The sequence below is a fragment of the Lithobates pipiens genome, unplaced genomic scaffold (assembly GCF_037356315.1).
Source record: "Lithobates pipiens isolate NorthernLeopardFrog02 unplaced genomic scaffold, aLitPip1_a1.2 Scaffold_30, whole genome shotgun sequence".
NCBI lineage: Eukaryota > Metazoa > Chordata > Amphibia > Anura > Ranidae > Lithobates > Lithobates pipiens.
The window spans coordinates 10690157-10762245 of NW_027507791.1; the positions used below are offsets into that span (position 1 = coordinate 10690157).

General features: G+C 44.1%; 2 protein-coding genes across 4 annotated transcripts in view; both read right to left on the reverse strand.

Moving 5' to 3' along the window:
• GNPNAT1 (glucosamine-phosphate N-acetyltransferase 1) overlaps positions 1–11804 on the reverse strand; it is a 37350-nt gene extending 25546 nt beyond the window's left edge. Inside the window, exon 1 of one of the 3 annotated variants that reach the window (XM_077463689.1) lies at positions 11690–11804. The gene's annotated coding sequence lies outside the window, so the exon portion shown is untranslated. Of the gene's footprint in view, positions 1–4500; positions 4630–11545; positions 11568–11689 lie in introns of those variants that run through there. The other 2 variants (XM_077463691.1, XM_077463690.1) reach the window with 2 other exon arrangements.
• A 23135-nt stretch (positions 11805–34939) lies between these two features.
• Positions 34940–57227, reverse strand: HSP90AA1 (heat shock protein 90 alpha family class A member 1). The gene is made up of 11 exons (XM_077463692.1): positions 56960–57227; positions 55904–56051; positions 51098–51464; positions 48620–48753; positions 45978–46292; positions 44103–44268; positions 40682–40872; positions 39979–40126; positions 39602–39870; positions 38064–38397; positions 34940–36493 (listed from the first exon to the last, which is right to left on the reverse strand). The coding sequence occupies exons 2-11, from the start codon at positions 56048–56050 to the stop codon at positions 36384–36386; spliced, it is 2181 nt and encodes a 726-aa protein (XP_077319818.1). The 5' UTR covers position 56051; positions 56960–57227; the 3' UTR covers positions 34940–36383.
• Positions 57228–72089: the final 14862 nt, after the last annotated feature.

Below are 72089 nucleotides of genomic sequence, written 5' to 3' on the forward strand. Positions count from 1 at the left end.
CCGGAGAGGTACTAATTCCTGCTGTGCAGGGAGGGATTGTGGCAGGTAATGCAAGATTATAGTACCACCATTTTAAAACAGAGTTTTCTTTTATATTTTATATATAATGACTTCATCACTAGACTAAAGGGTGCATTTTTATATTTGCCCCAGAGGTCCTCTGTACATCTACTTTGCTTATTCATCTCACAGTCTGCCCGTGCCCAGGGCGGATCCCCAATGAATCACTTTGCTTGTAATGTGTTCCACATAACTATCCAATGTCTGGATTCTTCACCCGTTTCCTAAGTGACATGCTGAAGAACACGTCTTACCGGATTCTAAAACATTTTTCTGTGGCTAAACTTGACAAACACTGTTTGTGTTCCCCGAGTCTCAACCTGTGTTTTTTTGTTATCAGGCTAAGCTGTCCAACAAAAGTGACAGTTACCATAGTTGTGTGAAATCATAGAACACTTCTGAAGGTTATTGTAATGTTCAGCTTTCATTCATATTCTTTAAAAGTGGTTCTAAAGGCTGACTTTTTTTTTTTTTTTTACTTTTTTTTTTTTTTTAACTAACGCCTTTTTAGTCAATATCCTGACAGACCCCAAGCCATGCATACTGGGCATTTTGGATGACCTCCCACTTCAGGATAACACTAAACCAACTATTGCTAGAGCCCTTTTTCAGGCTCTCTTGATCATTCTTACACAGCGGAAGGCAGTTAACCCTTCCACAATGATTGTTATTTATCCTGACAGGTGGCAATTTTCTGACAGAAGAAAATGGTCCCTATTGGTCTCTTCTGTAATAAGTGCTTCTATGTGCCTGTCAGCGTTAATATACAGTGATGAACAAAGATACACAAATGTACCTTTATGGCTTCACTGTGTGCCATGATCATGCGACTCCCATATGCATGCTCAGGAGTGACATCATTGCAGCCCGGCCAGTCTATCAGTGAAAGAGCTGCCATCTTCTGACCAGTCGAAGATGGCAGCACTCATGACAGCTGAGAACGCCGACACCGCAGCACTAGAGAGGATTGTTTTTGTTTTGCAGTTAAAAGGTGATTGTAAAGACTATAAAACAGGCATGTTATACTTTAAGTGGTTGTAAACCCTTACAAACCACTTTGACCTACAGGTAAGCCTAGATTAAGGCTTACCTGTAGGTCCAAGCAATATCTCCTAAACCTATATGGTTTAGGAGATATTTGCCCGAAAACGGGCACCGCTGTCTACGGCGCATGCGCCGTAGACAGCGGCGCGTAGGCACACTGAACGCGGCAGTTCCAAAAATGGAGCTGCCGCATTTGTCGACTCCCGTGTGCATGCGCGGGAGTGACGTCATCGCGGCTTCGCCGAATGACAGCGGCGGAGCTGCGAGACGCCACAAGCAAGATGGATGCGGCGGACTACAGGGGACAGCGCGACTTCGCTGGCTCCTGTGTCAGGTAAGTGACACATAATGAGCTACTATGCGATGCATAGTAGTCCATTATGCTTTACCTTTGCAGGGAAAAAAAGAGGAAGTAAACTCATCAGGGTTTACTTCCTCTTTAACTGTCCTGTGCACTGAATTTGCATAGAGCAACCCAGATCCTCCTCTTCTTGGGTTCCTCTTTGGTGCTCCTGGCCCCTCCCTCCTGTTTAGAGCCCCCACAGCAAGCAGCGTTCTATAGGGGCTGTGGTTCAGCCCCGCCCCCATCTCTCCTAATTAGCTAACTTACTTTGCTTGACAGCAGTGCGAGCCAATGACACCGCTGTGGTGTCTCAGCCAATCAGGAGGTTGAGCCCAGGACATCGCTGGATTGAGGGGGGGCTCAGGTAATTTTTTTTTGGGGGGGGGGTCTGCTGAACGCAGACCTTTTTTTTTTTTAAACTTAATGCATAGAATGCACTAAGTTAAAAAAAAAAAAAAAAAAAAAAAACTTCTGCCTTCACAGTCGCTTTAAGTTTATCATAATGAAGTTGATTTACCACTAGAGAGAGTGCAAAATCTGGTGCAGCTCTGCATAGAAACCAGTTTCCAGGCTTTTTTTTTTGTCAAAGCTCAATTGAACAAGCTGAAGATAGAAGCTAACTGGTTACCATGTATACCTGCAGATTTAAGTAAATCTCCTGTGCATACTACTACATTACGACATAAACCTCCTAGGGTAATTTTTTTAAGACCAGGTTGAATTCTACTTTAACCATTTGCTGAATGTATTCTGTATATATGCAGCAACAAAGCGGCTCCTCTGCGTACGTGATCCTGCACTTCAGGATCTGGGGCAGGCACGCGCACCATCGATGACCTGTGACTGAACACATCGGTAACCTATTAGCAGGTCCAGCAGATGCGATGTCTGACGGGTCCGTTGATCGTTCCCAAGAGAGACAGAATGGCGGTTTGCACATGTACAGTGCCTTGAAAAAGTGTTCATACTCTCACACCATCTATGGCTGTCTTTAGGCTCCTTTCACACGGGGAGGATTTATTTGTGATCAGAGAAACTATGAGGTGATCCCCTGCTGAACAGAGCAGAGCAGGCGAATGACACATCCGTGTCCACTAAGGCTGGCAATACACGGAGCAAATTTGCTATCCTGCAACCATGGGTGTTGATGCGGGAATCCCTCCTGATGGGCCATCGTCTTCTCCTGGCGGGAGGGGGAAGCCGTCCCCACCGGGCAAAGACAGCGATTATCGCTAGTGCTTATAGCAGCCGCTAGTGATAAATCGCAAGAGAATCCAACAGGCTGCTTGAATCAAAGTTGATTGATCAACTTGGTACATTCAGCCTGCCCATTAACGGTTTGAATTGTGGCTGGTTCAGCAGGAACCAGCAGAGATTTGTACCGTGTATGGCTGGCCGTTTCTGTAGAGCGGACATGGACAGAGCCCGCTCTGCTCAAGAGGCAGCTGGGAGTTAACAGATTTTGCTGTCCATTTACACCCACCTAGATCCGCTCCACCTAAAAACAGAAGAGGACGGAAGTTCTCTACTGTTTTTTTTTTATTTTATTTTTTTTATTTTTTTTGTGGGACCCGATTGGACCCAGAGGTAGGCAGATGTAAACAGATATGGCCATTTACATCCACCTGTCCATAGGGGTGAAGACACTTTCCAATCAAATCCACCTGAAAAACTAACAGGAGGACCTGTTAAAATCACCCATCATCAAGACCCCTTTTACACTGAGCCGCCCCGGGTGTCAGCGGTAAAGCAGCGCTATTTTTTGCGACATTTTAGCAGCGCTACTCAGCCGCAAGCTGGGCAGTTTTAACCCCTGCTAGTGCCCGAAAAGGGGTTAAATCTGCCTGCAAAATGCCTCTGCAGCGGTACTTTGCCAGTAGTATAGCAGCACTGCCCTGTTTTCAGTAGGCAGAGGTGCTTTAGGAGCGGCGAGTTCACCGCTCCTAATGCACTCCAAAGAAACTGCTGCTAGGACTTTTTCTGACGCCCTGCCAGCACACCGCTCCAGTGTGAAAGCCCTCGGGCTTTTACAATGGAGTGAATGGAGCCGCTGTTTCAGGATGCTTTGCAGGCACTATTTTTAACACTATAGCTCCTACAAATGCTCCTCAGCGTGAAAGGGGTCTAGCGCTGGGATCCCTCCAGAGTCTGCACCAAGTTCAGCCCGCTGTTAGCTGAATACGGGTCACAGGAGTACAGAACACAGTGCACTCCAGTGACCTACAGGAGAAGTAGGACCAAAAGAGCCCTACTTCTCGCTATTCGCAGACTGTACCACATATGCCATCTTTTACATTTTAACCACTTGCTGTCCGTGCTTTAGCAGAAAGATTGCTACAGTGCGGCTTTCAATGCCGGAAGGACATCCATGGATGCTCTCCCGTGATCTCGCTGCCTTCAGACTCAACTGATCACAGATTGGGGAAAGGGGCCAATCAAAGTGGCCCTTTACCACGTGATCAGCTGTCAGCCAATGACAGCTGATCACAGGAAGTATACACAAGCTGGTTATGAGCTTTTCTTTCCTCACGCTGAGCGTGAGGAGAGAAGAGAGCCGGTAACCAGCTTGTGTTAGGGACTTGTACACTGATAATAAGGGCAGTCCAAACAGGGCCCACCAGTGCCGCAAGTTTCACCTCATCAATGCACAGTGCTGCCTCATCAGTGCCACCTATCAGTGCACATAGTGCTGCCTCATCAGTGCCACCTATCAGTGACCATCAGCGCCACCTCATCACCACACATTAGCGAAGGAGAAAAATTACCTGTTTGCTAAATGTTTGTTTCAAAATTTTCAGTCTCTCATTTTTTTTGCTAAACACAGTGGTGGATTAAATACCACCAAAAGAAAGCTCTTTTTATGTGAAAAAAAAAAAGATAAAAATTTAAATATGGGTACAGTGTTGCATGAATGCATTATTGTCATTCAAAATTTTCCAGCGTAGTAAACTGGCCTAGGCAGGAAGGGGCTAAATGTGCCCAGTAGGCAAGTGGTTAAACAAACTGTTACAATGAATAACAAATTTCACCTGTAGCTACTTGGATCTACTCACCTTTTCGCTGTGCCTCCAAGTATAATCTGAAACAGATACAATCTATATATACGTTGCAGTTCTATTTATACGCAATGCTCTGTAACACGATCGATAGACATGGAAGTAAATATTCACACATCCGTTTTCCTTCAATATATTTACTGAAGATTTGTAAGCCCGTCACACCCATGTTACAAACAGGATTTGGCCCTGTAGAGTGACTTGTCACCACCTCCACCTCATTCTTTGTAAAGACCGAATGACACAGCATGCCACATGTTCAATGACACCACATGAGCTACATGGCTAAAAAAAAAATAAAAAAAAAATGCCGTACAGAACACCACCCGAAAACATCATCTTCTGCTTATGTGATTGGCTCACTGATTTTCCCTGAAGTCTGCACTGAGATACAAGTCAGCATTTGGGCATTCCCTGCAATAAAATTATGTTTTTGGTGGGATACTCCCAAAGAGAAATCATGTCTGAGGACTAGTTCACACCACAAAGCACTTTCCACATTTGGTCAGATTTCGTTTTTCTGCATGCATGTTTTTGACGTGGAGATGCTTTAGAGTATAAAAACATTAACCAATGCTAAAAAAAAAAAAAATTTAAAAACCCCTACAAAATGTGTTGCACTGTCTCAAGCAATCTCAATAACGTCCCAAGAAATAAAGTTAGGGTTTTTTTCATTTTTTGCTTATAATTTCAGGGATGTTAGCAAAACTGCTAAAGCACTCCTGGCTCCTCCCCGTATAGAGTGCCCCGACAGAGAGACGCTTTCCTAGGGGGCACTCGTGCGGGCGTGCTCCCAAGTCCTGCTGCTGTGTCAATTAACACAGACAAACAGGACTCGATTCAGGCAAGTAAAAGGGGGGGGGGGGCTCTGGGGGGCTGCTGTCCTATGTGTCTTATAAAGACACAGACACTGCGTGCCCCAGTCTCTGTCTTCTAAAAAATAAAGCAGTTCTATACCGGATTTCAGATCACCGCTTGGTGCTAACATGAATGGCGCCTCTCCCCTATATCAAATCAGACAGCTACAACAGGAGGGGCCGAGAATCCCCCGCTGACATCAGTTGGAAGGAGAAGAGGAGAGAGGCCACGTGAGCACCGCTCTGAAATCAGGTACAGAACGGCTTTTTTATTTTTTTATTTTTATTATTTTAATTAAAAAATAAATAAAAAAAATAAAAAAAGAGACTGAGGCACGCAGTATTAGGAAACACAGAGTATTAGATGAAACATTAAGGCTGGGTTCACACACCCCTGCGATCTGATTCCTGTCCAAATAAACAGTTGGCACTGCGATATGCGAACCAATCTAGGGGTGTCGTTAACTTTGTATTGGCGTGTCCAGCAGTTCACATAGGGCAATGTGAACTGCCCGTTAGTGGGAGTGGGGTGCAATGCGGAAACCTGCACTGGATTCGCAGGGTTTCCAACATCGCACCAATGTGAACCAAGTGGAGCCTAAAAGTTATTTCAGCAGCAGGAGGGGAAGGGGTGGGTACTGTCACGAGCTGAAAGGCAGGGAGGGGAAGAGGACAGGACAGAGGAGAGCTGTGGATAACGGAGGCACAGAAACTGACCAGTGTCAGGACTCAGCAGCCATGATATACTGTGGTCAGTTTACAGGGGGGAGGGCAGCACCAGGCAGGATCAGCCAGACATTTCAGGTTTTACAGGGGGCCAAATTACACAGCGCAAGCACTGTGCTGTTACTCATGCTTTAAAGGAAAAGGATGAATTTTTTTTTTTTTTTTTTTTTTTGGGTAACAAACATTTAAAGCGGAGTTCCAGTCATAACAAAGAAAAACAACAATTACAATATTCAGCAACATTAGATACAAATAAACTTTTATTTTTTTTTTACTCACCTTTTCAGGTCGGTTGCTAGGGGGTCCCTCGCTAGTGCTCCTGGATGTCTGTCATCATTTCCCAGGGAGTCACTGGGCAGCGCCGAGGGCTTCTTTGCCATCACAAAGTGCCCACCCCCATTGTGATGGCAACGAAGCCCTCAGCGCTGCCCAGTGACTCCTGGGAGTGGCAACGTCAGAAGTGTACGGCGCATGTTGGTAGGTCAGCTGCACCAAAGCCCGGAAGATAGTGCTTGTGGGCTTCACATGCCCACAAGAACTATGGAAGCTTCTAGTAGGCAGTAATATAAGATATATTCCTATATGAAATCGGCAGTCAAGTACCAATTAAGCTCATAAAACGTGAGTGCGGTAAATAAACCTTAGAAGGAAAAAAAAAAAAAAAAAAATAAAAATTATATATAACAGTGGGAACTGCACTATAAAGTGATTTAGAACTTGTTCAAATTTAACTTAATCAGATTATGTAAATTAGATACCCCCTGTATGCAGGGGCTTTGTTCTGTCTGGAAGTTTATAGAGATATGTACTGTATCAGCATCTCAAAAGAGACCCCCAGTCCATTGTATACACTGCCCTGTACATGGCTTTATCACTGCGCTGAGACAAAGCATCCCCACCGATCCACCTGGCTGATCAAGATAATGACTGAATTTATTCTAATGAACTGAAATCAACGGATTCTATTGTTAGCTATGAAAACAGATCTTATCACAGCACTGCTTGTAATCATTTGAGTGCACAGGAATTATCTAAAGTGCTTCTAACTTCAGATTGGGTGTAATTTATTAATTCCGAAGATAAATTTTTATGGCTGGCCATACACGGTTCAAATTCGATCCCTTAATGGGCAGGCTGAATGTATCAAGTTGATCGATCAATTAATCAACTTGGGTACAACCAGCCTGCTGGATTGTCTTGTGATTATCGCTAGCGGATTCTATAGCCACTAGGGATAATCACCGTCTTCTCCAAGGGGGACAGCACCCCAAACCCCACCCCGTGGTTGCAGGAAAGAAAGCAAGCTACACACCATACAATTTTTATATGAAAAAAAAAAAAAATCTCCTTTAGATTTACCAAAACCATTTAATATGGAGGTCAGACCTAAACACTTTTCAAATTGTATGCAATCAGGCAGGTCCTTGTACTACATAATTGAAGGTAAATATAAAGGAGAAGGAAACTGAACAACAAAAATAATGTGTATCCAGCTTTAAAGAGGAACTGCAGTCTGCTCACATAATTTGTGATAAAAACCATCTTTGCCATTCTGAAGCTTCCCTCCAACCAATTTGTGTATTTTATATATACACTACGAGTCTGTATTTGCCAAATATGCTGCAGAAATCTCCCTCCACTAAGTCTGGCCGAAGAGGGTGCCCCCCCCCCCACTTTTCTCCAACTTCCTGTTGTGTCTCTGGGACAGGAAGTGAAATCTCCCCAATTGCACAAGGATGGGATGTGAAGTATCTCTAGGTAAAACTTTTTTTTTTTTTTTTTTTTTTTTTTAACCACTTCAATACTGCCCACTTATACACCTTCCTGCCCAGACCAATTTTCAGCACTGTTGTACTTTGAATGAAAATTGCACGGTCATACAACATTGTACCCAAACTACATTTTTTATCATTTTGTTCCCACAAATAGAGCTTTCTTTTGGCAATATTTGATCACTTCCATCAGAGACTCTTTACCGAGATCAGTGTGTCAGACTGACACACCGCACCACCGATCGCCATGGTGCACGTCCCCACAGGCACGGGCGGCAGTTATCCTGCTGGACGTCATATGACGTCCAGTCAGGATACTGAAGCCACTTTGCCACCATAATTTTTCTATATGGTGGGCGGCAAGTGGCTAAACTGTTGGACAGAACAGAAAAAGATCAGATCCTCTGTCAGGTTTTCATAGCCATTTGTGTGCCCACTGGGGACACTCATCTCTTTTTTTGTATTGGTGACGGTTATGAAAGTAAGAGGGAATCATTACAATGGGGACACTTTGGGAGATTTCCCCCACTTCCTGTCGCATCTTTGGGACAGGAAATGAAGGCAAATTGTCCCAAGGGATGGGTTTTGAAGTATATCTCCAGACAAAACATATTTTTGGTAGCATTCAATAAAGCAGAGAAGAAGGATCAGGCTCTATTTTAGTTTTTATTGACGTCTGGGTTCCCATTGGGAAGATTTACTCAGCTTTTGCACTTGTGAATATGGTCATCACAAAAGTAAGTGAGGGGAAATCCAAAAACAAGGAGGCAAAGGGAAAAATCCAACGGGGACACCTCTTCCACGGACTATTGTCCTACAAAGGAAATTCTACTCACTTTTGGAGATTTTCCTCTAACATTCTGTTGCATCTAAGGGTTTCTAGATATAACAAAAATTACTGTAGTGTTGGATAGAGAGGGAAGGATCAGGCCTATGTAAGATTTGTATTGCTGTGTGTCCCCATTGGGGAGATTCACCTTAGGGGTTGCCACCTCATCCCTTTAAAACCAAGTCACATATGAAATACACAGGTTCTGAGGCCGATTTAAAGCCACTTGCTTACCAGGCCTTTTCTGGCACTTTTGGTTTACAAGTTTAAGTCAGTATGTTTTTCTAGAAAATTACTTTGTACCCCTAAACAGTATACATTTATTTTTATTTTTTTTATTTAGCAGAGACTACAGGGTCGTTGCAATTTTTTGTCAGTGGTTTTGCAAGCGCATTTTTCTGGAGGGGGGGGGGGGGGGACACAAACTATTTCATGCCCAGGGCCGTCATATGATGTCCTGGACTTTGAGTGGTGATATCTGAATGATGGGTGCAGCTACAGGCATCAGATATCATCTTTTTTCAGCCGACGATTCCCTACATCAGTGATGGCGAACCTTGGCACCCCAGATGTTTTGGAACTACATTTCCCATGATGCTCACCTACACTGCAGAGTGCATGAGCATTATGGGAAATGTAGTTGCAAAACATCTGGGGTGCCAAGGTTCACCATCACTGCCCCTACATCATAGCGGCAGTTCAGCTGATTGATCGTTCTTACAGGCGGCGGAAGGGGAAGCCCCCGGAGAAGAAATCTGTCGGCGCCAGAAGTTCACCATAGAGAATAGGTGTGACCAAATGGTCCCCGGGAGTCGCTATGACCTTCGGAGGCCCGGGTGCGACGTTATGACGTTACGCTCGGCCTCGCCGTTGTAAATATTGCCCTGTACTCGACTGGAAAGGTTCAGAGTTTTTTCTGTTTTTTAAATCTCAGCTTTTCTTGCCTAGGAGGAGAGATGTGGAGACTTCTAGACCCCAGATCTCTCCATAAAGGAGGACCTGTCATGTTTACATTCCTTGCATTAGGAATAAAGGTGATAAAAAAAAAAAAAAAAAAAAAAAATTTAAAAAAAGGAAAAAGTTTACTAAATAAAAAAATTTAATTTAAAAGTGCCCCGTGACCGCATTGCAGAAGCGAACGCATACGCACGCACATATGTAAATGGCGTTCAAGCCCCACATGTGAGGTATCGCCACAAACGTTAGAGTGAGAGCAACAATTATAGCCCTAGACCTCCTCTGTAATTCTAAACTGGTAACCTGTAAGAATTTTTTTATTTTTTTTAAGGGTCACCCATGGAGATTTAAGTACCAAAGTTTGGTAGCATTCTAATGCCGCGTACACACGACCGGACTTTGAGGGACTAGGTCCAACGGTCTTTCCGACGGACTTTCCGAATGAACAGACTTGGCCACACACAATCACACCAAAGTCCGACAGATTCGAACGTGATGACGTACGACCGGACTAGAATAAGGAAGTCCATAGCCAGTAGCCAATAGCTGCCCTAGCGTCGTTTTTTTGTCCGTCGGACTAGCACACACATGAACGGATTTCTCGGTCCGGCGGAGTTCCGGGGGAAAAAATTTAAAACATGTTCTATTTCTTAAGTCTGCCAGATTTTTGGCAAGCAAAAGTCCGATGGAGCCCACACAAGATCGAATTGTCCGGACTCGTTCCATCTGACCTTTGCTGTCAAAAAGTCCAGTCATGTGTACGCAGCATAAGAGTGTGTGCAATTTTAAAGCGTGATATGTTAGGTATCTATTTACTCGGCATAACATAATCTTTCACATTATACAAAAACATCGGGCTAGCTTTACTGTGATTTTTTTTTATTTTTTTCCATTAAACTCTTCCAAAAAAATTGCCCTTGAAAAATTGCTAAGCAAACACAGTGTGACATAAAAAGTTGCAATTGATTCCCTAGGTCAGTGATGGTGAACAGTGATGTTGTCGCAAGGTTTCTAAACATCCTTGTGACAGCAATAGGCATGTGGCAAGGAGACAAACCATAAAGAGTACCTGTCACAAGGATGTTTAGAAACCTTGCAATAAAAAAAAATTGTTAATAATAAAATTAAAAGTAACAGTGGAAAAAAAAAAAGGGAAAGTGCCTCTGTCGTCGCCCCCCCCCCCCCCGTGCATCGGCCCCGCCCACCCGCAACCAGCGATCTTCCCACACATGCGAGGTATTGCCACAAACGTCAGATCATGGCCAGCAATTGTAGCACTAGGCCTCCTCTATACATTTAAAGTGGTAACCTGTAAAGGCTTTTAAAGCATCGCCTATGGCTGGCCACACACGTTTTGACCTCATATTATATGGTTTTTGGTTAATCTAAAAAAGGAAAAAAAATTGTACAAGAAAACGGAACATGTATGGCCAGCATATGGGTAGTTAAATGTATATGGTTTGTTACTGTTGCACAGGCGTGTGTAATTTTAAAACATGACATGTTGGGTATCTATTTACTCTGGATGACGACATCTTTTATATTTTACAAAAATATGGGGTTTTGTCCTGTTTATTTTTTTTTTGCATTCAAATATAAAAAATATATATATTTTTTACCCAAAAATAACATTTGAAAAACCACTGAGCAAAAACCATGTGACATAAAAAAAAAAGAAAAAAAAATTGCAACACCCACCAATTTATTCTCTGGGATATATGTTTGGGGGGGGGGGGGTCTAAGTAATTTACTTGCAAAAGATAAAAACATTTTCCTTGCAAAACAAAGAGTGGCAGAAAATGCCTGGTCTTCAAGTGGTTAACTTCCTGTTGTGTCCCTGGGACAAAAAGTGCAGGAGAAAGGTATGGTGGAATTGATAAGCCTGGGACAAAGCTACAAACCTGGTGGACTGTCCCTGGAAGGGGGGCTAGCAGGCAGACTCTCGGTGTACAGTACACAAGTGGAGGACTGAGTGGCCCCTGGAGGACACAGAGAAGTCTCAGGGGCCCCGTTCTGTACAGGGCGGGCAGGGAACTCGCTCTTACCCGGCTCTGGTCTCTCTCAGGTCCCTCAGTCTCTTCTTCGCTCCTCAGGCCTCTGGACTCACTGTGTGTGGGGAAACTCCGACGTGGCGTGACGTCCACTGAGAGGGCGGCGAGCCCAGAGCGCCTCAGCCAATCAGCGATCAGGAACCCTGCTTTGGCCTCGCCTTGCCCACAGCGTGACGTCACTCTCCCACGCCGTCGCTGCGGTGGGGGGTGGAAGGGTTGCTATGCGTTGCTATGGTAACGCCCCCATGCGCAGAGCTCTGTTTACATAATCTTATCATCATTTCACTGGTGGGTGAAGCAAGTACTGTCTGTGTTAGCCACCTATTTCCGGTTGCCTTTACTGTTTGGCATTAAAGTCGAACTCCAGACTATTTTTGTTCATATTTGCAATGAATATATATTTTTTTAAAAGTGGAACTCCATTTTATTTATTTTTTTAACCCTCTTCATGACCAGGCCATTTTTTTGCAGAACGGCACCACATTGCTTTAACTGACAATTGCGCAGTCGTGCGACGCTGTACCCAAAAAAAATTGATGTCCCTTTTTTCCCGACAAATAGAGCTTTCTTTTAGTGGTATTTGATGACCTATGTATATTTTATTTTTTGCACTAAAAACAAAGAACAACGGACAATGTTGAAAAAAAAAATACATATATATTTTCTACTTTCTGATATAAAACATATACATTAAAAACTCAAATTTCTTCATCACTTTCGGCCAATATGTACTCTACATATTTTTGGTAACAAACGTATATCCATTGGTTTGCGCAAAAGTTATAGTGTTTATAAATCATAAGATTTTTTTTTCTTTTTATACTAGTAATGGCAGCAATTAGCGACTTATAGCGGGACTGATACAGAACAAATCGGACACTAACTGACACTTTTTTGGGACCCAGTGACACTAATATAGTGATCAGTGCTAAAAATATGCACTTTTATTGTACTAATAACACTGACAAGGAAGGGATTACCATCATGGGTGAGCAAAGGGTTAAAGTTTGCCTAGGGAGTGTTTATTAACTGTAGGGGAGGTGTTTTTACTACTTGAAGACATGGATCAGTGTTCTTGTGTCACAAGAACGCAGGATCGAAGTCTTCTGTACTCACAGAATGACAGTTTGCCTTGTTTACATAGGCAGACTGTCATTCTGAGTACCGAACGATCGGCGAGTCCCGGTGGACATCTGCAGGGTAATATCCCAGCAGGAGGGAGCCGTCGGCGGCACACACCCAAAACCCAGAAGTGCAGAATCACATCTATATATACGTAATCCTGCGCAGAGTGTCTGCCCTGCAGCAGTGAATCTGCTATGGGGCGGCCAAGAAGAGTTAAAGTGATAATAAACACACACTGTTTAACCCTTTCCATACCAAGCCATTCTCCTACATGTAAAAATTAAATTTTTTTTGCTAGAAAATTACTCAGAACCCTCAAACATTATATATATATATATTAGCAGAGATCCTAGGGAATAAAATGGCAATCGCGGTATCTGCGCAGCAATTATTCAAACATGTCACACTTTAATATTGCGCACACTCATAGAATGGCAGCAAACTTGGTACTTAAAATCTCCATAGGCTACACTTCAATTTTTTTTACAAGTTATCAGTTTATAGTTACAGAAGAGGTCTAGCACTAGAATTATTGCTCTCGCTCTAACATTTGCGACGATATCTCACATGTGTGGTTTGAACGCTGTTTACATATGTGCGCATGTGTATCATCATGTTTGTTTATGTATGAGTTCGCTTCTGTGTGTGAACATGAGGGGATGGTTTAACTGTGTTTTATTGTTTATCTTATTTGTTTTTTTTTTTGTTTGTTTTTTAATTTGTACACTGTCCATTCATTTTTTCAAGCACTTTTATTCCCAATACAAGAAATGATAACATCTTTTGTAATAGGAATAAGGCATGACAGGTCCTCTTTATAAAAACATCTGGGGTCAATGAGACCCTAGACATCTCCTTTACCCTGGAAAGCATGAGATAAAAAAAAAAAAATTGATCTCTGCTTTCCAGGTAAAAAAAAACCTGGCAGTGTTTACATCTGCCAGTGCTGGAAGTGATGTCATGACATCATTTCCGGCCTCCTAGGGTCATAGAGATGTCTTGGGACCCAGTCCACGCCCAGCTCTATGGTAACCTGGCACCACCATGTACTCTCCCACCGCCTGTAAAGGGAGAGGGGCATGCGAAAAGAGTCTGCCGATCGCCTCCCAATGGCTGACAGCGCTGAGTGTTCTGGAGGGGGTTGCCCCTTTCAGAACCCAATAGCAGGGGGAGATCACTGTACTAACATCGGATAATTAGTACAGTGGCTCCTCCTGTACTAATGTGTACAAGGCTTTACTCCTTCCAAATCGAAGGAAAAAAAAAAGGTTTTCTCTTAGTTCTGCTTTAATTTGGACGGATGCATTGTTAGCTCACATTCACCATATGTCTTAATACTTGTACCCCCATGCTTTCTCTTTGAATGGAAGATGCGCCTCTATACCGCTGTGTAATTGAAAAAGAAAAAAAAAAAAGATGTACACTTGTAATTTTGTATTTTCCTGAAGTTTATTCAATAAAAAATATTGTAACAGAAATTAATGAATGAATCGTCACTTTGACATTTCAATAAAGTTAAATTAAATAAAAAAAATCACAAAAAACAGTCCTTCACATTGCAATAAGTGTATCTCTTGATAGAAATAGTAGAAAAAGTAGAAATTGTCCTTTTATATATAAACTCTGTTCATCGTGCTTTCCTTTCCTAAATGATCATACCACCTCCACCAGATGTGCCCTCACCTTAATACACTGTATATCAAGCCTTGATATATCCTATATCCACGAACAGCCTTTTATCTCCACTTCGTGCTCCACATATGTGTCACTCCTCTTGCTGATCAGCAGCCTTCAGTTTCCAGCTATTTTTTCCTCAGTCCCATGCAAGAAATTGAGAAGGTACAATCTTGTTTTATCCTTTTAAATACTCCTCTTTATTCCAAACATACAAGGTAAAACGAACATTTTAAACAGTAGAATATTGACTTTGTACATATGTATATACCATAACACTGGTACTCTTGCTCTTTCGTACCTCCACAGCATCAGCCTAGCATCAGCCTATCAGGTCCAGCCCCTACATGTTTCGTCACATGGGTCCGTACTGGTGATGTCAGAGCTGCCGACCAGAACAGTAAACGGAGCTGCTGGAGTCAGTGTGGAATGTCAGAACAGGTATTGGTGGACCTGTGACTGACAGCCAGTCCTGTGTGGTTTTAAAGGATTGTAGTTCAGAATCATTGCTACTTGTGATTCCACCTGAGGAAGTCATGAGGTGTGACAAAGCATGCAGGGGCGAGACCGGTAGGGTTGCCACCTTTTCTTCAAGTCAACCCTGAACACTTTAGCGGCGCACAACATTTTTTTTTATAGTATAAACCAGTGATGGTGAACCTTGGCACCCCAGATGTTTTGGAACTACATTTCCCATGATGCTCATGCACACTGCAGTGTAGTGGAGCATCATGGGAAATGTAGTTCCAAAACATCTGGAGTGCCAAGGTTCGCCATCACTGGTATAAACTATACATATATTTTGCTATTAACCACTTTCAGACCGGACCATTTTGCTGGTCAAAGACCAGACCACTTTTTGCGATTCGGCACTGCGTCGCTTTAACTGACAATTGCGCGGTCGTGCGACGTGGCTCCCAAACAAAATTGACGTCCTTTTTTTCCCACAAATAGAGCTTTCTTTTGGTGGTATTTGATCACCCCTGCGGTTTTTATTTTTTGCGCTATAAACTAAAATAGAGCGACAATTTTGAAAAAAAAGCATTATTTTTTACTTTTTGTTATAATAAATATCCCCCAAAAATATATAAAAAAACATTGTTTTCCCTCAGTTTAGGCCGATACGTATTCTTCTACATATTTTTGGTAAGCGATTATTGATTGGTTTGCGCAAAAGTTATAGCGTTTACAAAATAGGGATAGTTTTATAGCATTTTTATTAATAATTTTTTATTATTTTTTTTTTTACTAGTAATGGCGGCGATCAGCGATTTTTATTGTGACTGCGACATTGTGGGGGACCCATCGGACATTTTTGACACATTTTTGGGACCATTGTCATTTATACAGTAATCACTGCTATATAAATGCAGTGATTCCTGTGTAAATGACACTGGCAGTGAAGGGGTTAACCAGTGGGTGGCAGTGTAGGGGTTAAGTGTTCCTAGGGGTGTGTTACTAACTGTGGGGGGGTTGGGCTTTCATTTAGTGAACACTGATCTCTGCTCCAATCACATGGAGCAGAGATCAGCGTCACTAGTTGCTAGGCAGAATGGAGAAATGCTGTTTACACGGCATTTCCTCCATTCAGCCGTCCCGTGAGACGATCGCGGGGATGCCCGCGGCGATCGAGTCCGCGGGTCCCGCGACCGGACTCACGGGGGTCCCGACCGGGGTGGGAGCGCGCCACCGGCGGCGCGCTCCCGATGGCAAGGCGGCATTGAAGATTGGACGTACATGTACGCCAATATGCCTGCCCGTGCCATTCTGTCGACATACATCGTCGTGCGCTGGTCGGGAAGTGGCTAAATAACATTTTCTAATCATTTGAAGTTAATAACAAGAGTCCCCCTTTACATCTGGATCCATAGAGTTCCCCTTTTACATCTGAACTTGCAGAGTTCTCTTTCACTGTAAGGGGGAACTCTGCAGACTCTGATGCAAGGGAGAACTCTGGGGCCTCTAACATAAAGGATGCTCTGGGAACCCTGATTTAAGGGGTAACGCTGAGAACTCTGATGTACGGAGAAGACTCTGATGTAAGGGGAAACACTATGGCCTTTGGTGTAAAGGGGAACTCTGATGTAAAGGGTGCTCTGAGAATCCTGAAATGCCTTAGTGTACTTACTCAGAGGCAGGAGAGAGATGAGGGGAGACTTGAGTCACAGACTGGGATGGATGGTGAACTCACTCATCCCTTGGCAGTCAGAACCTCTCATCTAGATGTATCTGAGGCTACTGGACATCAATCCCAAGCGCTGTGCCTCAGAAAAGGAAAGTTAGGGCTAGAAATTTGGAGTGTGGGCAGACACAGAGGAGTAGGGGTGGGGGGAAGAGGTGCAGATTGAGCCCTCTCTCCTCTCCCGTCTGTGTGTGTGTATTGGGGGGGGGGGGGGGGGCGAGGTTTGTTAATGCTGGCTTTAGGCGCTGTGAAAATAGTAACAGACACCCTCAGCTTAGACAACTGCAGCCAGCAACCTTGCTGGGAAGCCATAGTCCAGTCTAAATAATGTGTCCGGGTTTCAGGCAGTCTGAAACCCGGACGCATGATTCCAAACCTGAAGTATCCAGGTGAATCCTGGACAGGTGGCAACCCTAGAGACCTGATAGGCTGGCACTGTTGAGGTACGAACGAGCATTGTAAGCTGATGGGACTGCATAACCGGGTGGCAAGCATACCAGTGTTACACACGTATATACATGTATACAAAGGCAATATTCTACTGTTTAAAATGTGAGCTTTACCATGTATGTTTGGAATAAAGAATGTTTTTTTAAAGGATAAAGTAAAAATCGCTGATCGCCGCTATTACTAGTAAAAAAAATAATAATAAAAAAATAATAAAAAAATATTATTATTAATAATAATAATAATAATAATATAATATTAATAAAAATGCTATAAAACTATCCCTATTTTGTAAACGCTATAACTTTTGCGCAAACCAATCAATAATCGCTTATTGCGATTTTTTTTACCAAAAATATGTAGAAGAATACGTATCGGTCTAAACTGAGGGAAATTTTTTTTTTTATATATATTTTTGGGGGATATTTATTATAACAAAAAGTAAAAAATAATGCGTTTTTTTCAAAATTGTCGCTCTATTTTAGTTTATAGCGCAAAAAATAAAAACCGCAGGGGTGATCAAATACCACCAAAAGAAAGCTCTATTTGTGGGAAAAAAAGGACGTCAATTTTGTTTGGGAGCCACGTCGCACGACCACGCAATTGTCAGTTAAAGCGACGCAGTGCCGAATCGCAAAAAGTGGTCTGGTCTTTGACCAGCAAAATGGTCCGGTCTGAAAGTGGTTAATAGCAAAATATATGTATAGTTTATACTATAAAAAAAAATGTTGTGCGCCGCTAAAGTGTTCAGGGTTGACTTGAAGAAAAGGTGGCAACCCTACAGGTCTCGCCCCTGCATGCTTTGTCACACCTCATGACTTCCTCAGGTGGAATCACAAGTAGCAATGACTCTGAACTACAATCCTTTAAAACCACACAAGACTGGCTGTCAGTCACAGGTCCACCAATACCTGTTCTGACATTCCACACTGACTCCAGCAGCTCCGTTTACTGTTCTGGTCGGCAGCTCTGACATCACCAGTATGGACCCATGTGACGAAACATGTAGGGGCTGGACCTGATAGGCTGATGCTAGGCTGATGCTGTGGAGGTACGAAAGAGCAAGAGTACCAGTGTTATGGTATATACATATGTACAAAGTCAATATTCTACTGTTTAAAATGTTCGTTTTACCTTGTATGTTTGGAATAAAGAGGAGTATTTAAAAGGATAAAACAAGATTGTACCTTCTCAATTTCTTGCATGGGACTGAGGAAAAAATAGCTGGAAACTGAAGGCTGCTGATCAGCAGGAGTGACACATATGTGGAGCACGAAGTGGAGATAAAAGGCTGGATAAAGGATATATCAAGGCTTGATATACACTGTATTAAGGTGAGGGCACATCTGGTGGAGGTGGCACGACCGTGAACAGCGTTTATATATAAAAGGACAATTTCTACCATTAAGAGATACACTTATTGCAATATGTAGGATTATTTTTAAGAATTTTTTTAAATGTATTTTTCATTGCTATGAGCACTCACAGGGAGAGATGTGTATGGAGTTTTAAAGAGACGGCACTAAGATTTATATATTTTATAGATACTTTTTGTATTTTTCTATATATTTGTATTGTGATTGCGGCACGATTTACATGTAATTTAGATTTCCTGGTGCCTCCATGGCAGCATACCTGTGACAAGCTCCGCCTTGGCTCCTCCCTCAGGACTAGTGAATATTTTAAAAGAAAAGGTTAGTACAGCCCCCGCATTCTCCTTTTTTTCCTCATACCTCATGGCAGTGAATCCTGGTCAGCGTCCTTACCTTCTGCATTCGGCAGCGTCCGTCCGGGTTCAAGCCTCTCCCGGACGCAGTTCCTTCTCTTGGGCAGCTAAACGCGCTTATAAGGTTGGAAGTCCCTTCTGTAGGATCTTTTGGGACAAGCAGTTTGTCTCTTAAGTAAGAGCTTTATCTGCAAATTGATCAGGCACCAGCTCATTCATGGTAACGGAGGCAGCAGCTATTTCTACATTTCTTTGTTTTTTCCCCTTCTCTCTTTTCTTCCTTCCTTTCCTTTCCCTTTTTTTAGGTTTTATATCTTTATCTTTTCCCTTTTCTCTTCCCTCTCTCTTTTGCTCTCTTCCCCTCCCCAACCTTCCATTTCTTTCTTTGTTTCTTTTCTTTTGACCTCCCATTTGTTTGTTTCTCTCAGACAATCTCCCTCTTAGCCCCTGTCGCCATTCCCGGCTCCATAGGAGCCGCGCGCGCTCAGCGCCGGCGTTTTATTTAACTTTCGGCGTTCCCCGCCGTGCTCTGCGCATGCGCCGGCGGCGTGAGGCTTTTAGCTTACTGTTCCGCCGATCGGCGCATGCGCAGTGGATTCGGAGGCCGCGGCGGCCATCTTTGATAAGGGCACAGTGACGTCTGTGCCCTCAAAATCTCAAAGACAGGATAGAGGCGTGCCCTGCCTCTCCTGTTCTACTGTTTATCTCCCTGATGGCCTCAGTGGAACGCCTGTGGCTGCAGGGAGAACTGCAACTCTGAGTTTAAAAAAAAAAAGAGAAGATGGATTAATTAATTAAATAGTATAAAATTAAATAAACATTAAAATTATTAAATAAAATTAATAAAAAATAATTAAATAAATTATTTTATTTACAAAAAAAAATAAATAATAATAATTAAATAAGTTATTTTATTTACAAAAAAAAAAATAAATAAAAAATTTAAAATATATATATATAATTTAACCCCCCCCCCCCCCCAAAAAAAAAAATAAATAAATAAAAAAAAAAGGACAGGAGGACAAAATGTAGATTTAGACGTATTTTAGATGTATTTATTAAAGTCCCTTTTTTCCAGTCAAGGACACGGTTGGTTGATTTTTCTCCTCTAAAACTCTTTTCTTAGCTGCTGCTTCTGCTAATCTGTCTAGTATGAGCCATTCGCCACCCGCACAAGATCCTACTCTACACCTGAGGTAAGGACCTACGTCCAGGTAAGTTGATACACTTTAAAAAAAAAAAAAAAAAAGAGTGCACTCAGGCTGGTACTTTATGTATTTCAGTCCTGTACGCCAGAAGATGTCTAAGAGGACCTCAAGGCGACATGAAGGCGATGATGACTCTAGTCACAGCAGAGACAGGTCGTCCTGGCATGGGGATTATAGAAGTGGCAGAAAGCATCGGCCAAAAAGGCGCCATCACTCATGCTCCCCGAGACCTAGATCTCCAAGATGTCAGGCGTGTGGAGCTGCCCCACTTTCAGACAAACTGATCTGTTTGAGATTGCCTCAGGGACGATGCAGCTGAAGGTCTGCAAATGGCGGACCTACTTAAGAAAGCAGTAAAGGACTCCCTTGCGGAATTGGTAGCCACAATGACGACGCAACAACCAGCGTCTCCTCCTCAGGAGCAAACGGCTGAGGCTGAGGCTTCCATCCCGGGGATGTCCACAAGTGGAATTTTTCGTCTGTCGCCGGCATCCTCCTCTAAACATCAGGAAAAGAATGCCATCTCAGAGGAATCATCTGATGACCTAGATGCCTCTGGCTTTGCTTTCGCTATGGTCCAGCCTTATGTACAGGCAGCTAAACAAGCGATCGGCTGGGAGAGACCAACACAAAGGTTTAAGAAGTCTAAATCGTACTTCCCCTTTCTCAAACGTCGGATCTCCGTTTTTCCTCTCATGGACGAGATCAGGGATGTGATTGAGGAAGAGTGGGAAAAGACAGAGAAAATGTTCTCTATTAATCGGTTGGGAAAGTTATTCCCCCTCTCATAGCCTGATTCCGCAATGCTGGAGGGTTCTCCAGTGGTCGATGCAGCAGTGGTAAGGTTGGCAAAGAATGTCACATTGCCCCCGGAAGACTCAACTTCTTTTAAGACTCCAGATGGCAGACAACGCCTGTAAACCTGTCATAGCCCTGACATCAGTGTCCAATGCGCTACGCGTCTGGACAGATAATATAGAGTCAGCAGTCCAACAGGACATCCCAGAGGAGGATATAATCAAGGCCTTGGATGAGCTGAAGTTCTCAGCAGACTTTATTGGTGAAGCCGTCATCGATTCAATTCGTTGCTCCGCAAGGGCAATGCTCCACACAGTTATGGCCAAATGGGCCTTGTGGCTCAAACCGTGGGCAGCAGATATCGCCTCCAAACAGAACTGGTGCAAGATTCCATTTGATGGTGAAGCCTTGTTTGGGGGAAAAAACTGGACAAGGACATCTCTCGAGTCACTGGTGGAAAATCAGGCCTGCTACCCCAAGACAGGTGATCTAGGCGCTCCAGGACAATCGCACCTATATTCCAATACTCCAAGAATAAGGATTACCGATAGTCCAGGCAGGGAAAAGGCTTCAGGCATAATTGGGAAAGCACACAGTCCACGTTCCTCAAAACCCGAAGACAGAGACCAATGCCTAACCCACAGGATTCTACTATATCCTTTCGACGCCTGGCCAGCCCAAGCGATTCCTGTGTGGGCCAAGCTAAAACACTTCTCAAAGATCTGGGAGCAAAAGTGCAGGGATTCTTGGGTAGTCTCCACAGTCAAATATGGCCATTTTGGGCCGTTCCTAGACAAACCTCCCAAGGTCCTCTTCTCCCTGACAAGGGTGTCAAGGTTCCCCCCTAAAAAACGGAAGTGCTACAGCAATTTCTTCTCTCCTTGCAGTAACAGCAAGCGGTAGTTCCAGTGCCTCCATCAGAGAGATTTTCGGGTTTTTACTCAACCCTGTTTCCAGTCCCCAAGAGAAATGGAGGGTGGAGACCCGTGATAGACCTAAAAAGTCTAAATCGTTATTTCTTCCTAGTAAGATTCAAAATGGAGTCACTACGAACGATTATTTGTGTAGACCAATCAGGGGGCTGGATGTTGTCAATAGACTTGCAGGACGCTTACCTGCATATACCCATACTCCCTCCTTTCCAGAAGTATCTGAGATTGGCGGTGGGGCAGGTACATCTCTAATTCCAGAGTCTTCCATTGGGCCTCTGCACATCGCCAAGAGTCTTCACAAAGACCCCAATTGCCATCATAGCCCCTCTGAGAGAATTGGGGCTTCGGGTATGCCACTACTTGGACGACCTTCTACTGCTGGCAAAAGACTGTGGAACAGGTGGTATCTATCCCAACCCATACACTTGACGACCTTGATGCTCAGGAGTCTGCATTGGTAGATGAAGAAACAGACACTTCTGAAATCACGCCCGTTAGGGCATGTCGACTGGATCACAGTTAATACCAATGCCAGTGCAGCAGGTTGGGGAGCACACTGCAACCGGATCTCAGTGCAGCGTAGATGGTCCTTCCATACAACAGGCCTGGTGTCGAATGTCCTGCAGGTCAGAGCGGCCTACCTTGCGTTACTAGCCCTAAGGTTCGAGATTACAGGGAAACCTGTTCTCCTCCGAATGGACAACAGGGCTGCGGTATCCTATGTACACCGGCAAGGGGGGACACGCAGCAGGTCCCTCCTGAAGGAGGTGGAACCCATAATACTCTGGGCAGAAAGGAATCTAAAGGACCTGAGGGCAGTTTATCTGCCCGGCCATCTCAACTTGAGGGCCGACCGCCTTTCCCGCAAGTTTGCGGATGCCAACGAATGGTCTCTACACCCGGAGATTTTCGACTGGATAGTGAACCAGTGGGGTCCCCTCGAGATAGACCTATTTGCAACAGCACTCAATACCAAGCTTCCAAGGTGCATCTCAAGGCTTCCTCAACCCCAAGCGGAGGTATTAGATGCCCTCTCAGCCCCCTGGGCATGCAATCGGGCCTATGCCTTCCCTCCACGGCCTTTCATTCCAAGATTCCTGTCAAGGCTTATGATTATGAAACCTCGACAGTGATAACGGTCCTACTGTACTGGCCAACACGCCCTTGGTTCCCCACAGCAATGTATCTAAGTACCCGACTTCCAGTCAAGGTTCCAATAATACCTCTTCGCCTCTCGCAAGGATGTCACACCCTTCCAGATCCCCGCAGGCTGGATCTTCACATCTGACAGCTGAAAGGGAAAGGTTCCAATCTCTAGGGTGTTCCAACAAAGTGATCGCAACCCCGCTCAAGGCAAGAAAACCATCCACAAACAAAAGTTCAGGGCCTTCATGATTGGCAGAAGCTGTGATCCAGATTCCCCATCATCCTCTCAAATTCTTGAGTTTTTGCAGGCAGGCCTAGACCTAGGTCTTGCACTAGGTACACTAAAAGTACAGGTATCAGCATTTTCATTGGCAAACCAGTAGAAGATGGGCCGAGGACTCATTAATAATACAATTCTTCAAAGCTGTCAAAAAGATCCGACCGCCAACTAAACAATCTTTTCCCACTTGGGACCTTGCTATTATCCTAGAGTCCTTAGCCAGTCCACCTTTTTGCCCCTTCGGAGTCAGCATCGCTTTGGAATCTAGCCTAGAAGCTAGCCTTCCTGATAGCTATAACCTCTGGCAGACGGATTTCAGAGCTCCAAGCTTTAGGAGCAGATCATAATCATATCATATTCTATCCGGACAGAGTAGAACTCAGAACAGTGCGAGGATTTATTCCCAAAGTCGCATCATCCTTAAACATGTCAGAACCTTGGGCACTCCCAACATTTTCAGAACAGGACTCTGGTTCTCTTCATGAGCTAGACATTGCCTCCACTTTGAAATGCTATCTGCAGGCCACAGCATCATTCAGGGATTCCATCAGGCTGTTTATAATTCCCTGGGGCAAACACCAAGGCAAGGAGGCGTCAGCAAGAACGATTGCCTCATGGATCGTTAGACTCATTCACAAGGTGTACAGGACAAAGGGGCTGGAACCCCCTTTGGCGGTCAGGGCGCTCTCCACCAGAGCAGTTTCTGCCTTTTGGGCGGCAAGAGCGAATGTGTTAATTGAAACTATTTGTGGGGCAGCGACTTGGTCGTCCCGACATACGTTTCTGAAACATTGCAGGGTGGACCCAGGAGCTCTTGCATCGGTGGAGTTTGGCAGACAGGCAGTCACATCAGCCCTCGCTTCTTCTAAATAAAAATTTCTTTAAAATAGACTTCTAAGCATCCCACCCATCTCAGCTAGTTATTTGTCACAGGTATGCTGCCATGGAGGCACCAGGAAAACAGAAAATTGTACCATACTTACCGTAATTTTCTTTTCCTGGTGCCTATCCATGGCAGCATACAATCCCACCCTTGGTATTCTATATTACGGAGAATGCGGGGGCTGTACTAACCTTTTCTTTTATAATATTCACTAGTCCTGAGGGAGGAGCCAAGGCGGAGCTTGTCACAGGTATGCTGCCATGGATAGGCACCAGGAAAAGAAAATTACGGTAAGTATGGTACAATTTTCTGTTTTTTTTATTTAATGCACTATGTTAGTTTGAGGAAGCGCTGCACCTATAACTTATAACATAAGTTACTGTGTTATTTATTTTGACACTTTTTAACCACTTCAGCTCCTAAAGTATTTACCCCCTTCCTGACCAGAGCACTTTTTGCGATTCAGCACTGCGCTGCTTTAACTGACAATTGCGCGGGCGTGCAACGTTGCACCCAAACAAAACTGACGTCCTTTTTTTCCCACAAATAGAGCTTTCTTTTTGGTGGTATTGGATTGCCTCTGCAGTTTTTATTTTTTGCGCTATAAACAAAAAAAGAGCGACAATTTTGAAAAAAACGCATTATTTTGTATTTCCTGACGCATCATGGCAGCACACAGTGGGTTGTGACTCCGCCTCCACAACCTGATAGGACTGGTTAGCTATAAGGTTTGAAGAGGAGTCCACCGTTGCATTCTCCTTTTTTTCCTCACCTGTATGGGACATTACGTTCGAGTTCGGTTAGCAAGGAACCCCTTACCGCACCACCCCAGCTAGGTTCAGCCTCTCCTACTTGGAAGTCCCTGTCCGTACGGTCTCTAAATGAGCCATAACGCAGGGAGCCCCACTCTGGTGGTCTCAGGGGCAAAAAATTACTAAGCAGCAAGCCTTTTTAAGAAAAAACAACAACAACCTTAAAAAGGTTGTAATAACTGCAGCGGTCTCCCCCCTTTTCCTATCTGTTGAGCTCCCCAACATGTCTCCGTTCTCTGCCTACCTTCTGTTTCAGTCCTCAGTTTCCTTCCTTCTTTTTTCCTTTTTTTTTCCTTCCTTTTCCCACTCTGGGCATGCTGAGCCCTGTAGTCCCACGGCGCTGTGTCCCTTCCATCATGGCGGTTCCGTCTGGATGTTCGGCGCTCAGGAAGTGACACTCTCCCTTGCCCTCTGCGTTTGCCAGCATCCAAGATGGCGTAGGGCGGCGCAGGCAGCCAGTGCGCATGCGCGGCGGTGACGTCATTCCTCCAGCGACGGCGGGCTATTTAAAAAATGTCATTTTCGTTTGAAGTGCTGCTTGTGCCTTCCACGCCATCTACCAGCCTGATCTCTGCACACAGCCTGCTGCCTTGCAAGACAAGTCCTCCTGAACTCTGGTAAGCTGCTTTTCTTTCATCCTTATGCACTTTGCCATTCATTTATTTGCTGCACCTTCTGCCCATACTCTGCATTGGCTCTTATACTGAAAACCTCTGGTCACAGGTGTACTCTATTCTTCCTCATGGAGACCGCTGCCTTAGTAGACCATCCTAGAACCATAAGGTAAGGGGGCGTATGGATTGGTAAGTAGCGAAGAGGAGAAAAAGAGAGCTCTGCCACTAATACCTTTCATTTTGGTAGCTCTGGCAGGTCTTCGGGGTCATCCCATTCTAAAAGAAAGGAACGTTTCCCCTCAAGACACTCTCACTCTCGGCGAAGTCGGTCAAGGTCTTCCCGTCATCGCAGAGAATCGCCATCCTCACATCGAGAGGAACACCATACCCGTCCTGCGGTTAATACCTGCTGGGTCTGCGGAGCGCAAGCATTACCTAGTAAGCTTGTCTGCCAAGTCTGTCTGGAGGAAGCAACCCGGGACAAGGAAGCGGACGCTAGAGAAGCCTCCAATATTATAAGAGACTCAGTTAAGGAAACGATCCTGCAGGTGACAGCTTATGACCCAATCAGGTCATCTAACTCAGCCTCAACCTCTCATTCTCCTCAGGATCCAGATGACTCCCCAGAGGATGAGGATCCTCTGACTCCTACAGTTTTTGACTTTGCGTTAATAAACCCCTTTGCGAAATCGGTTAAGGAGGCGATCGGTTGGGAGGAAGAGAGAGACGTTCCGCCTAAGTTAAGGAAATACTTCCCTAACCTAAAAAAAGACCCTGAGGTCTTCCCCTTTATCGAAGAGCTAGAGGAGCTCATAAGAGATGAATGGCAAAAACCAGAAAAGAAATCCGGCTTAAATAACAGATTAGCGAAGCTCTATCCCCTAAAAGAGCCAGCAGTGAATCCTCTTATCTCTGCTCCCGTGGTAGACTCCTCACTGATGCGCTTAGCGCGCCATGTAACCCTACCAATAGAGGACGCCGTAACCTTTAGAGATGTGATGGATCGCAAAATCGATCTCGACCTTAAGAAAGCCTACTCAGCAGCGGGGGGGGCCTGTAGGCCCGCAATCGCCCTAGCAGCGGTCGGTAGAGCCATCACCTCCTGGACATCTGGAGTTGAAAAATTAATCGCAGAAGCGGCGGACCAAGACAAAATTATTTCAGCTCTGCAGGAACTTAGCCTTGCGGGTGATTTCGTAGCGGAGGCGGCGGTGGACGTTATTCGGTCATCAGCAAGAGCAATGCTGGCCTCAGTAACTTCCAGAAGGGCTCTCTGGCTAAAACCTTGGGTTGCTGATGCGACTTCCAAATCCAGCTGGTGTAAGATCCCTTATGATGGCACTAACCTTTTTGGCTCAAAATTAGATTCCGCAATATCAAAGGTCACGGGGGGAAAATCGGGTCTAATACCATCGGACAGAAGATCCAAGCAGCAGAAAAATCCGCCTTTCAGACGTCACCTTCCGGAAAGGTACCGGGACGTAAGGTCCTATAGACCCGGCAAAGAATTCAAACGGAATTGGCGAAGCACACAACCCTCTTTTGTAAGAGTCCAAAAATCGAAGACAACCGCGCCGGGAGACCAACAAAAATCTTTTTGATGCCACGCATGCCCAGCCCGCAATAGTTGGTGCGAGGCTGAGGCTATTTGCCCAAACTTGGGTAGACAAAATAGAAGAACCCTGGGCGATATCCACCATTCAGCAAGGTCACAGGTGGAAATTCAAGCAAAAACCGCCAAAAAACCACTACAAATCTACCAAGCTACCCTTTTCGCGCCTGAAGCGAAAGCTTTTAGTCAGATACATTATGGAGTTGCTCCAGAAGCAAGCAATTATAGAAGTTCCACAGGAGCAGAGAGGAGAGGGGTTCTACTCCCCCCTTTTCTTGGTGTCAAAGAAAACAGGCGACCTGAGGCCCGTGTTGGATTTAAAGAAGTTAAACCAAATGATTCTAGTCGAATCATTCAAGATGGAGAGTCTCCAATCAATATTACTAGCAATAGGGGAGAAAGATTGGATGCTCTCGGTCGATTTATCCGACGCTTATCTACACATTCCAGTGCATCAAACCTTTCAAAAGTATCTACGCTTTGCGATAGGCAAACAACACTTTCAATTCAAAAGCCTCCCATTTGGGATATCAACGGCACCCAGGACCTTCACAAAGGTGTTACTTCCGGTTATAGCACTACTGAGAGAAAGAGGTCTAAGAGTCCTACACTACCTCGACGATATTCTTCTTCTAGCAGACAGCCGAGAAATACTTCTACGACATCGTTCAATTCTGATTTCCACACTCCAGCAATTCGGGTGGATAGTGAATTGGAGGAAGAGCAACCTGGTCCCAGTGCAGAAGATGGTCTTCCTAGGAGCCGAATTGGACACCAGATCCAACACGGTAGGGCTTCCCCAGGAGAAAATTCGTCCTCTTATCCGCAAAGTGAGAAAGCTACTATCAGTAGAACACCTATCTGCAAGAAAATGCTTAAGTATTCTGGGCTCAATGTCATCAACCTTTCTAATGGTTCAGTGGTCTCAATGGAACTCCAGGGTATTTCAGAATTCGTTCCTAAAACAATGGAACGGGGTGTCCATGTCACAACAAATAACAATCACCAGAGCAGTCAAGGAGTCAGTACGTTGGTGGACTCAAACCAACAATCTAACTCGCCGTCGTCCTATCGTTCATCCACTCCCAGAAATAGTAACGTCAGATGCCAGTTACCTTGGCTGGGGTGCGTATCATCTAGATCGGGGAGCACAGGGCCGCTGGCCCTTCTGTCCACAGGGGATAGTCTCGAATGTTCTGGAACTCAGGGCTGCATGGCAAGCACTTCTAACTTTCAGTCCTCTCCTTTCAGGGAAGAATGTCCTCCTGCGTATGGACAACACAGTGGCTGTGAATTATGTCCACAGGCAAGGGGGCACAAGAAGCAAAGTCCTAATGCGGGAAGTACGACCTATAATCGAGTGGGCCCAAGTCTACCTGACGGATCTGAAGGCAGTATACGTACCTGCAATTCACAACCAACTCGCGGACGATCTAAGTCGAATATTTATTTCAAACAACGAGTGGTCTCTCAGTCACAAGGCCTTTACTCTTCTGACACACAAATGGGGTGTTCCCGACATAGATCTGGCAGCGACTCCAGCGAATCGCAAATGCACTCGCTTCTTAGCAAGGACCGCCTATCCAGCAGCAACAGGGATCGACTGTCTCCACCATCCTTGGGAGTTTCGCCTTGGTTACATATTCCCTCCGGTGCCCTTGATAGCCAGGTTTCTGGCCAGACTGAGGACTTCGTCTTCCACGGTAATAGCAGTGTTGCCCTTCTGGCCCAGAAGACCGTGGTTTCCGGCCATCCTGCAATTGAGCACAGAAGAGCCTCTCCCACTTCCACTGTTCCCAGACTTGCTCTCACAGGGGAAATTTCTACACCCGTCACCAGAACGACTACACCTGACGGCTTGGAAACTGAAAGGGAAAGGTTACTAGATCAGGGTTGTTCATTAAGAGTAATATCCACCTTACAACAAGCAAGGAAGAAGTCGACAAACGACATATATAATAAGATTTGGAAAAGATTTTCTGCAATAGCCCAGCTACAGTCCTGGAATCCCCTTTCTCCTTCAGTCTCTCAGGTGTTAGAATTCCTACAACTAGGCCTAGAGAAAGGCTTAAGATCAAGCACTTTAAAAGTTCATGTCTCTGCCATATCCGCAATGACAGGAATCAAGTGGGCCTTAAATCCCCTCATCATCCAATTTCAGAAAGCATGCCTAAAAATAAGGCCTCCTAGAAAACCAATTTTTCCGACCTGGGACCTATCGATTGTCCTGGAAGCTTTAACCAAAGAACCTTTCTCGACGGGGGGATCAATATCCCTATGGGACTTGACACTAAAGCTATCGTTTCTAGTTGCAATCACATCGGCCAAGAGGGTCTCTGAGCTGCAAGCTCTACTAATCAAAGAACCACACCTAGTTTTCTTCCCAGACAGGGTCGTACTCAGACCTTCGGAACGGTTTGTGCCAAAGGTAGCTTCTAGCTTCCACTTTAATCCGGAGATCAATCTTCCCGTATTTCTCAACACAGATGGAAATCCACACCCTCTGGACGTGAAGTCTGCAATATCCGCCTACCTGGAGGCTACCGCTCCATTCAGGAAGTCAGAAAACCTCCTAGTCATTCCGCATGGCGCCAAAAAAGGTCAAGCGGCTTCCTCAAGAACAATATCCTCATGGTTGATTAAAGCCATCAAAAAAGCATATCTAGTTCAACATCTTCCAATACCGGAAAGCCTGAAAGCGCATTCGACGAGAGCGATGGCGACCTCATGGGCAGCATACAGCAGAGTATCACCAGAGACTATTTGCAAGGCAGCAACTTGGTCATCAAAAACCACATTCATGTCTCACTATAGAATAGATCCGGCTCAATTAACCACGGTTGAGTTCGGGAGATCAATTATTCAATCAAACTCATCTATATCCTGAACTTGAGTAAATAAAGAAAACTTCTAAAACGCACCCTCCCATGTAGCGAGTTATTTCCCACTGTGTGTGCTGCCATGATGCGTCAGGAAAACGGAAAATTGTATACTCACCTTTCCGTAATTTTCCTTTCCTGACGCATCCCATGGCAGCACACAGGATCCCACCCCTCTAAGGTGATAGTTACTGAGAATGCAACGGTGGACTCCTCTTCAAACCTTATAGCTAACCAGTCCTATCAGGTTGTGGAGGCGGAGTCACAACCCACTGTGTGTGCTGCCATGGGATGCGTCAGGAAAGGAAAATTACGGAAAGGTGAGTATACAATTTTCCGTTTTTTTGCTATAATAAATATCCCCATTTTTTTTTTAAAAAAGCTAATTTTTTCTCAGTTTAGGCCGATATGTATTCTTCTACATATTTTTAGTAAAAAAAAAATGCAAAAGTTATAGCGTCTACAAAATAGGGGATAGATTTATAGCATTTTTATTATTATTTTTTTAATAATAGCGGCAATCTGCGATTTTTATGATGACTGTGACATTATGGCAGACACATCAGACAATTTTGACAAATTTTTGGGACCATTGGCCCTAATACAGCGATCAATGCTATAAAAATGCATTGATTACTATGGGGCGACCAAGGTTAACTGTGTTCCCTGGGAGGTGATTCTAACTGAAGGGGGAGGGGACTGACTAGAGGAAGTGATGGATCGTGGTCCCTAGCTAATAGGAACATGCGATCTGTCACTCCTGTCAGAACAGAACAGGGAAGTGTGTGTTTACACACGCTCGTCCCTGTTCTGTGTCTCCTGCTCACGATCGCTCGTGGCCAGCGTTCATCGCGACCGCCGACCACAAGCCTCGGCACCTTCACTGTGCGAGCCAACGTATAGCTATGACGGCTTGCGTAGGGGAGCCAACCTGCCACAATATAACTGCGGCGGTTGGTCAGGAAGCGGTTACGAAAAGCAAAGGAAAGGAAAGGGCTGAGACAGGTTGGGTCACTATGCATAGGCCAAGACCACAAAAAGCCCCCCAAAAAACTAAAAGTCAGCAGCTACAATTACTGTAGCTGTTGATTTTTAATATAAGGACACTTACCTGTCCAGGGATCCAGCGATGTCAGCACCCAATCCGATTCTTCAATCGGCTTCAGGTGCAGGCGTTGGGCATTTTAGGTAAGGGAAACCGGCAGTGAAGCCTTCTGGCTTCACAGCCAGTTTCCTACTGTGCGTGCGCGAGTCACGCTACATTTTCTGAATGGTTCCACACTCTTCTGGGATCTGTGTTTGTGTGTGTGTGGGGGGGGGGGGGGGGTGAATAGGCCGGACCTTGTTGCCATCTGAGCAGGAAGTGGGGGAGTGAAGTTCCCCCCAAAAAAGTCCCAAATGTAGCAGTGGAAGGGGGGGTGCAAACAAGTGGAGCTTCCCCTTTTGTGTGTAGCGCCACTTTAAATTGACCGTATTAAATTGACCGTATTGGGTCATTGTCATTTCCCCCTAAATAATTATCGATCCAAGAGCTCCAAATTTTTTAACTTTTTTTTTTAGTTTATCATGTAAAATGGCTGCTAGCTTTTTGTTGAACGGGTACCATAAGATTTTTTGCTTGACCTGAGGATTGCTTGACCTCAGGATACCAGATTTCCATGCCTTTGCCAGGGTTTGTTTAGCGGCGGTAAAAATTAAAGATACCAATTTTAATCGGTTGGAGGTAGACCTAGAAAACTTCAGGATGAGCATTTTAGGAAGACTGTTTACCAAAACTATCAAAATTCCTTACTTGTTCTGGGCCAGAGACTCAATAAAAATTGAGAACAAAATAGTGGCACAGCAGCTAGGTAGCTAAAAAGTGGAGGTCAACAATGGCACCCGCCATACTTTGCTCATGATAGAGTCACTTAAAGTGGTCCTAAAGACTAAAGACTGGCTTTCTCAAGGGCCCTATTTCAGGCTAGGAAGGTCATTCTACCGGGCTGGACTTTCATCAGTCAAAATGTGGGTGACTCATATGGGAACCACGCTCCATTTGGAAAGGTACAGCTATCAACATAGAGGTCGACCTACTAAATATGAAAAACTTTGATCTCCGTGGCTTAATATTCCTAGACTAGAACCTAGTCCTGATGAGGGTGTTGCAGTGCCCCACAGGCTGAGTGTATTTTGAGAGAATCCTAGAAATGTTGAAGTGGTGGAACAACGGGCCATGTAGTTGAGGAGGGAACTGGCATACCTGGAGGAAACCCACACAGGCACAGGGAGAACATGCAAACTCCATGTAGGTAGTGCCATAGTTGGGATTCAAACCAATGACTCTAGAGATTCTAGGCAGAAGTGGTAACTACTTAGCCACTGTGCTGCCCTAATACTGTACATTACTTACCTACAGTCCCAGGCTGTCCCTTGGTGTACTGCCTCTCCACCATTAGGTGTCCCCAGCTTAGGCTGCAATACTCACCTAAAAACTTGAGCTGTCCCCTGCACATACCTGTGAACTTTGGTAAATGGCTAAATAGTGGATTGCCACCTTTTCTTCAAGTCAAACCTGAACACTTTAGCGGCGCACAGCAAAATTTTTGTTTATTGTATAAAGTATACATATATTTTGCAATTAAATAACATTTCTAATCAAATTAAGTTAATCACAAGAGTCCCCCTTTACATCAGAGTCCACAGAGCTCCTCTTTTACATCTGAACTCACGGATTTCCCTTACACTGTAAGGGGGGGGGGGGGAATTTGCTGCAGACTCTGATGTAAGGGAGAACTCTGGGGACTCTGACATAAGGGATGCTCTGGGAACCCTGATCTAAGGGGGAACACTGTAGCCTCTGGTGTAAAGGGGAACTCTGATGTAAGGGGTGCTCTGAGAACCCTGATTTACTTTAGTGTACTCACTCAGAGGAAGGGGGGAGACTTCAGTCACAGGCAGGGATGGGAGGTCAGCTCACTCACCCCTTGGCAGTCAGCACCTCTCATCCAGATGTAGCTGAGGCTGCTGGACTTCAAATTTCTGGCCCCCACTTTCCTTTTCTGAGGCACAGCGCCAGGGATTGAAGTGTGGGCAGACACAGAGGTGGAGGGGCAGGAGGAAGAGGAGCAGATCAAGCCCTCTCTCCTCTTCCGTCTGTGTGGGGGGAGGGGTAATTGTTAATGCTGGCTTTGGGCAGTGTGAAAGAGAGTGTAACAGACACTCTTGGCTTACACAAAGGCAGCCAGAAACCCTGCTGGGAAGCCATAGTCTGGTCTGGATAATGTGTCCGGGTTGCTGGTGGTCTGTAACCCGAACACATGATTCCAAACCCAAACTGTCCGGGTGAATCCCGGACAGGTAGCAACCCTCGCTAAACCTAAAATTACTGGGGAAGGGGTAGTGCATTAGAATAACACAATACAGACACAGACACCCAGTTCACAGCACACTATCATTGATGCTCCACTCTGTTCCTGTGTGGCACCTGAGTGCAAAGATGATAATGATGATAATGATAATGATGAAGAAGGGGGTAAAAATGGCAGTTTGTCAGTTTTATCAGTTCCTGATAGGCTGCACTCACTTTTGTATCTCCTATCTCCATCACTCTGATTGGCTCCCACAGTCTGTGGGTCTCTGATCCAAGAAGCCTAGATCAGCGTCCTCTGTCTTGATTGCCATTGGCAGCATACCTACACCATGCTCTCCTTTCTGATAGTCTTCCCCTGACCTGTTATGTGAAATAAGCAACAGGAATCTCCGGCCAAAACCCAGCAAGTTCCCAGCTATGCTCCTGCAGCACCTCTTTTCTGCACAGTGTGCAGAACTGGACCTGTCATCTTCCTGCTCAGCAGGGATCAACGGAGCGATCCCCGCTGAGCAAGCGGATCTGCCCCGTGTGAAAGAGCCCATAAAGTGAACTGATCTTTAGGTAAAGGTTGTCATACTGATGAAGATGCTTGTACAATTCCTTTCTTCTCCATTCTTCTGTATGAATTGTTATTAATTAATATAACAGATAATAAGACAGAAGATAAGTACAAAAGGAGTCAAAATGGAAATTTGCCTAGGATCCTACCCTAGGAGGGTTCTACACAACTGTTTTCTATGGGCCCTAGTGATTTATAAAGGGCAGAAAAGCACAAGTTAACATTGATAGTGAATGAGCCCTAAAGAGCTAAAAGATCCTAAAGGGTTGAAGTAATATCCAGGCTCTTATTGTAAAGCTGGCCAATCACTAGAAGATTTCTTTCAGTTAGGCTGTGGTCTGAACAAATTAAATCTAGCAGATTCCACCATACACAAATGGATGTACAAATTTCCTCTGCAGGGCTACTGTACAGTATTCGAACAGTCGCTAGTACCAACTGTCAAAATAACCAAACAGTGCCTCCAGCCGATTGGCTGATGGTTGTAGGGTGACAGACAATGGTGCGGTGGTGTCACCACTTACAGTGATATGAAAGTGCAGATCCATTGCTGCTGCTTGGCTCTTGTGATACATCAACTTCCTGCTTATTGCAAAAGTGAAAGAACATATCCCGGAGCACCATTTAGATATGTATGTTCAAGGGAGGTTGCTGAACATTTCATGGTGTGTAGACTTTAGTGATGCAGTCTGCCGGCCACTGATTCAATCCTATTAGATCTGCTCGTGGAACAGCAACTGATTAGCCCAGCACAGCTAAATTCTGCACTATCCAGTGGTCAACAGGGGGGAACGTACTTGTCTTAAGGGATGCTGGGAATGTGATCTTTCACTTTCCTCATCACTTACCCTCTCTGTTGTCAGTGCATTTGGATGTGTGACTACAAAGGATAATTTTGAGAGAGCCAAATGGAATGTAGACACAGGCATAAAGGAAATGGATGCAGATGGGGTTCTATGTAATGATTTTAAGGTATTTATGGTGATGAAATGTATACAGAATGTAAAGAAACAGGTTGAAACAATTCAGAATTTTAATTTTACATTTCGACTCCAGTTATGATTTTGGACTTTTTTATTATTTCTCAAGTAGTAAAAAAAATAAAACATCATAAAACATTATATGGTGCCTTACATTTCATAAAAACTGTTATTACTTTAACTTCCCTCTTTCTCCCTTTCTTGCCCCTAGGGGTAAGAAAAGAAAAAAACAGCACAGGGGACAATCAACTCAATATTTTGGAGTGAGAGAGTGGCATATATTAGGCAAGGCAATTATAGGAAGTTCGAGAGAATGTGGAGGCCTTGGCTGGACGAGGTGGGGTGTCCTCCATAGGGGAGTGGTGGAGGGCAGATGGAGTCTTCTTCTCTTCCCCACCGCCACCCACCTCTGTTTCTACTTCTCTCCTTTATAAGACAATATTAGACTTTAGTTTACAATATAACCTCTCACCAAAGACACTATGCATCCCTGGGGTGCTGGGGGAGTTCTTATTACAACACCAGGAATGATCTTGTCATTACGGTAAGTACAGCCTCCCACTAATGCCCTGTACACACGACTGGTTTTCCCGTCAGAATAAACTCTGAAGGTTTTTCCGACGGAGGTCCGACGGAATTCCACTGAAACTGTCTTGCGTACATGCGATCACACCATCGTCAAGAATGCGGTGACGTAAAGCACATACGACGGGACTAGAAAAGGGAAGTTCAATAGCCAGTAGCCAATAGCTTCTGTCTCGTACTTGCTTCAGAGCATGCGTTGTTTTTGGTCCATCGGAACAGCATACAGACAAGCGATTTTCCCGATAGGAATTGGTTCCGTCTGAAATATTTTGAACATGTTCCATTTCTAGGTCCGTCAGAATTTTCAAAAAAAAAAAAGTCTGATGAGGCATACACACGATCGGAATATACGATGAAAAGCTTCCGTCTGACTTTTTCTGTCAGACATTCCGCTCGTGTGTACAGGGCGTCAGTATTCAGTTTTGGCAAGTGCACTGTTATTATTTTTAAACCTACAGAACATAACATGGTAAGAATCTACATTTGTTGAAATTAATTAATTTAGCTGATCTGGAATTTTTTTCTCTCAACATTCTGGAATTAAAAATAAACAGGGCAGAAAGTTGATGCACAAACCTTCTTTTATTACCAAAATAATTTTTATCTTAAAAAAAAAAAAAAAATAGCAAAATAACAAGAGAGCTTATATAATAAGCCAACATGTTGGAGACATGGTGTTCTGCCAAAATCACCAAACTGCACTTTGAGATATCCGAGTGCTGCGTTTTTTTAATACAAAGCAGTATAAAAAACCCACCCAAAATGACTTTGAGGTCTCAAAAAATACACATTAAAGCTCTTTATCCTTATGTCGAGTAATAAATATCCTATTCTGTAAATAGGGTACTGTACAGAAATTAGGAAAACTGTACACGGTGTGCACAGTTCTGCTCTTTAGTCTACTTCTTCCATCCTGGATGAATCATCTTCGCCCTCTAGTGGCGGCATGTCTTCTATAACCGGGCTTGTGATTTCCTCCTGAGTGATGTCATCTTCGTCAATACCTGTACAAAGAAAGTAAAGGTCCGTGAGCCTCCAAAGTCCAGTTACCCATACTATTAGGGTTGTCTCATCCCCTTAAACCCGAACATATCAATTACACAGGTTCTCTGGCTGGTTAAGGTGGTAATTAAACTTACTTGGTGCCTTGTGTGCATTGAATTAGCCACATAACCTGTGTAATTCATACGTGTTCGGGTTTAAAGGGATGAGGTGGCAACCCTACATACTATTTAAAGTTTTGATAGCTACAGCCTCCCACTACTGCTCAGATCACCTGTTCACCACATGCTATGTTCTATGATATGTTGTATATAATATAGTTACATATACATATCGTTACATAGTAGGTGAGGTTGAAAAAAGACACAAGTTCATCAAGTCCAACCTATGTGTGTGATTATATGTCAGTATTACATTGTATATCCATGTATGTTGTGGTCGTTCAGGAGCTTATCTAATAGTTTTTTGAAACTATTGATGCCCCCCCGCTGAGACCGCCGCCTGTAGAAGGGAATTCCACATCCTTACCGCTCTTACAGTAAAGAAACCTCTACACAGTATAAGGTTAAACCTCTTTTCTTCTAATTTTAATGAGTGGCCTTGTCTCTTATTAAACTCCCTTCCGCGGAAAAGTTTTATTCCTATTGTGGGGTCACCAGTTCAGTATTTGTAAATTGAAATCAAATCCCCTCTCAAGTGTCTCTTCTCCAGAGAGAATAAGTTCAGTGCTCGTAACCTTTCTTTATAACTAACGTTCTCCAGACTCTTTATTAGTTTTGTTGCCCTCCTCTGTACTCGCTCCATTTCCAGTACATCCTTCCTGAGGACTGGTGCCCAGAACTGGACAGTGTATTCCAGGTGCAGCTGGACCAGAGTCTTGTAGAGCTTTAGAATTATCGTTTTATCTTTGGAGTTGATCCCCTTTTTAATGCATGCCAATATTCTGTTTGCTTTGTTAGCAGCAGCTTGGAATTGCATGCCATTGCTGAGCCTATCACATACTAGGACCCCCAGGTCCTTTTCCATCCTTGATTCCCCCCAGAGGTTCTCTCCCCAGTGTATAGATTGCAGTCATATTTTTGCCACCCAAATTCATTATTTTACATTTTTCCACAATAAACCTCATTTGCCATGTAGTTGCCCACCCCATTAATTTGTTCAGATCTACTTGCAAGGTTTCCACATCCTGCAGAGAAGTTTTTGCCCTGCTTAGTTTAGCATCGCAAATACAGAGAACGAACTGTTTACCCCATCCTCCAGGTAATTTATGAACAAATTAAATAGGATTGGTCCCAGCACAGAACTCTGGGGAGACCCCACTACCCAGCCCTGACCATTCCGAGTACTTCCCATTTATCATCATCCTCCAAACTCTCCCTTGTAGCCAGTTTCAATCCATGTACTCAACCTAAGGTCCATGCCAACGGACCTTACTTTGTACAGTAAATGTTTATGGGGAACTGTGTCAAATGCTTTTGCAAAATCCAGATACACCACGTCTACGGGCCTTCCTTTATCTAGATGGCAGCTCTCCTCCTCACATGATATGTTGTTGTATAAGGGGCCACTCACCTAATCCAAGCTTGATCATTCTGTAGATGCGGTTAGCATGTGTTTGGGGGTCCTCCAAGGTAAAGCCAGAGGACAGCAGGGCAGTTTCATATAGTAGATTCACCAGATCCTTCACAGATTTGTCATTGTTGTCAACCTCAGCCTTCTGCCTCAGATTTTCAATGATTGGGTGATCACAGTTGATTTCAAGATGTTTCTTGGCTGACATGTAACCCATCGTGGAGTTGTCTCTGAGGGCCTGAGCCTTCATGATACGTTCCATGTTGGCTGTCCATCCATAGGTGCTGGTCACTATGCAGCATGGAGATTCCACCAGTCTGTTGGAGATCACCACCTGGAGACCACAAATGTATATGAAATACATATGAAAAAAGCTTGAGATTCTCAATTAAAAACTTTGGAAATTCCATTCGAAGACTAGGCACATTTTGTTTACACTTATAACCTTATAACCCCCAAACATTATATATTACTTATAACCCTCAAACATTATATATTTTTTTAGCATAGATCCTAGGTAATAAAATGGCGATCATTTGCAATATTTTGTCATACGATATTTGCGCAGTGACTTTTCAAAGGCATTAAAAAATTTTTTTATAATGATTTAAAAAGAAAACACAACATATACCCCATTATTTTTGTATAATATGAAAGATGATGTTATGCCGAGCAAATGGATGCCTAAAATGTCTCGCTTTAAAATTGCGCATTGCTCATGGAATGGCAACAAACTACAGTACTTAAAAATCTAGGCATAGGCAACACTTTAACATCTTTACAGGTTACCTGTTTAGAGTTTCAGAGGAGGGCTAACACTAGAATTATTGCTCTTGTAACGCTTGCGGTGATACCTCACATGTGTGGTGCGAACACCGTTTATATATGCACGTGTGACTTGCAATAGCTTATGCGCACGAGCACGGAGGGATGCAGCTCTTTAAAAAAAAAAAAAAAATTCTTATTTATTTTAATTTTTACACCGTCCCGTTAATTTTTTATTTATTTTTTAATCACTTTTATTTGTATTACCTCTTTATGGAGAGATCTGGGGTAAAAAAAAAAAAAAAACAGATTTCTCCTTTACCTTTAAAAGCAAAAAAAAAAAAAAAACTTTTGCTTTAAAAAAAAAATAGTTTACCCTGGACTGGAAGTAACATCATGTTGTTGCTCCAGTCCTCTAAGGCCATAGAGGCGATCAAAGACGATCTAACCTTTTATCGCCTCACTGATGGATCATTCCTCAGGCAAGCCGGTGGAAACTGTAAGCCTGAGATACGTCGGTGGAAACTGTAAGCCTGAGATACACCGGTGTGAGCCACTCGGAATGTTTTCAAAAGAAAGCCAGCCGCTAGTTGAAAAAAACAATACCAGGGTTATGGCTGATACCTTCAGCCATGATCCCAGTAAACCACTTTCAAACCACAACTAAAATATATGTATTGCCGTCAGAAAGTGGTAATAGTACCAAAGATAAGAACGGCCAAATGTTTGCCTAATCACGGAAAATTTCTTCTGTGACACAAAGGCAAACTCACCTTCTCAACCTTCTTGTCCAGGATGTCCTTCATGACTTTGAGCAGACCTTCAAATTTGGATGTGATCTCTTCCTTCTTTTTCTTCTCCTCTTCATCCTCTGGAAGCTCCAGGCCTTCTTTAGTAACAGACAGCAAAGTTTTGCCATCAAACTCCTTCAGCTGCTGTACGCAGTACTCATCAATGGGCTCTGTCATGTAGAGGACCTCAAGGCCATGTTTACGGAGCCTTTCCACAAAGGCTGAATGGGTTACTTGATCCCTTGTCTCACCTGCATTTAGACAAGGATGAAGAGAAGATAAAGAATTATGAAGCACACAAGGCATCTCTGAAAAGCCTAGACCCTGGGAAGAACTAATATTAGGAGATCAGGGCCTACCTGTGATGTAGTAGATATGTTTCTGGTTCTCCTTCATTCGTGATACATAGTCTGCTAGTGAAATCATCTCATCTCCCGAAGCTGAGGTGTGATAGCGCAACAGTTCGGAAAGCTTCTTGCGGTTTTGAGTGTCCTCATGAATCCCAAGCTGAAAAAATAGAAAGCAATGGATTTTTATTGATGATAGTTGAACAAGGATCGATGATAGTTGATTGTTGATAGTTGATCAAAGAGCTATTCATAAGGCCACTGTATTTTCCAGTCTTGATCTTTGCCAATTTTAGCTGTAATTATTTCAGACAAATCAAGCAAGTTGGAAAATACAAAGCTTTCCTTGCTCCTTCTATTCTCAAAGGCCTCTGCTGAAAACCTCAATGGAGACTGTACCAATTCAAATTTCCTTTTTTGTTGGCTGATACTGGACCCAGACATCTAAAGATTCAGGACTCGGAGTAGTTAATAAAATAAAAGCCTCTGTATCCCTATAGATGTACAATATTCTGGCCCCCCGTACACTATCCAAAATGGAAAAAAAAAGTTTTGCCTATATTTCTACTTTAAGAATGACTCATAAAGATATAAGAATGGACATAAAAGGGTACATTCATATACTTTAATTAGCTAACATGATTGATAAATTAAAGCCCTGAATATGATTGGTTGGTGTGAGCAAAGTCCCCTTTCTTCTCTACTCTTCTCTGACCTTTATATTCTTGGAGAACTGCTCATAGAACTTTTTATAGTTCTCTTTGTCCTCAGCCATCTCTGTGAAGAGTTCCAGACACTTTTTCACCAAGTTCTTTCGGATAACTTTGAGAATTTTACTCTGCTGCAATGTCTCACGGGAAATATTCAGCGGAAGATCTTCAGAGTCCACCACACCTTTGATGAAGTCTGCGGGACAAAAGAGGATCAGATGCTTCTCAACTGAGCAATAGTGTACTGTGACTTTAAATGGTAAAGCTTTAGAATGCAGACACTTACCTAAATCGTTTTAGAGTCCATGCACAGTGGACTTAAAAAAAACGCCAGTGCTTTTGGCAGAAAAAGACAGTCAATTAGAGCATTTTTGTATAGGCGTTTAGGAGCATTTAGGAGCGTTCAGCATTTTTTTCTGCCATAAAACTGCTCTAAAAACCATAAACCTGAAGGGTTTTTTTCTGCCACTAAAAGCTGAGCGTAAAATATGCCTCTAAACATCCTAATGTGCGTGGACACATAGGCTAACGTTAGCTGCTTCTACGGGCAAAATGCTACAGTCCTCTAGATGCAGCATTTTTTAAGCCAGTGTGCATGGACTCTTGAAGGCTTTTCTTGCCGACTTTTATTAAAACAAAGTTTACCCACTTCCCGACCGTACTATAGCCAAAAGATGGCTACATTCCAGTCCTGGGAAGGCAGACACAGCTGATCACAGATTGGGGTAAAGTGCCAATAACAGCGACTCTTTACCATGTGATCAGCTGTGTCCAATCATAGCTGATCACATGTAAATAGACTTGCCGGTTACTGGCAGTTGTTTCCCCCCACGCTGTGTCTGTGGGAGGAAAGGAGATCTGTTAACCAGCAAGTCTGTCATCAGTGCCTTGATTATAAGTGCCAATTAATGCCCAACAGTGCCACCTATCAGTGTCCATCAGTGCAGCTTCATTGTTGCATATCAATAAAGAAGAAAAATGATTTATGTTATTTGCAAAAGTTTCTAACTAATAATAATAATAAAACATTTTAGGTATTTTTTTGTTTGTTTAGAAAAATATAAAAAGCCCATGGTGAGTAAATACCACCAAAAGAAAGCTCCATCTACCCCCCCTCCCCGCGCTCACTGGAGTGCTTGGCCGTGGAGGGGGTAGGAGCATCCGGCTCAGGCTCTCAGCGGCTTACTGAGAGCCTAAGCCTGGTGCTAGTCCAGGCAAGTGGGCGGATCTCGATCATTTATTAACCTATATAGTGCGGCACTACTGTATCCTTAAATCTGTATTTAGAATAAATCCTTAATAGCCAAATAAAAATAGATATAAATAAAAAATATAAATAAATACAAGTCTATAAAACGTGTCTATTCCACCACTGTGTTCTTCCGTCCTCAAACTGTTAATAACACCCAAAATTGCACGTCGCCACCAGCTGAAAAACCCCGTTCATCTCAAGGATGACTGTAATGGGCACTGATTATAATCACACCACAATCTCCTTCCTCCACTCCTGGGATTCAGCTAAGTGTCACGTCTAAGATAATCATATAAAAAAACACCAGTATAAACTCTACGTCTGCTCAGTCACCACTCCACATGGATCGCAGTGGTTGAGTGACGTCAAGGGCTCAGCTCCTCCCTCCTATTTGCCACCCTCTCACTGGGCTGCTTCAGTAGCCCAATGGTAGCCATATGGTCACGATCTTTCCCAAGCCTTAACCGGCTCTGTGACGTCAGCCGACAGCAGGCTTTGGCCCGCTGTCAGCTGAAAACGGGTCACAGGAGTGCAAAATTAACTTAAAGACTTCATCCTCCCAAGTTTCTACAGAATCTCTAAACTCCAGGCCTGGTTTTAACAATCTCTGAGCAACATGAAAATCAAATTTCCTCTGTATGAAACAAGCATCCTGGGGCCCTCAAAATGCCTGGATGAGAACCCTGGGTGGTACAAAACTCTTTTCACACCTTGGCAGGGCACAGCACTGTCACTTTACCTATCACTAGTCACCTGAAAACCTATATAGGTTCTGACCCTTTATACCTCTTTTTAACCACAATTTTATATTAAATACAACTAGATGCAAAAGCTTTTTTTGATTTTGGATAGAGTAAGGGAGGTGAAGCGCCCTCCTAGGTAGGTGCTAGAGAGAGAGAGAGAGAGAGAGCATAGTTTTTGGGTTTCCCTGCCTACCATGGAGGATATTAGGTACATTTAGGTGTTCTCTGCCCTTCCAGGGAGAAGTGATCCATTGACAGCATCTGCTCATTGTGCTCAGATGCTGCTCATGTTGTCTGTCTGTTTCACACTGGTCCAATAGGACGAGGCATATTGGACAGTGGGAGGAAACCTGACAAATGTGAGCAAAAGGTGTAGTTACAGCCCTGGCTATTGGCAGAAGCAGGTGCCTCAAGACATGCTGGGTGACTGTATATAAATGCCTAGGGCACATGTGTTAAGGGTCTAAGGCTGGAAAGCGGGGTCCCGGAGGGAGGGGGCTGCTGCCGCTCCTCTGTACAGGCTGCCATGCAGCCTCAGGTGGTCGACCTGAGGGCTGGAACTGCAGAAGCTGCAGCCCAGATGTCCTGTAGAGCTGACTAGGAGTGAGACACATCAAGAATGATCTGTTCCTGGTTACTGTAAGTACAGATCTGCGTCCAGGGGGCCTGTTCTGTGAGGGCCATCCCTTCAGGCTAGTGAAGTCAGTAGATGGGTGTCAGCCAAAGGGAATACCAGTGAATGTCCTAAAGAAAAGTGGTGCATTGAGTCTGCTGCCAGAGAACTCATCTTCCCACACAACTATAGTGTGGTCCAGTAGTGAATCTGCTCTCCGTCTCAATTTAATGGGGTCAGGTGAGAGTAGTCCTCGTCTGTGCATAGTTCAAGTTGCATTATCCCACTAATCCCTTCTCCTATCCAACTTATACCAATAAATACCAGAAAAAAACAATTACCCTAGACTGGTCATTGGATGATGAGTGGAAGAGTGAGATCTCTGAGCTGAGTTCCCAGGTCTGCACACCTTCAATACCTATTAAAATGGGCTCCCACATGCCTGCTGAATTTGTATTTATTTTACATGTAGAATGTAATAGGAGGAGCTGACATAAACAAAGGTGGGTGAACACCCAACACTTCTAGGTCAGGGTTTCTCAACCATAGTTCCATGGAAACCAAAGGTTCTTCCAGAGGTTGTCACGGGTTCCTCCAGAGGTTCCTAGGGGTCCCTCCAGAGGTTGACATGGGTTCCTCCAGAGGTCGATAGGGGTTTTTACAGAGGTTGCCCTGGGTTCCTCCAGAGGTTGCAAGGGGTTCCTTGAGTATTGAACAATTTCTGGAAACATTAACAAAATATGTTCTGGGTAAACAGGAACAGCCTGACCCACTTGCAGTCATATCACGGAGGAAGGAACATGAAACATGTGACTTACTCAGAAATTCTGGAATGAGGTCCTCACAGTTGTCCATGATGAACACTCTACGCACATACAACTTGATGTTATTCTTCTTCCTCTTGTTCTCAAACAAGTCGAAGGATGCCCGTCTGGGCACGAAGAGGAGAGCCCGGAATTCAAGCTGACCCTCAACGGAGAAATGCTGTGAAATGACAGTAAGGCACGTCAGTAATGGATAAAGGCCAGGGCTCATATATTGAGCATGGACCAAGTGAATGCAATAAAGCTGCCCAGAATGGAGTGTCAATTGTTGCTGGAGGGATCTACAGTTGCAGGGGGGAATCTATTGTTACTAGTTGGGAATCTTTTGCTCTTAGGTTATGTTGTTGGGGGGAATCCACTTTTTGTGGTATATTGATGCTGGCTGCTGGGGGACCTATTGTTGCCAGCAGGGGTCTTTGTTGCCGGTGGCGATCAATTGTTGCCGACGGGTGTATTTAGTTCCTGGGGAAGAGTGTATTGTTGCTGGGAAGGATCTATTGTTGCTGGTGGGGTCTATTATCATTACTCAATTCCATACAAATTACTTAATGCCACAAAATGATACTTGACTCTGTATTCACTAAGAGGAGTGGTACTAGGATGTGGATAGCGGGCGGAGACAAGGGATGGTACCCAGAGGTAATTAAGAGTGAAGAGTGTACCTGCACCTATTCTTCGAGAAAAAAAAGCCCTCATTATATATTTCATTGTAAAGGTCGCCAAGTCGGTTTCATTGCAAAGGTCGGCCAGTTTACTGTCATTCAGACTTGGACTTCAGATTATGGAGGCCGGAATGTGACCATTGGGAGAAGATATTGTCCTGGCATCAGTGGGAGTAAGCAATGTATCTTTGGTATTACGGAGAGAAATAGTGCCCCACCGTTGACCTCAGTGGGACAAATAGTGCCCCTTCATTGGTGTCAGTGGCGCAAATAGTGCCCTATCATTGGTGTCAGTGGGACTAATAGTGCGCCATTGTTGGTGTCAATGGGACAAATAGTGCCCCATTGTTGGTGTCAGTGGGAGGAATAGTGCCCTAGTGTTGGTGTCTGTGGGGGAATAGTGCCCCATCATTGGTGTCAGTGGGACAAATAGTGCCCCAGCCTTGGTGTCAGTGTGAGGAATAGTGCCCCAGCCTTGGTGTCAGTGGGAGGAATAGTGCCCCAGCCTTGGTGTCAGTGGGGGAGAATAGTGCCCCAGCCTTGGTGTCAGTGGGAGGAATAAGGCACCAGCTTTGGTGTCAGTGGGGGAGAATAGTGCCCCTTCATTGGTGTCAGTGGGGCAAATATTACCCCATCATTGGAGTCAGTGGGACAAATAGTGCACCATTGTTGATGGCATGGGACAAATAGTGCCCCCATTGTTGGTGTCAGTGGGAGGAATAGTGTCCTAGTGTTGGTGTCTGTGGAGGAATAGTGTCCCATTGTTGGTGTCAGTGGGAGGAATAGTGCCCTAGTGTTGGTGTCTGTGGGGGGAATAGTGCCGCATCGTTGGTGTCAGTGGGAAGAATAGTGCTCCATTGCTACCATCAATGAGAGAAATGGTGCCCCATGACTGATATCAGTAGCAGGAATTATGCCCCATTGTTGGTGTCAGTGGGGGGGAATAGTGTCTTGTATCAGTGGGGAAAAAAAAGTGCCTTCAGGGGCGATGTAAAAACAAGTAAAGGGCCGCAGTTTGGAGGCCACTGCTCTGTTGAATATGACACAAGCTATGGTGGCACTGTATGCATACAAGATAATAATAATTCTTCAGCAAGGCAAAGGACAGTGTGCAAAGTTCAGTAACCCAGAATAACCAACCAGAACTGATCAACAACTCCTCAGTGCCCCATGGGTCCTGTTATGGAATTAACACTTGGTCTCTTACTTTCACAGCCAGGTGGTCCTCCCAGTCGTTGGAGAGGCTCTTGTAGAACTCTCCATACTCCTCGTTGCTGATATCGTCCGGGTTGCGGGTCCAGATGGGTTTGGTCTTGTTCAGCTCCTCCTCGTCAATGTACTTCTCTTTGATCTTCTTGGTCTTCTTCCTCTTGCCTTCGGCCTTGGTGTCCTCCTCCTCGTCGGACCCCACATCCTCAATCTTTGGCTTTTCTGTGTTGCTGTCTTTTTCTTCTGCTTTGTTTTCTACAGTTTCCTCTTCAGCTTCATCGTCACTGATTTCCTTCTCTCGCTGCTTCTCTACCTGCGGGCCAAAAATGAATCTCATTAAAAGGATAATTCTGAAAAACCTTATTTGGCCGCAGACATAACTGGCAATGGGGTGCATTGATAAAGAAAATTTGCAGAGCTATTCGTCCTGCGAAACTGTATGTACATTCGATCTGTGCGCATGGGGCAAAATCAAACACCGCTAGGTAGAAATTTGCAGTTAATTTTGTTACGAATTTAAATTCTGACAAATTTTTCGCTATTCGTAAATTTGGATGTATCCGAATCTCCGAATTACAATAGTAACGTATTTAAACAAATCCCAAATAACTAAACAAAATTTTAGATGAAATTTGAATTCAAATAGTTTTCGAATCAAGTTAAAATATTTTTCTAATCAAATTTGAATAATTTTCGAATCAAATTTGAATTTCCGAAGAGAATAAATTAGTATAGAAAATAAAGGAATAGAAAATAAAAGAATATAATATAATAGGGTAAAACAGAAGAGAATAGATTTGAAAAGAATAGAAAAAAAAATGAATAGAAAATAAAGGGATTGAATAGAGAAAAAAAAAGAATAGAGTAAAACAGAACAAAATAAAATAGAAAATAAAAGAACGTAATAAAATAGAATAGAAAATAAAGGAATAGAATAGAATAAAAAATTGAATAGAATAAAATAGAAAGAATATAACCATCTTCTGAAATTCTAGATGATGTGGCGCCAGAATTTCCAAATATTTTTTATTTAATGTGGGGACACATTGTACCAATGTGAGCAGCTGCTGAAACCTAATCCTTAATAAAATTCAAATAGTTTTTGAATCAAATTTGAATTTCTGAAGAGAATAAATTAGAATAGAAAATAAAGGAATAAAAAAAAAAGAATAAAATATAATAGGGTAAAACAGAAGAGAATAGAGATGAAAAGAATAGAAAAAAACAGAATAGAAAATAAAGGGATTGAATAGAAAAAAAAAAGAACAAAATAAAATAGTAAATAAAAAAAAACATAATAAAATAGAATAGAAAATAAAGGAATAGAATAAAAATAGAATAGAATAAAATAGAAAGAATATAACCATCTTCTGAAATTCTAGATGATGTGGCGCTAGAATTTCCAAATATTCATTTAATGTGGGGACACATTGTATCAATGTGAGCAGCTGCTGAAACCTAATCCTCTCTCTTACATGGTAGCGCATAGTAATCTCTTTACATATAAACATATTCTGAATTTCAAATTTTAAATAGACTAAATTTGAATAGAATAGAAAACAATAGAATAGAAAAAATAGTAATATAGTAAAATATAGTAAAGAATACAATAATAAAAAAGAATGGAATAGAATAAAATAGAAAGAATATGACCTTCTTCTGAAATTTGCATTTCAATAAATTCAAATTTGAACAGTATAAAAAAGGATACAATAGAAAAGAATAAACATTAGAATAGAATAGAAAACAATATAATAGAAGAGAATAGAATAGAAAATTAAAAAATTGAATAGAAAAAACAATAGAATAGAATGGAATCTAAAAGAATATAACTATCTTCCAGAATTTCAAATAGATTAAGTTCAATTTCGAATGGAATTTTATTCGAAGGCAATTCGAATGGAATTCAAATCAAGTCTAATTTTCTGACTTCGGTCAAATTGAACTCAATTCGAATAAACAAAACGAATTCCGAAAACAAATTTAACAAAAGTAATTTATGTAAATAATGCATTGAAACAAAACTATTTTCTTTCTTTCTGCACATATCTACGATTAGGCTGTTTTCTCTGCAGGTTGAATGTTTTTCATAGAGAGAAGCAGAAAAATACCATGTTATGGTCACTAGATGGAGCTGACAATCATAACCACTTCCCGGCGGCCGTACGCATATATGCGGCCTCCTAGTGCAGCAACTGGCGGGTACCGGAAAGCTCCCACTGCATACTTGCAATTGGGAGCTTTAGTGACTGCCAATCACAGCGGTCACGTGATCGGAATGCCCACTTCCCGGCATTTTGAACCTTTTAAAGGGCTGGGAGGCAGTGGTGGGAAGGGGTCAAATAAATATTAATTTCATATGATCATCAGCGCCACCCAGTGGCCACAATACAATATTTTCCAGATTTATTCGCTCCTCTAGGTATGAAAAGCCTTCAACCGGAGGCACACATAACCTAATAACATTCAAATTTGTCCCCATTCATATAAAAACGAATGTACATACAGCTTTGCAGGACAAATAGCTCTATGGAATAACTCACAGAATTTCCTCCCAACATTGATTGATATACACAGCTGGCCGTACACATGGCGTTTTGAACAGAGCAATCAAAGCATTTTGGTACATGAGATACTTACATATAAAGTAATGGGATAGCCAATGAACTGCGAATGTTTCTTCACAACTTCCTTAATCCTCTTTTCCTCCAAGTACTCAGTCTGGTCTTCCTTCAGATGCAGAATAACTTTTGTACCACGCCCGATGGGGTCACCTAACGAAACAAAACATTACAAACTCATTGCCCTTCACCTGACAACAGATATAAAAGAAGTGATCAAGAAAAATACTGCATTGTGGCCACTAGATGGAGCTGACGATCGTAGGAAATTAATTAATTTTGTATGATCATCAGCTCCATCTAGTGGCCACAGTGCAGTATTTTCCTGATTCACTTTATCCTGTAGGTGTGGGAAGCATTTAACCTGGAGAGAAAATAACATAATAACTTTCAATGTAGCCCCCCATTCCCACAGAACGAATGTACACACACTTATGCAGGATTTAGATTGGATCCCTGATTGGAGGAAAGGGACACAACAAATCCTACTACATACGTTGTACCTGTTTATCTGCGGGGCCTCTCTCCTCTACAGCTGCCCCAGGTTTAGAATTTTTTTACAGCTTGTCTGAGATTTTAGAAAGCAGGGGGCGGGGAGCTCAGGTTACACCCTGCGGAGCTCAGTGAGAGCTGATTGGAGGGAAGGGATACAACAAATGCTCCTACATAAGTTGTATCTGTTTATCGTCAGTCTTTTTTTCTGTACGGCCATTCAAAGTCCAGAATTTATAAATTTTGTCTGACAATTCAGAAAAGGGGCAGATACCTGAAGTTACATTCTGCAGAGCTCAGTGAGGAAAGCTCTGAGAGCTGATTGGAGGTGAGGGAAGGGACACACCCCCCCCTCCACTTCACACAGCACACAGGAACAGAGCTGAGGCTGCCAATCACAGGCTGTGTGCGGGAGGTCCCTCTCGTCACCATTTTTCTTTTGGTGTCAGGAAAATTTGTCAGAAATTGCTCTGGTGATAGCAGAGGAAAGAAGCAGCAAACAAAAAAAACACTTAGTGCTCTGGATTGAGACAAGTACACACTATAGAAGGATATGCTTTGTTCATATTTCATGTCTGAGGTAGACATATACAGAACGAAAATATTTGTTTAGTTTTGATTCTGTATTTACATAAATTTGTTTAGTTAAATTAGTTCCATTCGTTTTCGGAATTCATTTAGTTTATTCTAATTCAAATTGATTAAAATGTTCTGAATTTGGCGGAATTCAGAAAATTAAAATGGATTGAATCGGATTCCCTTCATATTGAATTCCATTTGAAATTCTAATTTTGGAAGGTGGTTATAATCTTTTTGTTCAATTCTATTCCATTGTTTTTTTTTCTATTCTATTCTTTTATTTTCTGTTCTATTCTTTTCTATTCTATTCAAATTTATTCTATTCAAAATTTGAATTTCTAATTTCCTAATTTTCTAATCTTTTCTATTGTTTATTATATTATTTTATTTTCGATTCTATTCTTTTCTATTCTATCCAAATTGATTATATTTGAAATTTACATTTCAGAAGATGGTTATATTCTATTTTATTCTATTCTATTTTTAATTCTATTCTATTCCTTTATTTTCTGTTCTATTTTATTGTGTTCTTTTAGTTTCTATACTATTTTTTGTTCTGGTTTACTATATTCTTTGCTATTCTATTCTTTTATTTTATATTCTATCCCTTTATTTTATTTTGTATTCTGTTCTATTTTACTTTATTATATTCTGTTCTTTTATTTTCTATTCTATCCTTTTATTTTCTATTTTATTTGTTCTCTTTTATTTTATTTTCTGTTTTACTCTATTATATTATATTCTTTTATTTGCTATTATTTTATATTCTATTCCTTAATTTCCTACTCTATTTTATTCTCTTTGGAAGTTTTTCTCTTTTATTTTGTATTCTGTCCTGTTTTACTCTATTATATTCTATTCTTTTATTTTCTATTCTATTATTTTCTATTCTATCCCTTTATTTTCTATTCAATTTTTTTCTCTTTTATTTTATATGCTGTCCTGTTTTACTCTATTATATTCTATTCTTTTATTTTCTATTCTATTATTTTCTATTCTATCCCTTTTTTTTCTATTCAATTTTTTCTCTTTTATTTTATATTCAGTTCTGTTTTACTCTATTATATTATATTCCTTTCTTTTCTATTTCATTATTTTCTATTCTATTCCTTTATGTCCTGTTCTATTTTATTCTTTTTGTAAATTTCTATTTAGATAAAAAAAAACAATTTGAATTCGAATTAAAAAATGATTCAGATTTTGTCCCAAAAATTGTTTTGTTATTTCGGATTCATTTAAATTTGTTTTACTATTGAAAATTTAAATTTGGAACAAAACAAACCGCACATGTCTAGTCTGAGGTTCACAGCCACTTTAGGCAACTCAGGGCATGAAATCAGAATAAATCGGTTACTGATCTGACTATAGTATGGTCAAATCTGATTGGTCGTTAGGGATTATAGCATTGCCACCAGAGAGCACTTACTGTTATCCGCTTTGACAGTGAAGGACCCTCCGGCCGAGGATTCCCAGATGTACTGCTCGTCATCGTTGTGTTTGGTGATTACCGTCACTTTCTCTGCGACCAGATAAGCGGAGTAGAACCCCACACCGAACTGACCAATCATGGAGATGTCCGCCCCGGCCTGCAGAGCCTCCATAAATGCCTTGGTTCCGGATTTGGCAATGGTGCCCAGGTTGTTGATGAGATCGGCTTTGGTCATCCCGATCCCCGTGTCAATGATGGTCAGGGTTTTATCGTATATGTTGGGGATCAAGTCAATCTTCAGATCTTTCCTGGAATCCAGCTTGCTGGGGTCAATGAGGCTTTCATAGCGGATCTTATCCAGAGCCTGAAAGTTTTTATAGGTCGAGTTATTAACAAGTCAGAGGCCACCTATGTTCCTTACTTGAGGACATCCAGCATTATCTAGCACTTTCCTCCCCAGCCCTACTGAGATTTCAGTTCTTTCAATCATGGAGCCTCAACATCAGATGCTGGGATTACCTAGGTCTTCCTTATTCAGGAAGCTATGATCTTCTTGCACTGCATAGAAAAGCACAGTGACCTATCCCTGTAACTGCAAGTGAGCTTGGTCTTTTGAAAAAACAACAGACTTCCTGACTAGATTACCAGATAAAAAATAGAAGAAAGAAAGCCTAAAAAAAAACAAAAAAAAAAACGAATGCAACCATCACGTCCAGCCACGCAATATAATACATGTTTGCTTTTGGGTGCCGCACTTGCCGACCGCTTAACTGGGAATTAAGGTCATGATTTTTAGACATGTGCACTGCTGAAAAATGTGTTATTCGTTATTTTTATTTTTTCGTTTTTCGGTTCATTCACTATGATCGCAATTCAAAAAAAATTGTAAATTCGTCGATTCTAAAAAAAAATGGAAATTCCGAAAAAAAATTGTAAATTTTAAAATTCGAAAAAATTCTGAAATTCGTATATTCAAAAATGCGAAAACACGAAAATTCGAAAATCTGAAATAATAACAAACTAATAATAACTTAACTATTACTAACTATTAAATTATAGGTATTGGAATTTCCTTTCAACTTTGGCTGTTAGTGAACGTAACAAATACAAATTTATCTGAAGTTACGAATTATCTGAAATAACCGAAATAACCGCATGTCGCATCTAAACAAATGGAACAGGAATGAATTCATAATAAATAATAATACAAAAAAAGGTTTTATTATTATTTATTATTATTAACTCATTACGTTCCATTCGTTTAGATATGGCATTCTTTTTTTTCTGATAATTCGTAACTTCAGATAAATTTGTATTTGTTACGTTCACTAACAGCCAAATTTGAAAGGAAATTCCAATACCTATAATTTAATAGTTAGTAATAGTTAAGTTATTATTAGTTAGTTATTATTTCATATTTTTGAATTTTTGGCCTTTCGTATTCTCAAATTTCGAATTTATAAATATACGAATTTATGAATTTTTTCAAATTTACGAATTTTTTCAAATTTACGAATTTACAAATATTCGGAAAAGTTTGTTAAATGGGTTTTCATTCATTCAGAAATATCCAAATTAACGAAAACCTGTTTATTGAACTTTTCAGAATATTCATAAATTCATAAATTTGAAATAATTTGTAAATTCATGACTTCGAAAAAAAAATTGTAAATTCGAAAAAAAATGTCACTTCTGCCCAAAGCTCTTAAAGCGGTCGCATAGTCCAATTTTTGACTTTAACCTACAGGTAAGCTTACCTGTAGAAAAAGTCAGCAAGTGGTTAAAGCGGAGTTCCAACCTCAATTTTTTTTTTTTTTAAAGGCGGCAGCTACAAATACTGTAGGTGATGACTTTTAATATAAGGACACTTACCTGTCCAGGGATCCCGTGATGTCGGCCCCAATCGGCCAGCATTGCAGCTAAGGGAAACCGACAGCGAAGCCTTCACTTCTGGGTTCACAACCGGTTTCCTACTGCGCATGCACGAGCCGCGCTGCACTTTCTGAATGGCCCCGTCGTCTTCTGGGACACACACGGGTCCCAAAATGCAGTGGGGGGAGGAGGAGGGGCCAATGCAAATGAGGAGATGACATACCTCGTGGTGAGGTAGGAAAGCAATTGATTAAGACCTAGAGACACACTTTAAAGAGGAAGTAAACCCTTTAAAACCACTTTGACCTACAGGTAAGCCTAGATTAAGGCTTACCTGTAGGTCCAAGCAATATCTCCTAAACCTATATGGTTTAGGAGATATTTGCCCGAAAATGGGTCTTCTCGCCGGACTCCTCCGCTATCTTCTTGTAGCTCTTTTGCTAGCGGAGGAGTCCGGCTTTCTTCCTCCCCGCCGCCGGCCTCTTCTTCCGACTTCGGGGGTCTTGTCCCCCTCTTCGGTTCTTCTGCCGGGCCACCGCGCCTTCTTATAGCTCTTTTGCAGGTGGTGGCCCGGTCTTCTGTCGCCGCCGCCGCCTTCCGTTCTTCTTCTTCTTCTTCTTCTTCTCCAGGAGATGTTGACACGACGCTCTCTCCGGCCACAATGCCAGGGACGCGCTCCGCTGCCACTTATATAGGGACAATGGGGCGGTGTCACATGGGTTGATGTCACATGGGTTGGTCACATGGGTTGATGTCACATGGTGACCCCGCCCCCTTACCATGTGACATCAACCCATGTGACATCAACCCATGTGACACCGCCCCATTGTCCCTATATAAGTGGCAGCGGAGCGCGTCCCTGGCATTGTGGCCGGAGAGAGCGTCGTGTCAACATCTCCTGGAGAAGAAGAAGAAGAAGAAGAAGAAGAACGGAAGGCGGCGGCGGCGGCGGCGACAGAAGACCGGGCCACCGCCTGCAAAAGAGCTATAAGAAGGCGCGGTGGCCCGGCAGAAGAACCGAAGAGGGGGACAAGACCCCCGAAGTCGGGAGAAGAGGCCGGCGGCGTGGAGGAAGAAAGCCGGACTCCTCCGCTAGCAAAAGAGCTACAAGAAGATAGCGGAGGAGTCCGGCGAGAAGACCCCCGAAGACGGAAGACCCCCGGAGCTGTGCAATAAAATATTTTTTCCCTGTGTTGTGTTTTTTTTTTGTACTTTTTTTCCACAGGTGAATGGGTAGGGGTACATTGTACCCCATACTCATTCACATAGGGTGGGGGGCCGGTATCCGGGGGCCCCCTTATTAAAGGGGGCTCCCGGATTCCGATAAGCCCCCCGCCCGCAGACCCCGACAACCAACGGCCAGGGTTGTCGGGAAGAGGCCCTTGTCCTCATCGACATGGGGACAAGGTGCTTTGGGGTGGGGGGGGCCGCACGCCCCCCCTCCCCCAAGGCACCCCCCCCATGTTGAGGGCACGCGGCCTGGTACGGCTCAGGAGGGGGGGGGCGCACGCTCGTCCCCACCCCCTTTCCTGGCCGGCCGGGTAGCGTGCTCGGATAAGGGTCTGGTGTGGATCTGGGGGGGACCCCCACGCCGTTTTTTTGGCGTAGGGGGTTCCCCTTGGAATCCATACCAGACCTAAGGGCCTGGTATGCTCTCGGAGGGGGAACCCACGCCAAATTTTTTTCAGAAATTTGCCGTGGAGTTACCCCTTCAGAGCTAATAATTCTGTCAAAGTCGCCTCCGTATAGACGGAGATCCGACTTGGAGGCGATCTCCATTGAAATCAATGGGTACCGGTCGCCTACAAGTCGGATAGAAGTAGTACAGGAACCTTTTCTGAAGTCGGAGCGACTTCAGTAGTGTGCATTAAGACGGCTCTCATTCACTTACATTGCTTTTTAAATGTTGTCCGACCTGAGGCGACTAGGGGCGACCTGAAGTCGGATCAGGAGTTGCCCCTGTGTGAATGGGCTCTTATGCACACTGAAGCTCATAAATGGCCATTTTTGGTCATTGTTTTTCAACAGCCCATAAACTCCCCTCTATGTTATCTTATGTGTCTATGCACACATGGACATTTTTGGATGTTTATCAGCAGTGGAGTTTATGGGCTGTTTTTTAAAGCCATAAAATCGAATTCAGAAGTCGTTTTTCTGACTACAAAAAACTGTCAAACGCTCATAAACGCTGATAAATATTGATAAACACTCAAAAACATGGCTTACCAGCGTTTTTTACCATTTTTGATCCATTAAGAAAAAAAAAAAATGCCAACGTGGAAAAATGCTAAAAAACGCTAATAGACGCTAGTGCAAAAACGTTGATAGACTTAGTGCAAAGCTTTTATAATGTTATTTTAACATCCAGTGTGCATGGAGCCTAAACTCGAAGGGAACTTCTGCCCTGTAGTTATGATCCATGTACAGTGGAACCTTGGATTACGAGCATAATCCGTTCCAGGAGAATGCTTGTAATCCAAAGCACTAGCATATCAAAGCGAGTTTTCCCATAGAAGTCAATGGAAACTAAGATAATTTGTTCTGCATTGATTTGTATTGCATGCAACACCACATGTGGCCAGAGGGGGGGGGGGGCGCCGGAGAGCCTCAGAAATACTCAGGGACAGCTCAGCTGAACTCGGAAACACTCTGAAAGGCTCGGAAACAGATTATTTCTGAGTGTTTCCAAGTGATTCTAAGTATTTCCAAACGTCTCTGAACCGCTCCGAGTGTCACTGGCGCCCCCGCACCTCTGGCCAAATGTGGTACTGCACACCACATTGGCTTGAATTCTGCTTATTTTGGAAGACAACACTCGCAAACCAAGTCAGGATCTTTTTTTAAAAAAGTTGCTCATCTTTCAAAATGTTTGTTAACCGCGTTACTCGTTAACCAAGGTTCCACTGTATTCTATTTATGTAATGAACTTACATCGGATGAGTTGGAGATGATCTCTCGTAAAAAGATCTCTTTGTTAGAATAGAAAGTGTTGATGATCAGTGACATCAGCTGAGCGATCTCAGCCTGGAAAGCGAAGGTCTCCACCTCTTCCTCCATTGGTCGATGTTCTTCAGGCATCCTAAGAACAAGGAGCAATAAGGCGATATTATATGGCATTTTCCTGGTCTAAAAGCTACAAAATAAACACAAGCATTTTCCTTGGGACTTTAGAGGCAATAGTGTATAAACCAAAAAAATTAATTATTAAAATCAACAAGCTTTATTTAAAATCTTTCTTAAAAAAATAAATAAATAAATAAATAAATAAATAAATAGACATAACATTATATAGTGGCTGGTATATTGCACATCAAGCACTATGGATGATTAGGGACTTTTGGGTAGTGCATACCTCCCAACTTTTTGAGATGGGAATGAGGGACACCTATCAGCAGGCATAGGACACACCCCTTACCACGCCCCCTTAAAGGAGAATTGTACAAAAAAAAAAACAAGATTGGTTAAACCCACACGTGCTTTTTTTTTTTTTTTTTTACCACTACTATTCCTTTATATTGGCTTGTGGAATTTACAAATGCAGCAATTTAGAAATCAGATTATTATTATTATTCACGATTTATATAGCGGCAACAGTTTTCGCAACACTTTACAATGTAGAGATGAAAGGTTTAATTCTGGAAAATACTTTTTGATGGATAAAAAGTGCATTTTATATACAACTATGTGGATCAGACCAAAATGAGGGACAAATGAGGAGGAGTGAGAGACATTGCTCCAAATCAGGGACAGTCCCTCAAAATCAGTAGTGCCATTGATATATTGTATTCTTGTGAATTACCCCAAACATCCCCTCTCCCCCGTTTCCCACCAACCACGAGTTTACTACTTTAGCAGAATAGTTTGCAGCTCTCGCCCTTTTTGCACAACCTTCCACGCCGAATCACCCAAGGCGACATTCCCTCCTGCCCACCCCTTAGCCCAGTCCTGTGCCATAAATACTGCCCCTTTCTTGGCAGCTCTACATACCTGGTCTGTAGGTAGTTAGCCTAGGTCTCTGCACTATAGTTGGTTCAGCGTCAGATTGGACCTTGCCCCTCGACAACAATTTGTCGCCTTCTATAGCTTTATGTTTCGTTTAGCGTAGCGAGCTCCTCTGTATTCCTCTTTGTGTCTTTTTTGTATCCCTCTATGTATCTTCTTTGTATCCCTCTAGCAGTAGTAGTAGGATGAGCTGTGCTCTTTTGTGCTTCTGTCTTGCATTCTTCTGGGGTGACTACAGCGGCAGCTGTCCCAGTCCTCTTTTATAGCAGTGACAGTTGATTCTGGAAGAGTCTTTCCTACTGAGCTAGAAGGAGCGAGAAGCTTCTAGGGGGGGTGTCGGATGTCAAAAAGGAGTGCATGTGTTGGGACACCCGGGATGGGATATTAATAGCTGCTGCAGATGTCTACCATGTGCCACCATGTGCTCATAGTTGTGTCCTGAAGTTTTCATGAAAGGAGAATTCCAACTTTGGAAAAAAAAATATATATATATTGCAAACTGAAAACATTTGCATTTATTATTTTTTTGCCTTTGAGCCTGCAAAGCATTGCATCCACAATCAATAGGTCACACATCGCTCCCAACTGTCCCTGATTTGGAGGGACTGTCTCTGATTTGGAGCAATGTCCCTCTGTCCCTCTTTCCTCCTCATTTGTCCCTCATTTTGGTCTGATCTATATAGTTGTATATAAAATGCACTTTTTATCTATCAGAAAGTGTTTCCTAATGCAAAACCTTTCATGCAAATTCAAAATTTCTGCATTTGTACATTTTAAAAGCCAATATTAAAAGGGTTGTAAAGGTAAATAATTCTATGCATTAAGGTGAAAAAACATCTGATAGTGCCTGCGCCCCCCAGCCTCCCCGTTTTACTTACCTCACCCCACGAAAGTCCCACGCTCGTCCCCCGACGTCCTTTTCACCGTTCAGCCTGGCTGCTGATTGGCTGGAGTGGATGGATGGAAAGCAGCGCAGCCATTGGCTCGAGCTGCTGTCAATCACATCCACTGACGCGGAGCGCCAGGGGGCGGGGCAGTGTGATACAGCGAGCGGCTATAGCCGCCGGCTGTATCACGGGAGCGCGCCCGCAGATGCTTCTCATCATGCGAGGGAGCTCGCATGAACGTGAGAAGTACCTGCTGGAGGAAGCTGAAACAGCCGCCGAGGGACCCCAGAAGAGCAGGTTCGGGGCCACTCTGTGCAAAACGAGCTGCACAGTGGAGGTAAGTATAACATGTTTGTTATTTATTTATTTATTTTTTTATTCACTTTACAATCCCTTTAAGGTATAGTAGTGGTAAAATAAAGCACTTGTGGATTTAATTGACCTTTCTTTTTTTTGGTTAATTCTCCTTTAAGGGGGTGCAGCAGGGGGGCATGTCCTATTCCTACATAAATTTGTTAATAGGTGTCCCTCATTTCCATCTCAAAATGTTGGGAGGTATGGATCATGGGTGCAATGCTCTGACTCCTCCAGCTCAGGTTAATACCAAAGTACAGACCTTCAGTTATACTTGTGCTCGTACTTGTGCTCCATTGAGAACGACGAGTCCCTCTGCCTAGGTTGGGAACTCCCTGGGAATGAATTACGCGGATGTGTGCATGAAGCTAGGCACAGCCGCACCCAGGGCCGGAACAAGGGGTGGGTAGGAGGGGCAGCTGCCCTGGGCACTGTGGAATCAAGTAAGGTGGGGGGGATTTGTGTTGGGAGGGGGGAATTTGGGGGGCAGCAGGAGGTAAGAATTGCTCTAGGAGGGGAGAAGAGGATTTGTGCTAGGAGCAGGGATTTGAGGAGTTTGAGCTAGAAGAGGTGATAATGTAGAGGGGGGAGGGGAATTGTGCTAGGAGGGGACATTTATTAATTGAGGTGATTTGTACTAGGAGAGGGGATTTGAAGTGAGGGGGGGGGGAATGGAAGATGGTGTGTACTCAGAGGACATGTGAGGGTCGATTTGAAGGGTAGAGGATTTGTGCTAGAAGGGTTGGGCGGGGGGGGGGGGATTTCAGCAGGGGAAGCGGATTTGTACTGGGAGGAAGGGGAATTTATGCTTCAAGGATAAGCATGCAGATAAGTGCCCAATTTATTTTTTTGTGGGGGGGGGGGGGTTATGCTGACACATAATGCTCATACATCTTGGGGGAGGGGGTGGGGGTGCAGTTTGACCTGTTCGACCTGGGCTCTAAAAGATCTTGTCCCAGCACTGGCCGCACCACATTCAAATTCGGTAGGAGCTGGCAAGTAGAAAAACCCCTGGGTTCAGAAAGTGTTGGGGGTAGGGTGCTGCAGAATCTGACCATGTTTCATGTTATACCCTGGAGCTCCATGTGCACAACTACAAGAATTACGCTACTTTGCATGCTGTCATGCTACACGCAACACAACGCCTTGTCTCCATGTTGATGAGGGCAAGGGCCTCTTCTCCACAACCCTGGCACGGTGGTTGTGGGGATGTGGAGGTGACTTATCGGAATCTGGAAGCCCCCTTTAACAAGGGGGCCCCCAGATCCTGCCCCCAGGGCCATCTTTAACACAGGGCAAAAAGGGGCAGCTGCCCCAGGCCCGGTCATTGTTGTGGGGCCCAAAGCAGCTGCCCCTTGAGCCTGCAAATAGTTGACAAGTGAATTTGGGAGGGCCCAAGAAAATGTTTGCCCAGGGTCCAATCAATAATAAAGATGGCCCTGCCTGCCCCCCCCCCCCCTCCATGTGAATGAGTATGGGGGGTATATAGAACCCATATTAATTCTGAAGAAAATGGGAAAATAAAAAAAAGAAAACAGGAGCCAGTTCTTGACAAATATTTTATTATAAAATGTTAAAAATAAACTAAACGTCAATTTCACCTCAATCATGATAAACGCCAGCCGCCAACCTGCACAAAAACAAAACAAAAAAAACATAGGTCTGCACCCAACACTTGGCTTCTGTCAAATGACAGCTCTGCTTCCCACCTGCTGCTAAATAAACGAAGGGGTCACTGGGTGAACTCACACCTTTGTGATGTCATCGACCCAGCATGCACCATGTGGGTGGGATAGGCCATTCCATGGTGGTGCATGGAAGGGTGGGTCTTCACAAGTGGTACTCATATATTTGGTAGTACTGCAACAGGTTGGATCAGCTCTGAGGAAGGGGGCTTGTCCCCCGAAACACGTCAGATTTACAACCACAATATTTTTGGGGAATTGCCCATGCTGGTGTTGTGATTTGACAAACTTGCATTTTTACGTTTTTGCCATTTTTATTAATAAACATGGTTTTGGTTGTAATGCACTAGGTGTTTTGTGCCCTCTTTTTTTTGCAGTACGTATCAGTTTTCCCGACTTGAGGAGAGGAGCATCGCTTTGAGCAGTACAAAAGTACCGTTGGCTGTGGGAGAGAGTGAGTGCTGAGGCTTTGGAGTGCTTTGATGATCAACACTAGTGATGGACGAACTTCCGACGGGACGTTTCGCGAACGCGAAACGCGAACGGACACAAACGTTCGCGAAAACGACCGTTCGCCGCGGGCTCCATTGACTTCAATGGGAGGCGAATTTCGCAAACCTTTAGGTCGAATTTGCGGCCACGGGGTAATTATTAGGGGGTAGCACGTAGTCCCACCACCTGGACAATAGCATAATACATGTATGAGGTGAATTTGGGATCGATAACTACAAGCATTTTTTTTTTATTTGGGAAATTGTTCTGACAATTCAGGACTATGGAGCTAATGAAGGCAATGGAGGAGAGGGAAGGTCAGGGACCAGGGTAGGCAAACAAGAGGGTGCAGGAGATACAGAGCACTGACAGCAGCACCGTAATACAGAGCACTGACATCAGCACCGTGACATACAGCGCTGACAGCAGCTCCGTGACATACAGCGCTGACAGCAGCTCCGTGACATACAGCGCTGACAGCAGCTCCGTGACATACAGCGCTGACAGCAGCTCCGTGACATACAGCGCTGACAGCAGCTCCGTGACATACAGCGCTGACAGCAGCACCGTGACATACAGCGCTGACAGCAGCTCCGTGACATACAGCGCTGACAGCAGCTCCGTGACATACAGCGCTGACAGCAGCTCCGTGACATACAGCACTGACAGCAGCTCCGTGACATACAGCGCTGACAGCAGCTCCGTGACATACAGCGCTGACAGCAGCACCGTGACATACAGCGCTGACAGCAGCTCCGTGACATACAGCGCTGACAGCAGCTCCGTGACATACAGCGCTGACAGCAGCTCCGTGACATACAGCACTGACAGCAGCTCCGTGACATACAGCGCTGACAGCAGCTCCGTGACATACAGCGCTGACAGCAGCACCGTGACATACAGCGCTGACAGCAGCTCCGTGACATACAGCGCTGACAGCAGCTCCGTGACATACAGCGCTGACAGCAGCTCCGTGACATACAGCGCTGACAGCAGCTCCGTGACATACAGCGCTGACAGCAGCTCCGTGACATACAGCGCTGACAGCAGCTCCGTGACATACAGCGCTGACAGCAGCTCCGTGACATACAGCGCTGACAGCAGCTCCGTGACATACAGCGCTGACAGCAGCACCGTAAGCAGCCCCAGGAGGAAGTCAGCACAGCACAGGGATGGTGTGATCCCCTCATAATAAGAACCCCCAGGAGGAAGTCAGCACAGCACAGGGATGGTGGGAGCCCCTCATAATAAGAACCCCCAGGAGGAAGTCAGCACAGCACAGGGATGGTGGGAGCCCCTCATAATAAGAACACCCAGGAGGAAGTCAGCACAGCACAGGGATGGTGGGAACCCCTCATAATAAGCAGCCCCAGTAGAAATATGACACCGCTCAACCTCTTCAAAGAGGAGGGTAGGGGCATATAGTACGGTGTGCTTTTTTGGGTCAGGGAAGTGAGCCAAATGAATTAAGAAGGTCTGTGTGCTTGATTCCAAAAATTGTTTATAGACATATACATGGTCTACTGATCACATGTGTTGAATTCCTCCGAGATCCATGCCTCATTCATTTTTAGAAATGTGAGGTAGTTAACACTGTCGTGAGCTAGGCGAGTACGCTTATCGGTCACAATCCCCCCTGCTGCGCTGAACGTCCTTTCGGACAGGACACTGGATGAGGGGCAAGCCAACAGTTCGATTGCAAATTGGGCAAGCTCTGGCCAGAGGTCAAGCCTGCCCACCCAGTAGTCTAGGGGTTCATCACTCCTCAGAGCGTCCACATCGGCCGTTAACCCAATGTAGTCGGACACCTGACGGTCTAGGCGTTCCCTGATGCTGGATCCGGATGACACCTGTCGATGGGTCGGCTGAAAGAATGACCTCATATCCGAAGTCACCAACACATCTTCAAACCGGCCTCTTCTTGCAGGCGCTGTTGGATTGGTACCCGCAAATCCTTCTCTGGGAGTGGGAATTGCTCCTCTGCCAGCGCACGCAAAAGCAGAATGCAGCATTTCTCGAAGCAAGGCCTGGAAGTGCTGCATTCTGACAGCCCTCTGCGACGGCGGTAACATTTCCGCCATTTTGTGTTTGTACCGGGGATCTAAGTACGTTGCCACCCAGTACTGGTCCTTGACCCTCATGCTTTTTATACGGGGGTCCCTATTAAAACACTGGAGCATGAAGGCCCCCATTTGCACTCAAGCGGAAGGTATGTGGTGGTGGTGGTGTTGTTGGTGGTAGTGTCTTTGGGGGTGCACATAGCAGAGAGTGAAGAAGAGGGTGCAGATCGAGAGGATGAGGAGGGTGCAGAAGAATAAGGCTGAGTGAGCCACTCAACCAAGTCTGGTGCGTCCTTTAAAGTAATTGAACGCACCTTCTGCAACTTCCCACTTTGGCTCAAGGCTGTTGCTCCTGCCCTACCCCTACCACCCCTGCGGAAGGGCCTGCCTCTTCCTCTGCCTGTCATTTTTTAAATCACAATGTGACAAAACTCTTAGTCCCTATACCGCTGAAGGACTGCTGCAGTATAGGGCAGCGGTCAGCAGTAGTGCACGTCAACCCTATGTATTGTGGACCGATAGCGGTCCTTACAGAACAGCAGACTGTACTGCACTCAGGCCTATGTACCGTAGCACCCTATACCAAGTTACCAGTCCTTATAAAAACTTTTGTGGACCAAGCAGGTTGTGTGTTAGTGATTAGCAGACTGTACGTCAGTCCCTATACCAATGAAGGACTGCTGCAGTATAGGGCAGCGGTCAGCAGTAGTGCACGGCAACCCTATGTATTGTGGACCGATAGCGGTCCTTACAGAACAGCAGACTGTACTGCACTCAGGCCTATGTACCGTAGCACCCTATACCAAGTTACCAGTCCTTATAAGAACTTTTGTGGACCAAGCAGGTTGTGTGTTAGTGTTTAGCAGACTGTGCGTCAGTCCCTATACCGCTGAAGGACTGCTGCAGTATAGGGCAGCGGTCAGCAGTAGTGCACGGCAACCCTATGTATTGTGGACCGATAGCGGTCCTTACAGAACAGCAGACTGTAACGCACTCAGGCCTATGTACCGTAGCACCCTATACCAAGTTACCAGTCCTTATAAGAACTTTTGTGGACCAAGCAGGTTGTGTGTTAGTGATTAGCAGACTGTACGTCAGTCCCTATACCGCTGAAGGACTGCTGCAGTATAGGGCAGCGGTCAGCAGTAGTGCACGGCAACCCTATGTATTGTGGACCGATAGCGGTCCTTACAGAACAGCAGACTGTAACGCACTCAGGCCTATGTACCGTAGCACCCTATACCAAGTTACCAGTCCTTATAAGAACTTTTGTGGACCAAGCAGGTTGTGTGTTAGTGATTAGCAGACTGTACGTCAGTCCCTATACCAATGAAGGACTGCTGCAGTATAGGGCAGCGGTCAGCAGTAGTGCACGGCAACCCTATGTATTGTGGACCGATAGCGGTCCTTACAGAACAGCAGACTGTAACGCACTCAGGCCTATGTACCGTAGCACCCTATACCAAGTTACCAGTCCTTATAAGAACTTTTGTGGACCAAGCAGGTTGTGTGTTAGTGATTAGCAGACTGTACGTCAGTCCCTATACCAATGAAGGACTGCTGCAGTATAGGGCAGCGGTCAGCAGTAGTGCACGGCAACCCTATGTATTGTGGACCGATAGCGGTCCTTACAGAACAGCAGACTGTAACGCACTCAGGCCTATGTACCGTAGCACCCTATACCAAGTTACCAGTCCTTATAAGAACTTTTGTGGACCAAGCAGGTTGTGTATTAGTGTTTAGCAGACTGTGCGTCAGTCCCTATACCGCTGAAGGACTGCTGCAGTATAGGGCAGCGGTCAGCAGTAGTGCACGGCAACCCTATGTATTGTGGACCGATAGCAGTCCTTACAGAACAGCAGACTGTACTGCACTCAGGCCTATGTACCGTAGCACCCTATACCAAGTTACCAGTCCTTATAAGAACTTTTGTGGACCAAGCAGGTTGTGTGTTAGTGTTTAGCAGACTGTGCGTCAGTCCCTATACCGCTGAAGGACTGCTGCAGTATAGGGCAGCGGTCAGCAGTAGTGCACGTCAACCCTATGTATTGTGGACCGATAGCGGTCCTTACAGAACAGCAGACTGTAACGCACTCAGGCCTATGTACCGTAGCACCCTATACCAAGTTACCAGTCCTTATAAGAACTTTTGTGGACCAAGCAGGTTGTGTATTAGTGTTTAGCAGACTGTGCGTCAGTCCCTATACCGCTGAAGGACTGCTGCAGTATAGGGCAGCGGTCAGCAGTAGTGCACGGCAACCCTATCTATTGTGGACCGATAGCGGTCCTTACAGAACAGCAGACTGTACCGCACCCAAGCCTATGTACCGTAGCACCCTAGACAGACCAAGTTACCAGTCCTGATAAAGAGCTTTGTGGAACAAGTGAGTTGTGAATGATTAGCAGACTGCAGCAGAAGGGCAGCAGTCAAGTATAATATTCTTTCTATATTTGGAAGAAAGAATATTATACGTGTACAAGCCTATTACCGTACCACTGATACCAGTCCTGAAAAGAACCTTTGTGGAACTAATAGTAACAGCAAGTCTTTAAAATTATCCTCACTGCCTGACACACTGCTTCCTGCCTGTCCCTATACAAATTGGCAAAAAAGAGTAGGCTGGAACGATTAGCTGGAACAGCTCTTTTGTGGACCTGATAGTAACAGCTAATGATGATGATGATGATGATGATGAAGAAAGACTAATCTGGCTGAGCTGTCCCTAAAATAGCAGCATACAGCGCTCTGTCCCTTTATCTAAACTGACAAAAGAAACTCAGGCTGCTGACCTAACACCTATACCAGTCCTGAAAAGAACTTTTGTGTACCAAATAGCTAGCGTTTTCTCTGTCCCTACTCCACACAGGATCCTTTCCCTACAGTGACAGAAGAAAGAATGTAAAATGGCCACCGGATCGGGTGTATTTATAGGTTAGGGGGAATGTCCAAGTGTCCATGAGCTGTCATGTCTCAATTGGTTGTCCTGTAACACATGATAAACGTGTCACGAAAGGTTAAAGTTCTTGTATACATTAAACACGTAAGTCCGCCGGGGCGAACGACGGAAAAAGGCGTTCGAACCCGCGGACGGCGAAAGTCGGAAATTCGCCGCGAAACGACCGCCGGGCGAACCGTTCGGCCATCACTAATCAACACACGTAAGGCAGCCTATTAATTTGAACAAAGGTGGCAAATTAGTATATGCACCTTTCTGGGTTCTTTCACATGGGAGGCAATGCCTTCGCTGACAGCAAAGCATGCTGGGTCGATGACATCACAAAGGTGTGAGCTTACACATACCCCACCCCTTAGCTTTTTTAACAGCAGGTGGAAAGCAGACCCTTTTTTTTATATATGTGGGATGGCAGCTGGCGTTCATCGTGATTAACGTGAAATTTACATTTAAATTTTTTTTATTTTTTTTAAAAGGACTTTTTAGAAAAAAAAAAAAAAAAAAAACTTGTCCTCATCAACATGGGGAAAGGTGATTTGGGGGGCGCCCATGTTGGGGGCATGTGGCCCAGTATGGTTTGGGGGGGCACTCGTTCATCCCCTCCTTTCCTGGAATTCTGGGCTGCATGCTCAGATAAGGGTCTGCAATGGATTTTGGGGGGACCTCACACCATTTTTTTTTCTTTTCGGTGTGAGGTTACCCCCTAAATCCTTACCAGACCTGAAGAGCCTGGTTTGCATTGGTGGGACCCCACACAGTTTTTTTTTTTTTTTACTTTTTTAAGATGAGTCATGGGTGTTAGGACACCGGAGGGTGCTCCTTAACAACCAGCTAGTTTGTTAAATACCATGTGGCTAACTGGACTCAATGATTGATGTGTCGGGCAGATTTGTTTTTCTGTATTGCAGAATTTATGCATTTACTTTGATTCTTGCTTTTGTATACATACCCCCCCCCCCCCCCCCCGTTTTCGCGGGAGGTGCTTCAGCTGCTAATCTCTTATTTGGCCAATAAACAGGAAGTACCGGTGTTAATTTTGGGGGACTTTAACTGTTATCTGGATCCCAGACTGGACAGACACCCCCCGATGGCGCATCCTGGGGGTAACAGGGGCACGACCCTTAGTAGGTTACTGACGGAGGTGGGGTGGGCCGACATCTGGCGGATCAGAAATCCTGACTGTAGACAGTTCTCATGTTTTTCTAAGACCCATGGATCCCTGTCCCGTATAGATCTATGTGTGGGCACTCCCAACATGGTGGGGTTCACCTCAAGGGTGGAATACTTTCCTCGGGGAGTGTCAGACCACTCCCCTTTGGTCCTTTGGCTGACTACTCAACCCCCTAGCAGTCTGCCCAGAGCCCCGTGGAGGCCGAATGCCTTTTGGCTTAAGTTGTTCCCCTCTCCGGATGGGATTGCATCCCAAATCCGGGTTTTTTTTCTGACACATCACCACCACCCTGACGACCTTCTGACGTGGGAAACTTTTAAGGCTTTTCTACGGGGGGTGTTTGTCCATGAGATACACCTAGTGAAGCAAAACTCTGCGGCAATACTGGAGCAAGCAGGAGACTTGGTGAAAAAGCTGGAGATTGAATATGTCACGGGGCCTACTGACTCGGCAAGGGAGGCATGGATGGCGGCACAGGATTCTCTGGACCGCCTGAGATCCTCCACTGTGGAGCGTAGACGCTTTTTCACAAAATTGGCATTTTATGAGGAGGGGGAACAGACGGGTCGCCTACTCGCTAGAATTGCAAAAGCGCAACAGATGTCCCCGGCCATAGGAGCCATTCGAGCCAAAAACGGCAAGGTGGTCAACTCACAGGAGATCATTATATCCGAGCTGGCTGACTTCTACCGGGATCTTTACAGGTCGAGGGACGCCTACTCGGATGACGATCTACAGTCATATTTGACCACAATTAATTTACCCTGGCTCTCGGAGGAGGCCGTGCGTATTCTTGACGCCCCGATCACCTTAGAGGTATTGATGGCGGCTGCCGGCTCTTTCCCCACCTGCAAAGCGCCTGGGACAGATGGTATTCCCATGGAGGTCTATGTACAATACGGGGAAGATATCCTGCCTAATTTGTTGAAGGTGTTTAATGCATGCTTGGAGGGTGGTGCTCTTCCCGACTCTATGTCAAGGGCTACTATTGTTTTATTGCTTAAACCGGGGAAGGATCCGGTGGACCCGGGGTCCTATAGACCCATCTCATTGCTGCAGAGTGATGTCAAAATCCTGGCCAAGGTCCTGGCGCTCCGGGTTAACGGGATAGTATCCGCTCTTATTCACCAGAACCAGGCTGGCTTTATGCCACATAAATCCACAGCAACCAACCTTAGGAGATTGTTTCTGAACATGCAGCTACAGGCAGATAATGGGGGAAACAGTGCCCTTCTGTCCCTTGACGCCAATAAGGCGTTTGATAGTATAAGCTGGAGGTACCTGTGGGCGGTGTTAGATAAGTTTGGCTTCGGACAGCGTTTTATTGCCTGGGTCAAGTTACTGTATGCCTCCCCGAAAGCCAATATTAGGATGACGGACAAAATGTCTACCGAAAAAAATAAAAAATAAATACCATGTGGCTGAACCACTCCTTATTTAACAAATGTTTTTGTTCACTTATTTTTTTCTTGTGAATTGACTTTAAGGCTGGGTTCACACTACCGCAATGTCAGACATTGCATGTGATTTGCATCGCACTGCTATGTAAATCACATGTGATGTCTGTGCGATGCGAATTAGGCCATACAGATTGTATGGCTGAATTTGCATCAAACCACATTTGGACCAAAGTCACGCAGGACCCTTTTTTTCGGCCCACACCAAAATCAGATCACATGCGATCCGATTCCTGTCTGAATTGACAGTTCGCACTGTGATATATGAACCGATCCGGGGGTGTCATTAACAGGCCGCCTGTTATTATGAAGCAAGACATGACTCCCACATCTCACACAACCTAGAGTGCAGGGACATACAGTCAGGGGAGGCAGGTGCCATGAACACATGAGGTCACAGAGACCTCAGGGGTAGCCAAAGTCCTACCCCACCTCTGGGGCTCCTAAGACCTATGGTTCTGGAGATACAGGGCTCCTTGTGCAGCCTGTCAGAAGCTACATACAGTGCGGCCAGTTTAAATACAAGCTGGCACACTCTGTTTGCAGCAGACTGAGAGGATGAGTTCACAGTGCCTATCCTCACTTCTTGGCAGAGGCACCAAGCTCAATGGACAGCTTGGAGTCTTGGACCAATAGTAAAGTAGCATTAGCCTCAGCTGTCCAATAAAAATGCTGCAGTGGAGGCACGCCTCTCACTGCAGTGTCACTGAATGGGGCGTGTATCTAAAAGACACATGCTCCCTTCCAGCCCAGCCCTCTTAACTACAAGGATTTGTGTGTATAAGATTTACCCACAATCCCATGTTTTTCTAACACAGTAAATAGGGAGAATAAGAATCTGCTGCTGCTGCTGTTGAAAAGGTAATGTTATAATCAAGCTTAACCACTTGCAGACCGGACCAATTTGCTGGTCAAAGACCAGACCCCTTTTTGCGATTCGGCACTGCGTCGCTTTAACTGACAATTGCCCGGTCGTGCGACGTGGCTCCCAAACAAAATTGACGTCCTTTTTTTCCCACAAATAGAGCTTTCTTTTGGTGGTATTTGATCGCCCCTGCGGTTTTTATTTTTTGCGCTATAACCAAAAATAGAGCGACAATTTTGAAAAAAACGCATTATTTTTTACTTTTTGTTATAATAAATATCCCCCAAAAATATATAAAAAAAACATTTTTTTCCCTCAGTTTAGGCCGATACGTATTCTTCTACATATTTTTGGTAAAAAAAATCGCAATAAGCGATTATTGATTGGTTTGCGCAAAAGTTATAGCGTTTACAAAATAGGGATAGTTTTATAGCATTTTTATTAATAATTTTATATTATTATTTTTTTTACTAGTAATGGCAGCGATCAGCGATTTTTATTGTGACTGCGACATTGTGGGGGACCCATCGGACATTTTTGACACATTTTTGGGACCATTGTCATTTATACAGTAATCACTGCTATATAAATGCAGTGATTCCTGTGTAAATGACACTGGCAGTGAAAGGGTTAACCAGTGGGTGGCAGTGTAGGGGTTAAGTGTTCCTAGGGGTGTGTTACTAACTGTGGGGGGGTTGGGCTTTCATTTAGTGAACACTGATCTCTGCTCCAATCACATGGAGCAGAGATCAGCGTCACTAGTTGCTAGGCAGAATGGAGAAATGTTGTTTACACAGCATTTCCTCCATTCGGCCGCTCCGCGAGACGATCGCGGGGATGCCCGCGGCGATCGAGTCCGCGGGTCCCGCGACTGGACTCACGGGGGTCCCGACCAGCGCGGGAGCACGCCGCCGGCGGCGCGCTCCCGATGGCAGGGCGGCATTGAATATTGGACGTACCTGTACGCCAATATGCCTGCCCGTGCCATTCTGTCGACGTACATCGTCGTGCGCTGGTCGGGAAGTGGTTAATAAGATAATAATTTATCATTTATCTATTTACTATGAATTTGTCCGTTAAGCCACCTGCTGGAGTACAGATTTTGAAAATATAATAAATTACTTTAAAAATAATATATAATAATTATTTGTATATTACTTATAGTAATTAACCCCCTTGTCACCCAGGCAGGGGCGGACTGACAACTCATGGGGCCCCCGGGCAATAGGAGATTATGGGGCCCCCAGGCAATCAGAGATTATGGGCCACATAGTAGATACAAACACACATACACACACAGTATACAATCACACAGTATACACAGACATATTTCTATTGGCTGAGAAGGTACTGGAGAGGTGGGGCAGCCATAATCTCAGGATTTTTAGACCAAAAGGATGTCGGTAAGGGACATTTCAGAGACAGATGTAAAAACAAAAACAAAAAAAAAAACTTTTTACATACTGTCCCTGGTTTTACTGAGGCTGGCAACCCTGATGGGGCTCCCTAGTGGCATGGGGCCCTCGGGCAGTGCCCGAGTGGCCCAATGGTCAGTCCGCCCCTGCACCCAGGCCAATTCTGACCCTTCTCTCCTACATGTAATAATCATCATTTTTATTCTAGAAAATGACTCAGAACCCCCGAAGATTATATATATTGTTTTAGCAGACATCCTATGGAATAAAATGGTGGTCATTGCAACTTTTTATGTTACAAGGTATTTGCGCAGCAATTTTTTTGGGGAAAAACCTGTTTAATTAATATATATATATATATATATATATATATATATATATATATATATATGTATATATGTAGCGCCCTGCTCCTAATGAGAAGACACGATTGTTTTTCAAATTTAAGTCTGAAGCTGCAGTTTGGCTCAGGCTAATTATTTCAAAAGTTCTGGTTTCTGTACCAGTTCAGCTGGGTTGTGCTAGTCTCCACTTGGCCGTGGGTGGCGCTGTCACCACTGGTAAGTGTCGGAAATGCAACAGGCTGGATCCATTGAATACCCTTCTTGCTTGGAAATAGCCCAGTGGGAGTAGTTTACTAGCTGTGCATTTTGGGTGGAGGTATTTAAGGTACTGACGCCATCTTGAAGGGTCTTTTTCCAGGGTTCGCTATCCTGACCTCATGGCCCTCCTGGCCTGGGGTGTGTGCTGCCTGTTCCTGTGCCTCGGGGCCGGCTGGCCCGAGGCTTTGTAACTGAGAGAGTAGGCCCAAAAATCTTGGGGCCTACTGATCCAGGGGTGGTCCTGGGCTGTCTTGCCTGTGGGGAGAAGCCAAAAGACTGGAGGATCCAGGGGAGGACTTTTTCAGGAGAGGACCGAGCACAAGGCTGGTATCTCTGGAAGAGCCTGGAGACTCAGTTGGAGGACGCAACCCGGGTCACTAACCACACAGTATCGCCGGATCAGCTGAAGGAAACTGGTACTGTGTGACAACTCTTTAATATTTCTCAAGAAGTTCATTTAAATTTACAAGTCTGTGGCAGAGACATTGTTTGGCATCTCACCGGCTGCTAGGTCAGGGAGAGGGTCCTATCTGGTGATTGCTGGATCCAGCCTGTGGAAGCTGTTTGTCCTCTGGATCAAGAAAATACCCCTAACCCGCAAAAAACAGGTACCTGTATGCCCCTTAACCCTCTATTGCAAAACCCTTTGTCTATCGCAAATAAATCTTGGAAAAAAGACTAAAGCCGCGTACACACGGGCGGACTGTCTGGTCAACTTAGTCAGCCGAAACACATTTCAGCGGACAGTCCGCTCGTGTGTGGGCTTCAGCTGACTTTTTCAGCGTGCAGTCTGGCGGACTAAGTATTTCGGAATTTCCGTCATACTGTCCGTCATACTTTGGTTTCAGCGGACAATTCGCTCGTGAGTAGGCTAGTTCGACGGACTAAGTATGGCGCATGCTCTATTTCTAGTCCCGTCGTACGTGCTGTACACGTCATTGCGCAAGCTTTCAACAGACTGTTTGTTCATCCGTGTGTGGTCAAGTCCGTTCATTCGAAAGTATGACGGACTGTCCGTCGGATTGTCTGACGGACTAAGTTGGCCATACAGTCTGCCCGTGTGTACGCGGCTTTAGTGTCATTGCTAACATTCTTTGAGTTCACTTTCCAACGGGACCCCTGAGACGGAGAAGGGAGCAGGTGAGGTAGCGGTAAGCCCAATAAAAATCAGCA

Bases quoted from the DNA above. Each gene is read 5' to 3' on its own strand.
- HSP90AA1 (XM_077463692.1), bottom strand. From the start codon at position 56,050: ATGCCTGAAGAACATCGACCAATGGAGGAAGAGGTGGAGACCTTCGCT. The intron at 48,754-51,097 runs GTAAGTGCTCTC...TTGTTTCGTTAG, and splicing joins CACTGTCAAAGCGGATAACA to GTGACCCCATCGGGCGTGGT. The intron at 40,127-40,681 runs GTCAGAGAAGAG...CTATTTTTTCAG, and splicing joins AGTTCTCCAAGAATATAAAG to CTTGGGATTCATGAGGACAC.